Genomic DNA, 72,089 nt, shown 5'->3' on the forward strand with positions numbered 1-72,089 from the left:
AAAAATTCTTGGCAAGTAAAATCAAGGAAAACGCAAAGATGTTCTATAAATATATTGAGAGCAAGAGGATAACTAAAGAAAGGGTAGGGCCTATTAAAGACCATGAGTGTAATCTGTGTGTGGTACTTTGCGTCTGTTTTCACAAAGGAAAGGGGCAATCCAGATACTGCTATCAAGGACGAGTGTGATATTCTGGATGAAATAAACATAGTGAGAGAGGAGGTATTGAAGGGTTTAGTGGCTTTGAAACTGGATAAGTCCCCAGGCCCGGATGAAATGCATCCCAAGCTGTTGAGCGAAGCAAAAGAGGAAATAGCAGAGGCATTGACCATCATTTTCCAGTCCTCTTTGGATTCAGGCATGGTGCTGGAGGGCTGCTAATGTGGTACCCTTGTTTAAGAAGGGCGAAAGAGATAGGCTGAATAATTACAGGCCTGTCAGCCTAACCTCAGTGGTAGGAAAATTATTGGAAAAAATCCCGAAGGAGTGCTTGATCAGAGATCCCTGAAAATAGCAGGCCAGGTGGATAAGATGGTTGAGAAGGCATACAAAATGCTTGCCTTTATTGGCCATGGCATAGAAGTCAAGAGCAGGGAGGTTATACTTAAATTGTATAATTCACTGGTTAGGCCACAGCTGGAATACTGAGTGCAGTTCTGGTCACCCTATTATAGGAAGGACGTGATTGCACTGGAGAGGGTACAGAGGAGATTTACGAGAATGCTACCGGGAATGCAGAATCTTAGCTATGAGGACAGATTGGATAAGCTGGGTTGTTCTCCTTGGAGCGGAGGAGGCTGAGAGGAGACCTCATTAAGGTGTATAAAATTTTGAGGGGCCTGGATATAGTGGATAGCAGGGGCCTATTTCCCTTGGTGAAAGGGTCAATTACGAGGGGGGCACAGGTTTAAGGTGGTTGGTGGAAGGTTTGGAGGGGATTTGAGGGGAAGCTTCTTCATGCAGCGGGTTGTGGGGGTCTTAAACTCACTGCCTGGAAGGGTGGTAGAGGCAGAAACCCTCACCACATTTAAAAGGTGCTTGGATGGGCACTTGAAGTGCGGACCTAGAGCTGGTAAGTAGGATTGACTGGATAACCTCTTGGCTGGCGCAGTTACGATGATAAGTACTTCAGGGAATCTAATATGGCCAGAGTGATCTCCTGGACTAGTTTCGATCACCTGAATGGGTCGAAGAGGAATTTTCCCAGATTTCTTTCCCCAATTGGCCAGGGTTTTAACTATTTTGCCTCTCCCAGGAGTGTAAATGTTGTGATACCTGGGGTATCATAGTTGTGTGGGGTGGACTGGTTGGGCCGGATGCTTTTTTCCTGTCTGCCATTGTTCATAGGTTTATATGTAACCTTCAGGGCTGCTGACCGAGGGCTGCTTGGCACATTGTTGGCTGGCGCTGACAAGATGGGCCGAAATGGCCTCCTTCTACGCTGTATATTTCTATGTTTTTATGTTTATCTCTACTACAGGAAATTAAATATTGTCTCAAGTGAAGTAAATCCAACCTGAAAGAAAGACTTGCATTTAAAAAGCGCCTTTCACGACAACCGGACTTCCCAAAGTACTTTACAGCCAATTGAGTACTTTAAAAAAAAAAGGTGCAGTCACTGTTGTAATGTAGGAAACGTGGCAGTCAATTTGCTCCCAGCAAGCTCCCACAAGCAGCAATGTGAAAATGACCACATAATCTGCTATAGTGATGTTGGTTGAGGGATAAATATTGGCCAGGACACTGGGGATAACTGCCCTGGTATTCTTCAAAATAGTGTCATGGGATTTTTTATGTCCACCTGAGAGCAGATGGGATCTTGGCTTAACGTCTCGTTCAAAAAATGGCACTTCCAGACAGTGCAGTACTCCCTCGGTACTGCACTGGAGTGTCGGCCTAAATTTTGCGTTCAAGTCCTGGAGTGGGACTTGAACCCACAACCTTCTGACTTCGATGAGGGTGCGACCAACTAAGCCACTGCTGACAACCTGAGGCTTAGGCTCTAGACTAGTAAATCTAGTTTTGGCTGTGCAGTGTGGTATAATGAACAAATCGCCCACTGATTACTGTGGCAAGTTACCACGTCATTTGTTCATAATAAATAATTTTAGTTACTGCAACTGTGCTCTGCATTCTGTTGGAATCTGTGATCGGGGTTGTTATATATGTAAACCTGTAAATAGCATGTTTAACCACCAGAGGGCTCATACCCTGGAGTCCCAAGGGATCCCACAATCACTTGGGAGCACCTGTACATAAGGAGGCCACACAGGCTGGTAAGACCTGTAAAAAAGGACTATGGTCACACCTTACATTGAGCTTGCAGTATCTGGTTTGACTCTTTATTCAAGACATAACAGTGACTAGATACAGATGACGAACCCCACCGCAGCAATGCAGAGAACTGTGGGCATCCTGGAGAAATTTTCGGAGGGAGATGATTGGGAAACCTTCGTGGAGTGACTCGACCAATGCTTCGTGGCCAATGAGCTGGAAGGAGAAGCAAATGCTGCCAAACGAAGGGCGATCCTCCTCACCGTTTGCGGGGCACCACATATGGCCTCATGAAAAATCTGCTCGCTCCAGCGGAACCCACAGAGAAGTCGTATGATGATTTGTGCACACTGGTCTGGGAGTATCTAAATCCGAAGGAAAGCGTTCTGATGGCGAGGTATTGGTTCGACACGTACAAAAGGTTTGAGGCCAGGAAGTGGCGAGCTACATCGCTGAGCTAAGGCGCCTTACAGGACATTGCGAATTTGAAGGACACTTGGAGCATATGCTCAGAGACTTCTTTGTACTTCACATTGTCCATGAACTAATACTTCGCAAACTTTTTACTGTAGAGACCCCAATCTTGAATAAAGCCATCGCGATAGCCCAGGCTTTTATCGCTACCAGTGACGATACCAAACAAATCTCTCAGCACATGAGTGCTGCTGCAAGTACTGTGAACAAAGTAATGTTGTTTTCGAATCGTAATGTACAGGGCAAGACTTGCATGCCTGCAGCTGCACATCCACAGGTGACTCAGAGCCCACTATTAAGGGTGGTGAATGCAAGGCCATTAACACCTTGTTGGTGCTGCGGGAGTGATCATCGTTTCCATTCATGCCGCTTCAAAGGGTATGTTTGCAAGGGCTGTGGAACAATGGGACACCTCCAACGTATGTACAGGCTAGCTGCAAACCCTGCTAATCCTGCAAACCATCATGTTCCAGAGGAGGACAGATCCACGGTGGATCATAACAAACCAGAGCCTCAGACTGAGGAGGCAGAGGTATATGGGATGCACACATTTACCACAAAGTGTCCCCTGATAATGCTGAAGGTTGAATTAAATGGACTCTTGGTGTCAATGGAGCCGGACATGGGCGCGAGCCAGTCCATAATGAGCAAAAAGACTTTTGATAAATTGTGGTGCAGCAAGGCCTCAAGGCCAGTCCTGACCCCCATTAGTACTAAACTGAGAACGTACACAAAGGAACTGATTCCCGTAATTGGCAGTGCTACCGTAAAGGTCTCCTACGATGGAGCGGTGCACAATTTACCACTCTGGGTGGTACCGGGCGATGGCCCCACGCTGTTCGGCAGGAGCTGGCTGGGAAAGATACGCTGGAACTGGGACGATGTCCGAGCGTTCTCGTCCGTCGACGACACTTTATGTGCCCAGGTCCTAAACAAGTTCCCCTAGCTGTTCGAACCGGGCATCGGGAAGTTCCAAGGAGCAAAAGTACAGATCCACTTGATTCCGGGGCCGTGACCCATCCATCACAAGGCGAGAGCGGTACTGTACATGATGAGAGAGAGGGTGGAGATCAAGCTGGCCAGGCTGCAATGAGAGGGCATCGTTTCACCGATCGAATTCAACGAGTGGGCCAGTCTGATTGTCCCAGTCCTCAAGGAAGATGGCACCGTCTGAATCTGTGGTGATTACAAAATAACTATCAAACATTTCTCCCTGCAGGATCACTACCCGCTACAAAAGGCAGATGACCTATTTGCGACGCTGGCAGGAGGAAAAACGTTCACAAAGCTGGACTCGACCTCGGTCTACATACGCAGGAGCTGGAGGAATCATCGAAGGGCCTTACCTGCATCAACACGCACAAAGGTCTCTTCATTTACAACAGATACCCGTTTGGGATTCGATCGGCTGCGGTGATATTCCAGAGGAACATGGAAAGCTTGCTGAAGTCGTTCCCGCGCACCGTGGTCTTCCAGGACGACATCTTGGTTACAGGTCGGGACACCGTCGAGCACCTGCAGAACCTGGAGGAGGTTCTTAGTTGGCTTAATCGTGTGGGGCTCAGGTTAAAACGCTCGAAGTGCGTTTTCCTGGTGCATGAAGTGGAGTTCCTGGGGAGAAGAATCGCAGCGGACGGCATCAGGCCCACCGACTCGAAGACGGAGGCAATCAAGAACGCACCGAGACCACAGAACGTGACGGAGCTGCGGTCATTTCTAGGACTCCTGAACCACTTTGGTAACTTCTAACCGGGTCTTAGCACATTGCTAGACTCACTGCGTAAAGGACATGAATGGGTATGGCTAAAAGCCAAGAAAATGCCTTTGAGAAAGCTAGGAAACTGTTATGCTCAAACAAATTGCATGTGTTGTACGATCCATGTAAGCGTTTGGTACTAGCATGTGATGCGTCGTCATATGGTGTCGGGTGTGTATTTCAACAAGCTAATGAATCTGGGAAATTGCAACCGGTTGCTTATGCATCCAGAAGTCTGTCTAAGGCTCAGAGGGCTACAGCATGATCGAAAAAGAAGCGTTTAAGGGGTAAAGAAAATGCATTAATATCTATTTTGGGCTCAAATTTGAATTGGAAACTGACCATAAACCACTTGTATCCCACTTTTCTGAAAGTAAGGGGATAAATACGAATGCATCGGCCTGCATCCAGAGATGGGTGCTCATGTCCGCATACAAGTACGCCATTCGCCACAGGCCAGGCACAGAAAACTATGCCGATGCTATTAGTAGGCTGCCATTGCCCACCACCGGGCTGGAGATGGCACAGCCTGCAGATTTAGTTATGGTAATGGAAGCATCCGAGAGTGAGCAATCACCTGTTACTGCCCGGCAGATTAGAACCTGGACGAGTCAGGACCACTTACTGTCTTTAGTAAAAAAACTGTGTGCTCCACAGGAGTTGGTCTAGTGTCCCGTTAGAGATGCAGGAAGAAATAAAGCCGTACCAGCGGCACAGACATGAATTATCTATACAGGCTGACTGCCTCCTATGGGGTAATCGGGTAGTGGTGCCAAAAAAGAGCAGGGTCATTTTCATTAGTGATCTCCACAGCACCCACCCAGACATCGTAATGATGAAAACGATAGCCAGATCCCACTTGTGGTGGCCCGGTATCGATGCAGACTTGGAATCCTGCGTGCACAAATGTAATACATGTTCACAGTTAAGCAATGCACCCAGGGAGGCACCACTAAGTTTATGGTCCTGGCCCTCCAAACCATGGTCCAGGATCCATATCGACTATGCAGGCCCATTCTTGGGAAAAATATTCCTAGTGGTTGTAGATACATACTCGAAATGGATTGAATGTGTGATAATGTCAGCAAGCACACCATTGAAAGGCTGTAGGCCATGTTTTCCACGCACGGCCTGCCTGACGTCCTTGTGAGTGACAATTGGCTGTGCTTCACCCATGCTGAGTTCATGACCCGCAATGGGATCAAACATGTCACATCTGCCCCGTTTAAACCAGCGTCCAACGGTCAGGCAGAGCGAGCAGTGCAAACAATCAAGCAGAGCTTGAAGGGGGTAACTGAAGGCTCACTGCAGACTCGCCTATCCTGAGTCCTGCTTACTTACCGCACAAGACCCCACTCGCTCACTGGGGTTCCCCCTACTGAACTGCTCATGAAAAGGGCACTTAAGACAAGGCGTTCGTTAGTCCATCCTGATCAACACGAACAGGTAGAGAGCAGACGGCTTCAACAGAATACATATGATCGTGCAAAGGTGTCAGGCGATTTCAAGATTAATGATCCTGTATTTGTGTTGAATTATGGACAAGGTCCCAAGTGGCTTCCTGGCACTGTCGTGGCCAAAGAGGGGAGTAGGGTGTTTCAGGTCAAACTTTCAAATGAACTTACCTACAGGAAACACTTGGACCAAACCAAACTCATATTCACGGACTATCCAGAACAACCCACAATAGACTCTTTTATCTTTTTCGACCCTCCAACACATACACAAGTGGCAACCGACCTGGCGGTTGACCACGAAACAGAACCCATCACCCGCAGCAGCCCAGCAGGACTCACCACCCCCATCAGACCAGCTGCGCAGCAGCCCAGCGAGGGCCCAACAAATGACTCACCAAAACCAGCATTTGCACCGAGACGATCAACCAGGGAAAGGAAGGCCCCAGATCGACTCACATTGTAAGTAGTTACACTACTGACTTTGGCGGGGGTAGTGTTGTTATGTATGTAAACCTGTAAAATACCATGTTTAACCACCAGGGAGCTCAACCCCTGGAGTCCCAAGGGATCCCACAATCCTTTGGGAGCACCTGTACATAAGGAGGCCTCACAGGCTGGAGAAGCACTCTGAGATCTGTAATAAAGGACTATGGTCACCCCTGGAGTCCCAAGGGATCCCACAATCCCTTGGGAGCACCTGTACATAAGGAGGCCTCACAGGCTGGAGAGGCACTCTGAGATCTGTAATAAAGGACTATGGTCACACCTTACGTTGAGCTTGCAGTATCTGGTCTGACTCTTTATTCAAGACATAACAGGGTTATGTTGATTATAAAAGTTAAACAACAAGAACTTGTATTTCTATAGTGCCTTTAACGTAGTAATACTTTTCAGGTCACTTCACAGGAGTGTTATCAAACAAAATTTGACACTGAGACACACAAGGATGTATTTGGATAGGTGACCAAGAGCTTGATTTTAAGGAGCATCTTAAAGGAGAAGAGAGGTGTAGAGATGCGGAGAAGTTTAGGGAAGTAAATCCAGAACTTAGGGCCTACGCAGCTGAAGGCACAGTTGCTAATGGTGGAGTGAAGAAAAACGTTATTGCGCAAAAGCCCAGAATTGGAGGAGCACAGAGATCTCGGAGGGTTGTAGGGCTGGAGGAAGTTACAGAGATCGGGAGGGGCAAGGCTATTGGGACTTGAAAACATGATGCCCATTCTCTGGCACCTGTGAAGTCATTTAAGAAGGATAGCTGATGATGTGGGTTGGTTGTCATTAGGGGTATCAGCCATTGCCAATCCATGCCTACTCCTGTTGTTGAGGTCTGTGCATCATGCTCGCTGATCTCTGGGCAGACAGGCCCCCATGGCACCAATGACATTGAGGGTCCTCTCAATAACACACCTGATTGAGGAGGAGCTGATATTGCAGCCAAATGCTCGTGTTGCTCTAGCTGAAGTATTCAGCAGAGATGCAAAAACAGCAGTGCAGTCCTTCAGCTCTGAGAGGTTGCACTGCAGGTATCTCTAGTCCTGTCACTCATTCCAAGGCTGACTGCATACTTTTATTGCTGTGCATGAGAAATCAACACACAGTGTATGGAATCCTCCACACCAGCCACCATGGGTATTAAAAGCTCCTAGCAACATCCCTCAATGACTTGGAACAGTTTTGTTTGCACCAAAATCATTCTTTTAAAAGCTGTGCCCTGGAGATCAGTATCCTTGCAGTTTTCAGCTGTGGACGGAGGTGACCTCAGTCTCCAGCCAGGTACTTCTTGCTGCTCAGGAACCATCTCCATCTACTCCTAGCTTTCATAAACTGACTGTCAAAATTCCCCAGGGTAGATTACTCTGTGCTGGTAGGCCGCCCTAAGTGGAGGAAGTGCATTCGGGAGGGCGCTGAGCTTCTCTAGTATCGTCGCCGAGAGCATGCAGAAATCAAGCACAAGCAGCGGAAGGAGAGTGCCGCAAATCAGGCTCCCTGCCCACCCTTCCCCACCTGTGACAGAAAGGAAAAGGAGGTGGAGTGGCGTTGCTGATAAAGAGGAAATTAACACAATAGTAAAGAAGGACATTAGCTTGGATGATGTGGAATCGGTATGGGTGCAGCTACGGAATACCAAAGGGCAGAAAACGCTCGTGGGAGTTGTGTACAGACCACCAAACAGTAGTAGTGAGGTTGGGGACAGCATCAAACAAGAAATTAGGCATGCGTGCAATAAAGGTACAGCAGTTATTAAGGGCGACTTTAATCTGCATATTGATTGGGCTAACCAAACTGGTAGCAATGCGGTGGAGGAGGATTTCCTGGAGTGTATTAAGGATGGTTTTCTAGACCAATATGTCGAGGAACCAACTAGAGGGCTGGCCATCCTAGCTGGGTGATGTGTAACGAGAAGGGACTCATTAGCAATCTTGTTGTGCGAGCCCCCCTGGGGAAGAGTGACCATAATATGGTAGAATTCTTTATTAAGATGGAGAGTGACACAGTTAATTCAGAGACTAGGGTCCTGAACTTAAGGAAAGGTAAGTTAGATGGTATGAGACGTGAATTGGCAAGAATAGACTGGCAAATGATACTTAAAGGGTTGACGGTGGATAGGCAATGGCAAACATTTAAAGATCACATGGATGAAGTTCACCAATTGTACATCCCTATCTGGAATAAAAATAAAACGGGGAAGGTGGCTCAGCTGTGGCTAACGAGGGAAATTAAGGATAGTGTTAAATCCAAGGAAGAGGCATATAATTGGCCAGAAAAAGCAACAAACCTGAGGACTGGGAGAATATTATAATACAGCAGAGGAGGACATAGGGTTTAATTAGGAGGGGGAAAATAGAGTATGAGAGGAAGCTTGCTGGGAACATAAAAACTGACTGCAAAAGCTTCTATAGCTATGTGAAGAGAAAAAGATTAGTGAAGACAAACATAGGTCCCTTGTAGTCAGATTCAGGTGAATTTATAATGGTGAACAAAGAAATGGCAGACCAGTTAAACAAATACTTTGGTTTTGTCTTCACGAAGGAAGACACAAATAACCTTCCAGAAATACTAAGGGACCGAGAGTCTAGTGAGAAGGAGGAACTGAAGGAAATCCTTATTAGGCAGGAAATTGTGTTAGGGAAATTGATGGGATTGAAGGCTGATAAATCCCTGGGGCCTGATAATCTGCATCCCAGTGTACTTAAGGAAGTAGCCCTAGAAATAGTGGATGCATTGGTGATCATTTTCTAACAGTCTATCAACTCTGGATCAGTTCCATGGACTGGAGGGTAGTTAATGCAACACCACTTTTTAAGAAAGGAGGGAGAGAGAAAACAGGTAATTATAGACCGGTTAGCCTGACATCAGTATTGGGGAAAATGTTGGCATCAATTATGAAAGATGAAATAGCAGCGCATTTGGACAGCAGTGACAGGATTGGTCAAAGTCAGCATGGATTTATGAAAAGGAAATCATGCTTGACATGTCTTCTAGAATTTTTTGAGGATGTAACTGGTAGAGTCGACAAGGGAGAACCAGTGGATGTGGTGTATTTGGACTTTCAAAAGGCTTTTGACAAGGTTCCACACACGAGATTGGTGTGCAAAATTAAAGCACATGGTATTGGGGGTAATGTACTGACGTGGATAGAGAACTGGTTGGCAGACAGGAAGCAGAGAGTCAAGATAAACGGGTCCTTTTCAGAATGGCAGGCAGTGACTCAGGGTTCAGTGCTGGGACCCCAGCTATTTACAATATACATTAATGATTTAGATGAAGGAATTGAGTGTAATATCTCCAAGTTTGCAGCTGGGTGGCGGTGTGAGTTGTGAGGAGGATGCTAAGCAGCTGCAGGGTGACTTGGACAGGTTAGGTGAGTGGGTAAATGTATGGCAGATGCAGTATAATGTGGATAAATGTGAGGTTATCCATTTTGGTGGCAAAAACACAAAGGCAGAATATTATCTGAATGGCAGCAGATTAGAAAAAAAGGGGAGGCGCAACGAGACCTGGGTGTCATGGTTCATCAGGCTTTGAAAGTTGGTGTCCAGGTACAGCAGGTGGTGAAGATGGCAGATGGCATGTTGGTCTTCATAGCTAGGGGATTTGAGTATAGGAGCAGGGAGGTCTTACTGCTGTTGTACAGGGCCTTAGTGAGGCCTCACCTGGAATATTGTGTACAGTTTTGTTCTCCTAATCTGAGGAAGGTCGTTCTTGCTATTGAGGGAGTGCAGCGAAGGTTCACCAGACTGATTCCTGGGATGGCAGGACTGACATATGAGGAGAGAATGGATCGACTGGGCATGTATTCACTGGGGTTTAGAAGGATGAGAGGGGATCTCATAGAAACATATAAAATTCTGACGGGACTGGACAGGTTAGATGCAGGAAGGAATGTTCCTGATGTTGGGGAAGTCCAGAACCAGGGGACATAATCTAAGGCTAAGGGGTAAGCCATTTAGGATAGAGATGAGGAGAAACTTTTCACTCAGAGAATGGTTAACCTGTGGAATTCCCTACCGCAGAGAGTTGTTGATGCCAGTTCATTGGATATATTCAAGAGGGAGTTAGATATGGCCCTTACGGCTAAATGGATCAAGGGGTATGGAGAGAAAGCAGGAAACGGGTACTGAGGTGAATGATCAGTCATGATCTTATTGAATGGTGGTGCAGTCTCGAAGGGCCGAATAGTCTACTCCTGCACCTATTTTCTATGTTTCTATGTTTCTTCAATATTTTGGAATCTATTCCATTTGGGCCTGGTGACTCTTCTATTTTTAGTACCACTAACTTTTTTTTAATGCAGTAGCCTTTTGAATGTGTATCTGTTATTATAGTAGCATTCTTGCTTCTGAATATGAAGGTTGTGGGTTCAAGCCCTACTCTAGAGACTTGAGTACATAATCCAGGCTGACATTTCGATGCAGTGGTGAGGGACTGCTCCACTGTTGGAGGTGCCATTTTTTTGGATGTGATAAACTGAGGCCCCACCTGCTCCCTCAAGGGGATATAAAAGATTCTGTGATATTTTTTGAAGAAGAGTAGGCGAGTGCTGCCAGTGTCCTGACCAACATTTATCTCTCAACCAACACAAACAAAATCATATTAACTTGCCATTATCTCGTAGTTGTATGTGGGATTATGCTGTGCAAAAAATGACGGCTGCTTTTCTCTACTGAACAACAGTGACTACACATCAAAAATAATTGATTGACTGTAAGGTGCTTTCGGACATCCTGAGGAAGTGAAAGGCGATTTATATAAATGCAAGCTCTTTTTTACTGTCACCTTGCTCAGTAAGCGCTGTGGCAAAATACTTATTCAGCATCTCCACCTTTCCCTCACTCTTGTAAGCATTGACTCCCCAAGGATCATTGGATAACTGGACATTGCTTTTTAATATTTCTCACTGCAGAAAAAAGCTAGCAGCCTGTTGTGGGACGAGCCCAGGAACTTTTCCATGTTGTACTCAAAATCCACATCTGATGGGCGGGAGTGGTCTGGGAAGTTACAATGGCCAGGAGAAGGCAACTCATCACAGGTAATGGGCAAAGATGGAGGGTCCATTGTTAAGCAATGTGAACTGGCCAGTGATCAAGCCATTACCTGGAATGAGATAATCCCAAGAGGCAGGAAACCAGAACAATAGAAAGCCATTAAGCCCAGACTGGTTGGAAGTGAAACCCCATCACAAGCCATCACTGGAATACACATGGGCCACTCAGCCTTGAAACAAGGAAAACTTTATTGGGCCAGAAAAGGCAAACAGACTTTGGATGTAAAAGGTGGCCGTGTAGCCATCTCTCTCTTGCTCTCGCTTGCGTCACCTCTACAAGGATCGAGCACTCCATCTGGGACAAAGAGAAGAAACCATAGACAGTACGGAACCAGAAGAGACACGTTTTCACCAGGAGAAGCAGCGAGTAAGCTAACGAATCGGTGAGCTTCACCCCTGCCCGCACATTTTTAAGATTACAGCCACTGTGTAAAGAGGTGTCATTTGTTCTCCCAACCAAGCCTTAGAAGGGTTTTAGTGGGGAGGTTTTGCTGCGAGGACCATATGGGTACACCCAGCCAGTCGGTATAGATTTGGGGGTACACTGTGGATCCAAGCAGAACCACAGGGTTTAGACGTTGAGTACTTTGCGATGGGGCGGTTTAGACATGCCAGGGTATTGGATTGTACTACATCGTCACTATGTTTACTTGTAGTTTTGCTGTATTGAGGTAGCTTTAATAAGGCATTGACGGTTGAGACCGAGGTATTTGTCCGTGACTCATTCACCTGTTCAGTACAGTAATCACTCCCAGGTCTAGAACTATTGTAATGTGGGGGTGCGTCAAAAACACCTAAGGTAAACCACTTACAGAATCTGATGACCGCAGGCAGGACCTGGGTGTACTGAACAGAGAGTTATGGAAGATATTAAGGTCAAGAGATCGGCAATTGGGAAAGTTAACGTAACACAACAGTGAGTACTAGATGTTTTTCAGGCTGAGTCTGGAGGATAAAGCCGCTGAGTGGATGGGGAGTAAGGAGCATAGGAAGGCAAAAGAAAAGGCCACCTGGCTCCTGTGTTTGCAGAAGCAAGTCAAACTGCTTAGGGAGCAGGTTGGTAGGCTTAAGGCAGAGCTCAAGGAGTCCGAGGAGCAGTCAGCCGCAAGGGCCGTGGTAGGAACGAGGCTTTTAGATGAGTTGAGAGAGGAAAAGTAGGAGAGGCACACTTAGGAGGAAACCTCCGTAACACCAGGGAGTACCTGCAGTGTCAGGTAACAGAGGCCAAGCTCAATGCGCAGGTCGCACGGGAGGAGACCGCTCGTCTAGCTGGTAAAGTACACGGGCTGGAAGGGCAACTGAAGAATATTAAGACAGCGTATAGGTAGCCACCAGTAAGGGTTTTGAGAGTGGGAATCACGGGCCCTGCCAAGAGAAAATCCAAAGCTTGACCCACGCTCTATCCAAGGCCAAAGGAATGGTCTGCCTAGTGGCCCCGGGGTGAGCTCGGGTGGACTGGGAAGAGGAAAGGGAACACAGTGATGATTGCGAGCCGGACAAGGACGCACGACCTCCATCAGAGGCGCTGGACAGGGACACACGACCTCCGCCAGAGGCGCCGGGGCCCATGTATCCCATACTGCAGCGGAAATACGGTGCACCCGTAGGCGGCCAAGGTCAAGGGGCACTGCAAAGGGATTTTATGGTCCCATTCACAACCCCACAGCTGCAAAATATGAATTCAAGGGTGCCCAAGCTTACCAACGAAGGAGACCCATCAGTCCACTTCAGAGGTGGAGCAGGTGGGAGGGATTAACGAATGTAATGAAGCTGCTATTATTTTCCCTGGATGGGAAGATGTATCAGGCCCTATCTGCCGAAAGCAAGAAGGTGCAGGGAACCATAGAGGGCTTAAAGGAGGAAATCCTAAGAGCCATGGGTCATGCCCAAGGTAGTCCATTCTCCAGGATGGAAAGGACCTCAGGCTTTTGCAGACCGGCTCTGGCCGGTCTATAATAAAGCCTGTAATGGAGTGCTGGACTGGGCGCAGTTACAGGGGGAGCCAAGGAACCATTGGCTCAGGATCCTAGTGGCAAAGAGTTTGCCCCAGATTAGGGTAAAGTCTGAGAACTGGTTTGACCCTGAGGATCTCCAGGTCGGTGTGCTCCGTCACATGAGTCTGGCATTCAAGGTCAGTTTGGAGGAGAAGGTCAAACCAGTTAAAGGGAAGGTTCATGAGAATGAATCCCAGGGGAGTAGTAAAAGGGAATGGCGCCAGGAACGGGGTAGTTCAGAAAGGGTTAGGACGTGTTTCGGCAAATAATCTGACTACCTCAGTTTTGATGAAGCTGAAGGGTAGTTACGACCTAAAGCAATTGGTCAATACTACTCCGGCCGAGTACCAGGCTAATGTGCAGGACAATCTCTGTGTTCGCCACACACAAACACGACTGCGGTAGGGTGATGGTGGTAGAAGTCAGGGTATAAGGAGACCCTATGTCCCAGCCGCAGAAACAGTATAATTTCCCCAGGGAGGCAAAGGCCGACTTAGAGACAGCACTGAGATCCCTGGTAGCCCAAGAGGTGTTGAAGCCCATAGCCACACACATGAACTCTCCACTTTGGCCAGTTCGGACACTGGACAGTCATGGAGGGCCACCGTGGACTATTGGGTGCTCAATAAGAACATCCTAGCTTGCGTGTGCCCACTGTCGTGGTCGTGGCCGACCTGATAGGGAGCATTCCAGCATCCGCGACCACATTCACGGTGCTGGATATATCGAACGGGTTCTGGTCAATTCCCCTCAAAAGGGAGGACCAGTACCAGTTCGCCTTCACATTTAATGGGCAACAGTTTACCTGGACGTGCCTTCCCCAGGGTTTCCACAATAGCCCCTCCATCTTTCACCAATGTATGGCCAGCAGTTTAAAGGGTTTCAGCAGGCCTCAGCAGTTGGTGCAGTATGGAGATAACCTGCTTTTGTTCTCCGACGAGGGGGAGAAGCATGGTCCACTGCTGGCCGAACTGCTGGAGCTGTTGAAGGACACTGGGTTCAAGGTCAATCCCAAGAAAGCTCGGATTGGTCAGAGGGAAGTGAAATTCCTCGGGCTGACCGTGAGGGCTGGGGAAAGGGCTATAGATGAGGCCAAACGGAAGGTGGTACAGGAGTTATCAGCCCCCATGACCGTGGCGGGGGTGAAATCCTTCCTGAAGCTCACTGGGTACTGCAGGGATTTTATAGAGGATTACGCCACCACGGCAGCCCCTCTATTTTGGCTCTTCAGTAAGGGAGTCGGATGGGATTGGGATGAGGACTACACGACAGCGTTCAATCGTCTCAAGGGAGACCTGCAGATGGCACCCGCACTAATGGCGATTAATGGTGGGGAGGACTTTTTAGAAGTAGCAGCCAGCGGGGACAGCTTGAGCGCGGTGCTGCTCCAGGAGCGGCACGGCAAGCTGCGACCCGTGGCTTACTCCTCAAGAGTCCTCACAGATGTAGAACGGGGGTACTCCAATTGCAAGAGGCATCTCCTTGCCAGGCATTGGGCCCTGAAGCACTCCCAGCTCTTCACGGTGTCATCCCAGATCATTCTACTGACCCACCATACCCCCACTGAGATGTTGCTAGATGGGGGAATAAAGGACGGCACGGTGAGCAGTGCTCGCATTGCTCGCTGGACTTTGTTGCTCTCACACATATGAATCTGAGAGTGCAAGGCCTGTGTGAGCCCAAGCTGGCCGCTAACATGATCTATGCAGGGGTGGCCTATAAGTGTTCGGTAGAGGGATTAAGGGATGTAGACATAGGATTTCGGGCCGGTTTACACCCCACGGGCCACGAAATATATGTCGATGGATCCAGTTCGGTGGTAGCAGGGGAGCGTTTCACCAGGTGTGGGATTTCTGACCCAACGGCAGGCATTGCAAGGACCATTAAACTCCTGAGCGCTTAGCATGCCAAACTATCGGCAGTGGTGTACGTCGTTCCCCACGCATATGAGTTCCCGACCCCATACACCATCTGCTCGGATTCCATGTTCACATGCAATTCGTGCACCGAATACTTGGCCATCTGGTCTCGTTGCGGTTTCACATCCGCAGACGGGAAGCCCTTAGCAACCAAACCACTGTTGTAAAGGATCTTAGAAGCCACGGGAACCCAGGGAAGCCATTACATTTGTTATATATGTAAACATTACAATTGTAAGACTTGCCACCAGAGGGCGCAACTGTTGGAGGCTCAAGGGTCACCTGCACACCTCGTGCAAGGTAGTATAAAAGGTCGTCTGCCATGCTGCTTAGACACTCTGGAGTTGTATTAAAGAGACTAAGGTCACATAATTTTTAGCTCACAGTACTCAGTCTTGTGGAGTTCTTCCATACTTAACAACATTCATAAAGTAAAGGCCCATTCCAAGACAGAGCCCAGAGGGGAAAGCAACCAAAAGGCTTATGAGTTAGCCAAGGAGGAAGCCAAAACAGGAGAGTTTTGTACCATACGGGTCCAGCCCAGTATCAACGATCCGGGACAAAGGGAGTGTAGGCGTAACATTGGCCCCGGACTTGAGGAATGTCCAGGCACAAGATCCCGTCCTCAAGGTTGTCCTGGAGTAGCTGGCTAGGGGAGAAAAGGTAGAAGGCCCGTTCGGGGTAGCAAACATTACTCTAAAGGAGGGAATGCTTTTCAGGGCAGATCAGTGGGTGGTTCCAGAACAGCACCAGAGGGAATTCCTCCAGATTAGCCCACGGGGGTCCAGGAGCGGGACACCCAGGGCTGGAGACTATCTGGCAAAGGGTAGAACCGGCAGGGTGGTGGCCGCAACTGAGGGAGGATGCCTGCGATTTTTGCGCCGACTGTCTGATGTGAGCAGCGAACAACCCCGATCCCCGGAAAAGAAAGGTGGCCATGGGACACACGAGAAGGGTAGAGGGACCATGGCAATCTGTACAGGTCGATTACATTGGGCCATTGCCCACTGCAAAGGTGGGGGTTACAAGTACTGTTTGGTCCTAGTGGACGTTTTCTCGAAGTGGGTTGAAGCTTTTCCGTGCTGATCAGCCCCAGCACTGGCGACAGTACGGACTTTGGTGAGGCAAGTGTTGTCTAGGTGGGGACTGCTGCAGATCGTGGAGTCCGACCAGGGGAGCCACTTCACAGGGCAGGTCATGCAGGCTACCTTGAAAGTGCTAGGGATAGAAGGGAAATGGCATGTGACTCACAACCCACAGTCATCGGGGGTTGTGGAGAGACTTAATCGGACTATCAAAGAAAGGCTGTGGACGGAAACAGGACAGTCCCCAAAAAGTGGATTAAGGTCCTGCCGTTTGTCCTGTTGGGTGTCCGAGCCAGCCTCTCCAGAAGCACAAGGGTATTCCCCGCATGAGCTCATGATTGGTAGGGTCATGTGCACGTCCATCCATGTTCTGGCGTCGGTTCTCACAGCGGGGCAGGTGAGAGGGGTAAACCGAGACAAGTTTGTCAAGAATCTGTTCGGGCACTTGAAACACGTTCATTGGAAAGCTGCCAGTAACATGGGGAAGCAGCACCGGAGCAATCGATTGCTGCTCGAGCCCCGGAGGACCCACGAGTGGAAGGTACGGGATCGGGTCATGGTCCGCAATTACGTTTGGGTGGGCACATTTGAGCCTTTGTATGTGGGACCCTACAGCATCGTAGATAAGGCCAGTCCCATGGTGTACGCGGTTAAGCTTCCGAAGCGCATGAAGTGGTTCCATGTGAACCAATGCAAGTTGTTTAACCCGGGGAAAAGAGCGAGAAACAGAAAGAAGCATCAAGGCACTGTAAACAGCATGGTGGAGGCGGGTCTTCCTCCCATAGTTTGGGACAGTGAGGAGCCCGTGGTGGTAGTGGTTAGGAGGAATAGCAGGATCCATGGCCGAGAACGTCATGGTTGCCTCCTTACACACTGCCGAGGAGCCGTAAAAGGCCCAGGGTTGTAGCGTGGCCACCCAGAGACAGGTGGCAGTGTATATAGTTTCCTTCTCAGTTTCGTGTTTTTACAGAGTGTGTTTTAATGAAGCCAGATCCGTGGAGGTATACCCTCTCACAGAAAGGTTGTTGCTTCTTTGTATCTTCACAGGAAGCTGAGAGAAAGATGGAGACAACCCTGGTAATTGTTCTTTGGAGCTTGGCTGGAATAGGGTACAGCAGGAGGGGGGACACAGAGTTGTCCTTCCTCTATGGATGTACTGGAGGGAACGAACCCACCATGACACGGGGGGGTAGGACAGGGGACGCGGACGGGATGGCAGCCTACTTCCACGAGGGATGGTGATCAGGGTGGCTGGAGGCTTCCATATCGTGTCCCAGACTGAAGGTCACTGCCACATGGGTTGGGGTGACGAGGGCATGCGCGTATGCTTGAAGTGCAAGGGACACATTCCTCTGGGACGGTGGTGGTGGCTCAGGAAATTGAGTCAGGACACGGGGAACCAGACAGTGGACTGGGTATGACTGGGGAACAATATGCACTGACAGATCACGGGGTTAAAGGGGGGAGTGGAAGTGTGCTGGGACAAGTGGTGGAAGGAGGAACAGGGAATTTGTATGTGTATGTGGGGGTCAGAGCGGATCTGCCCAGCAGGTGTGTCGATTGCCTTTTTGAGGAAATGGCAGGACGCCGAGCTGGGATCAGATGGGACCGGAGTATGGACTCCTGCATGATCCCAGACCCTCCCAACACAATAAATACCACTGAACTTGTAGCACACAAGAGGAAGCCCCTGCCCACAGCTGCACCGGTACAGATGACAGAAGTTAGGTGTCCAGCCCCAGGGAATGGTTTAATTTTAGTCCCGACTAGAAAGTTTTTATTCCAGAGGATGCATTACTCGGTCGCGTCAGTCATTTTAAACTTAACCCGGGTATATCTGCCCGAGTGCTGTCCAAAAGAAACTGAGCAGCAGTATGAGGCGCTCATTAAAGAAATGTTCCGCCAGTTCTTTGAACTCAGTTACAGGGATGAGAGTTGGGAAAGATTGTACGATATGGGAGTGAGGGATAACTTTAGTCCGGAGAGGCAGAAGCGAGGGGTGCTCAATGTCGCTACGCTGTTTAGCATGCGTACATCTCTCGTCAATGGAATGGATGATGTGCAGATGCAGATGCAGATCAGTGGTTTAAAGGACCAGCTGTGGAAAATCCTGGGGAAAGGGAACGCGGTGTAGAGGGGCAAAATTCATGGGACCCCCCCCCCAAAGTGTTTGGATTCATTGGAAAGGAAATTTAATTTGGAACTATCTACTGGAAAGTTTGAAATCCTAAAGTGCACATGGAAGAAACTATGAACTTTAATTGAATTTGGGATTTTACAAAGCAGATTGAACCTGTGTGGGTAGGACTAAGGAACTATCCCTCAAAGAAACCAGTTTTGAGTATTGGAACTGTCTGGGTATTGAAGCTAAAACAAATTTTCTGGGAGAATTGTGTATACTCTCAAACCCTTCTCCACAGGAGACATTAACTTGGCAACAAATAACCCAGAGATTGCTAGCCATCAATCTGAATCTGGAAAGCCGTTTCAGCATATGCATAACAAAAAGGCCCTATCCAGCCTGAATGCAAAACCTAAAGCACAGACAGACATTGCAAATGCCAAGCTAATATTTCCATTGAGGAACAGATTTAGAAGGTCAGCACACCCAAAACAAGTTAACATTTTAAATGAGCCCGCCAAAATATGACACAGAATTTCCGAGCCTGCCAAAATTAAACAAAGAATTCTGGACTGATTTGGCGCGAAGATTAGGAAAACTCAAACAGTATAACTGGGCCCTGTTTCAACAAAGGGTATGCTTGTGCTATGGTATGCTATCCACACAACAGCCTTGCATCAAGAAGGGAGAGAGACCACCACAGCAGTTGTAATTAACTTCTCCAGTCTCGACATCCTGAAATCGGAAAGGAAGAAAGAACATCACCATCACGGGAGTAACCAACCACAGTCAACATGGTATCACCGAAAATCACCACGATCAACCAATTTCGAAACAAAACTCCACAAGGAAGAAACCGAAGAATCAAAAGTTTCCACTCTACAATCTAAGTCCCGACTACCAACAGGTGAAAACATTACCTAAAGAGACTTTGAACCTATTTCTAACGAAGTAAAGTGGGTACTTATCCCATAGATCCAAAACGCGCCCTACCACATCAGCGGACACCACCCAACTGAAGACTACGCAGTAAGAAGTCCTCTACGACGTTCGGGGTACGGCAAGCAGAACCGACAGAATACAGCGAATCCTGAAATCGCAAACCACCGCTAACTAATAGTAAAGGATTGGTAAGCATGGTCCCTGTTTGCCCTGGAGTTTAATCTAGCTAGTATTCGGTAGTAGGAGGTGTATTATTTGCTGTAATCCCTTTGAATGTGTGATGTATTGTTATTTTAAGTGATTCTAAGTGTGACATTGTTGTATTTTCTTGTCTTTAATAAAATCAAAGTTCTTTTGCACCAAACCAGTTGTCTCTTGCACTTTATCACATCCCCCAAATAAATCCAGAGTTTCGAACCCAAGGGAGTGGGAGCGATTCGAACCGGTCAAGAAGGTCAGAGGTGAACTTGACCCCCGAGACCACCCCTTACAGCGGTGGCAGGGTCGGAGTTAGAGGAGGACCAGGTAATGACTGTCCATTTAAAGGAGGTTATCATGGAGACACACGCAAAGACTGTAAATGCATTAATACGGGAGGATAGGAATGCCTCGGCACAGGCAGCACGAAACAAAGTGTACGTGTTGTACGGTGCCTGGTTGCTGAGCGAGGGGTGCAGTAATTTAGAGGACCTCCAGCAAGGTCGCATCACTTCATGGATCAGCACTCGGCCCGTACAGTAATTCGATGAGCCCGTGTCAGCTCCATCTAGTCTCTGAAGCCTACCCAGTCCCAGTGAATTGGTGGATTGCAGTCAGTCCAACCACACAATCATGGGGATAATTTTGGGTATGCTGGTAATGGGCGGGACATCATAACCAGCGCCGGTATACAGGGTGGAGAACATTGGAGTCATACGGGAAGGGGTGCACATGCGGTATCATTCGGTCCCACCATATGTTACAAAGTGGGAGCACAAGGGGTGCCAGAGCAGGGGTGCACACGTCATATTGTGTCCCCAGCATTTGAACGCGTTCGATCTGCCAGAGTGCGGGTTTGAATCAGAGAGTCGAGAGCCCATCAATTGCACCATGGAGATGATGGCCCAGAGCCATGTTCCACCTCGGGTAGCATATGCGAGCAACGGACATACTGCGCAACCAGTGTGTGGATCGGTATCGAGTGTACCGGGACACTTAGTGTCCAGTCACCGACAGCACTTTCTGCTTCAAACCCCTTGCCAAAGTTCAAATGGCACAGGAACGTATTATTCCGATCCCAGAGCCATCCATGATACACATTACGGTAAATGACACGATCCCGAAGCTGCAACAGTACATTACCCAATTCGGGTATCGGATTCCTTTTCTGCCGGAACACCTAACAACATTAGTAAAGGCCGTCGAGCTATTCCAAAAACATTATTTCATGCTGGAACAGACAAACCGGGACATAGGGAAAAGAATTAAAGGGATAAATTCCACACTCTCGTGGAACCTTGGTATAAGTGTGGAGGTTCCTCCGTGGATCCGGATATGCTCACATGCTCTCGACATTTTACAGTTTTTGATTGCGATATACCTGTTGTGTACTTCTTGTAAAAAGAGAAGTCAGGCGCTCCGGAGTCAATGGGAGGCCGTAGTTAATGAACCTTGGATGTAACTTTCTGTATCTATATGATAACTGTGGTGCACGGATGTATATTCAGGGTGTTTTTAAAAGTAAAAGGGATAGGATTGGTTGGGAACCACGATACTTGCTCACCAGCGGACGTTGATATGTTCTAGAAGGACTCTTGAAATATCATAGTGGGGACTGTAAGCATCGGCTTCCCAATGATTGTTGGACATTATCTGGACATTGCGTTTTAATATTTCTCACTGCAGAAAAAAGCTAGCAGCCTGTTGTGGGAGGGGCCCAGGTACTTTTCCATGTTGTACTCGAAATCCACATCTGATGGGTAGGGGTGGTCTAGGAAGTTACAATGGCCAGGAGAAGGCAACTCATCACAGGTAATGGAGGATCCATTGTTAAGCAATGTGAACTGGTCAGTGATCAAGCCATTACCTGGAATGAGATAACCCCGAGAGGCAGGAAACCAGAACAATAGAAAGCCATTAAGTCCCAGAGTTGGAAGTGAAACCCCATCACCAGCCATCACATGGGCCACTCAGACAGAAGCCTCGAAACGAGGGAAACTTTACTGGGCCAGAAGAAGCAAACAAACAGGATCCTCGAAACAAGGAAAAAACTTTATTTGGCCAGAAAAGGGAAACAGACTTTGGATATAAAAGGTGGCCGTGTGGCCATCTCTCTCGCTCTTGCTCTCACTTGCTTCACCTCTACAAAGACCGAGCACTCCATCTGGGATGGAGAGAAGAAACGCTAGACAGAATGGAACTAGAAGAGACACGTTTTCACCAAGAGAAGCAGCGAGTAAGCTAACGAATCGGTGAGCATCATCCCTGCCCGCGCATCTTTAAGATCACAGCCCCTGTGTGAAGAGGTGTCATGTGTTCTCCCAACCAAGCATTAGAAGGGTTTTTATGGGGAGGTTTTGCTGTGAGGACCATAGGGGTACGCCCAGCCAGTCGTACAGATTCAGGGGTACACTGTGGATCCAAGCAGAGGGTTTAGACATTGGGTACTTCGCGATAGGGGTGGTTTAGACACGTCAAGGTATTGGATTGTACTACATCATCACTGTGTTTACTTGTAGTTTTGCTGTATTGAGATAGCATTGACGGTATTTGTCCGTGACTCATTCATCTGTTCAGTACAGTAATCACTCCCAGCTCTAGAACTATTGTAATATGGGGGTGCGTCGAAAACACCTAAGGTAAACCACTTACACTCTCAAGTACAAGATGGCTCACGTCATCTCCAAGGTCCCATCCAGTCTTTGACTATCTTTTTATTTCTCATAAGCTTACAAAAGTCTTTCCAATGCATTTTCTCCTTATTTGCTGCAAGCTTTTCTAATCTTTGCATTCCTTATGCGCTTTATATAACTGTCATAGTTTTAACGTATTATCTTCCTATATTTATCATATGCCTTTTTTTTTTAAAACCTTATTTTTGTTATAACCTCTCCATTCTTCTAGGGAGCGCTGTCTTTAATGTACTCCTTTATTTCTGAAACAAATGTAATTATCCTGCACTTTATAATGTTTTAAATGACTCCAGAGGTACAGAGATTAGGACTACCTGTTAGTTACTATCATGCATGGCAGATTGATGTCTCTCCAAAGGTTGTTCAGCTATGGAAGATAGACCCCAAGTGATTCGGCATGAAGAGAGAGGAATCCTTTCTGCCACTTGTACATGCATCCATAGGCTTCAGCAATCTAGGAAGGACTAATTGAGCGCTGAGAGAGATCTTTGCATGGATTGCTGTAAAGATTTCAACTGAAAATTCAGTACCGCACCATTTGGGGGCGGTAGCAGCAGCTGCGGGGCGAGACTTCCTGTGCCAGGTGCAGAAGTCCCGCCCCGTGAGCTATATTGGGCTTACCGCCCCTAACAGGAAATGCAGCGCAAAATCTCATGATGCAGTTCCTGTCGCGGGCGGGACCGGGGCGCAACAGGACGTGAATTTTCCAGCGCTCTGCAGAGGGGCGGGTAGTGCTGGTGGAAAGACAAGGCCCTCCCTTTCCAGCTGTCAACTCTGCAGGAGTGGGAAGGGGCCATAGCTACACCACCAGGGAGCGATGTGACGTGGCAGCAGCCCGGCACACAGGCGGAGTGCCTGGCTGCAACGTCGCGACACGGACCCCGCAATCTGCATTGAAGAAAGCCGCGACTGATAAGTCGGACATTTTTTTATTTTTTACCACTGCATCTCCCCTTTCATTTTCACCCTGCGAGCGGCCTACACCCTGGTACATGCCCCGCGAAGGTGTCGCGAGCATTGGACACGGCAGCTTCATGGGGCGCTACCGAATTTTAACACCGGGGCGAAGACGGGACACTGCGCATGGTAATGATATTGTCATCGCCAGTGCAGCAGCTCTGGATGCTACTGGTACGAATGCTACTGGTTAGCGCTGCCGCTAAACTCCCGCATAATTTCCCAAGAGTCTGTAGCGGCGCCGCGCCCAAGGCAGTATGTCGTTTGTGCCCCCAGGTTGCGCTAACAGGAGGCACAAACGATACAAACATTTTTTTGAGAGATACTTTTCAATGTAGCAAAACAAGCCTAATTTCCAAAATGTGTTTAGCATTATGCGTTACATCAATAACTTCAACTGGCATTTATATAAGAGGCTTTAATGTAGTAAAACATCCCAAGGCAGTTCACAAGAGTGTTATCAGACAAAATTTGACACCGAGCCATAAAAAGAGATATGAGGACAGGCTAGTCAAAGAGGCTATTTTTAAGGAACGACTTAAAGGAGGATAACGAAGTAAAGAGGTCGAGGAAGGGAATTCCAGAGTTTTGGGCTAGGCAGCTGATGGCAAATCTCTGGAGGGATTCGAAAACAAGAATAAAAAATTTAAAAATAAGGCGTAATATTGCATCTGAAACAATGTTTTAATAAGCCTTAATTTAATCTGACACTGACATATCACTTGTCGGGTGTTGCAGCTCCCCCTTTGTCTTTGCTTCACACTCGTTACCATAGGACAACTTCACTCTCCATCTGACTTCACTAAGCTGTCTCAGCAGTTCGCTGCATTCTTCTTCGCCTGGGAAATGTTTTCTCAGCAGTTTGATCTTCAAGATTGGATGCCAATCTAATATGGATACCTCGTCAGTACAACCCAGGCACTTCGCTTTTACAACTCAGATAACATATGGCTACAAACAAGACATTTATATCTCAGATTTTTGAAAACCGATCAATAGCTAGTCTGAATTTTTTGAAAAAGTTGCTCTAATTTAGGTTGTAGATCTTTGTTTCTTTGCTGAGAATGTTAATGTGCTGACACACTGCATTATGCAATAGGAGGTCACAAATTTGCATCGGAATTTACTCGTTGGTTCATAATTTCAGTTTGGAGTTAGTTGTGGAGAAATGGGAGGTTTCTAAGAGAGTGGAGGTGATTGTACATTGTAATAAGCTGAAACCAAGTGGCCACACAGGCCGGGATTTTGGCAACAGAGGCGAGTTTGATGTGGGCGGAATTGGTGCAGCGTGGGAAACCCGCTCTGAAGTGCAGCCCGCCCTCTCCCTTCAATCTTCCGTGGCTGGGGCTTGTTAAGCTCGCCCTGCGGGTTTCCCGGCCAGTTAACTGGAAGCGGGTCTGATGACGTCATCTGATGACGCGTCATCAGCCAATTTCCTTAAAGGGAGCATACACAATTTTTTGTTGACAGTTTATCTGTCAATCTTTTGCAGCATTGAGCTACTGACAAACACCCAGGCTCTTCCGGAACTCCCTCCAGATGCTTATCGATGGAGTCATTGGATGGAAGAGACGTTCCCAGGAGACCAACGCAGCCTGGTTGCTCAATGCACATGAGGGTACTAGCAGGGATGTCATCAGGAGGGCCTGACTACAGTGGCGCAAACCTTTCAATGATCTCAGTAGATCACGAAACGTTACTGCAGTGCCACACTCAGTCTCATCCTGTTGTGCCACTCGTCTCATCCTGTTGTGCCACTCATCTCATCACCATCACTCTGCCTTCCCTACTCTATTCCTGCACATCCTTACACCAACTTATCTTGCACCTTCACCCATCCCTCTCTGTCTGTCTTCATTAGCAGTTCCCCATTTCACGAGCCACCCCTCACACTCACCCTCATCCTTGTCCAATCATACCAGCTAACAACACACAAGGATCAGCACTTGGGTCCTTTAGCCAATGTTCATGTATAGCTAATGTTGATGTGTTGTCAAATATTGAAATCTTTATTTTCAGGACTTTGCGTTCTTGGACAGATTTGTGGGCCACTTTGGAAGTAGCTTAGTGAGTTGTAGTGAATGGTGAGACGTAAGGGTAGTCCCCACAATGGTGATGAGTGTGAAAGGAATGGGTTGGGCATTGCAGGGATGCTTTATGGAGCTGGTGTGGGGTGGTGCCAACCTGGTGCCTCATGTGGCAGCCAGGGTGTACAACGTGAAGTGAAGTAAATGTGGCCATGGCGAGGCCATCACTGGTCTCCCGGGCAGCAATGTAGTCAGGTGCTGATGCCCTGTGTACTGTGCAACATCAGGTTATTGCAGAGAAGGTTGGTGTTGTTGGTGATGCTGGTGTGTTTTGTGATGTTGGTGCTTGGGCTGGTCGTGGTGTGATTCTAAGGACCAAGGTCATTGTAATTTTTTAAGGGCACCGATCCTGCTGGAACAGGTGAGGTTGCGATGACGGAAGCGATCTGTCAATGGTAAGAGAGGTTGCTCCAAAGGTGACAGTGAATGGCGAGTTCACTGCAAACACTTCCAAAATGCATACAGCTCAATAGTCTCTTCCAAATGCTGAAGGCTTCAGCTTATGACATTGAAAAGTGAACAGCTGTGAAATGGTAGCTTTTATACCACTTCTGCAGCTGTCAACTAACCAAAGCAATGGTGAGTCACTGAGAACCTGACTCCACTTGCCTGGTATGAAACCCAAGGGATGGCAAACTTGTCCAAAGGTTGGTAAAATTGTAGTACCTGCTTTTAAGCCTCTTAACTAGTATATAAGTACCTTTTAGTGATATTAATTATCTGTTCAGCCACTTGCTGTGTCTGGTCTGCTATCCGAATGCAGATCTGACAGCTGAGAAACTCACAAGGAGGCAGATGCAGAGCGGGATCCTGACCCACTGTCAATCAGGGCCATTTTGACAGCGGGCCTGCCTCCAAACCCACACTCGCAGGGCTGGGAAGATTCCGGTCACAGTGTGTTGAATAATACATGAATAGTTCTTGTAAATATTAACATGTGTCCTGTTTTTCTTTCAATCCACGCTGGATTTAGTAGTTTTTATAGTTGCAGAAAATAATCCTTGCAAGTATTGGATTGATTCTACAATAGACAGAGTAAAACTGGTTTAATTTGCTGCTTTGGTCACCTGTTAGCAACAGAGAAAGCAACACAATATGGTTGTAAATTTTAATGTATGCAAACCTCACCAATGGTAAGATTTGCCACCAGGGGGCACACCTGTGGGAGACCTAAGGGTCACCTGTGCAAGCAGGTATAAAAGGCAATCCATCATGTTGCTTCCTCACTTTGGAGTTACATTAAAGAGACCGAGGTCACAATGGTTTGAGCTTACAACATGGTCTTGTGGAGTTATTCTGAATAATTGGCGACGAGTTACAGATCACGAACTTTCACGCGATAATGGCTGCCGTTAGTATTCTTGAGAGATTTGTTGAGGGTCATGATTGGGAAGCCTTCATTCAGTGTCTCGACCAGTGCTTCGTGGCCAACGAACTGGAGACAGCGGTCAAGCGCAGGGCAATTCTCCTCACCATATGTGGGTCTTTGATATATAGCCTCGTCAAAAATCTGTTGGCACCAGTCAAACCAACGGACACGACTTACACAGAGCTGTGCACGCTGGTTCGGGAACACCTCAAGCCGAAGGAGTGCAATTCTAATGGCCAGGTATCGCTTTTACATGCACCATCCCTCCGAGGGCCAGAACGTAGCGAGCTTTTTCGCCGACCTAAGATGCCTTGTGGGACAGTGCGAATTTGCCAGATCTTTGGGGGAAATGTTGCGGGACATTTTCATGCTTGGAATCGGCCACGAGATCATTCTTTGCAAACTGCTGTCTGCCGAATCCCTAGATCTGAACAAGGCCATCACGATAGCCCAGGCTTTCATATCCACGAGCGACAACATGAAACACATCTTCACAGCATCGAAGCTCACCATCAAGTACTGTGCATAAAATAATGCCTTCAGCAGGCAGAACCATATATGGCAGGGCCTAGACGATCGCAGAGGCCAGGCCTAGGGTGACTCAGAGGCTGCTGTGGGGTGTGAATGCGTATCCATTAACACCATGTTGGCACTGCGGGGGCAGTCATAGAACCCATCAATGTCGATTCAAGCACTATGTGTGCAAGGGTTATGGAACAATGGGGCACCTCCAGCGAATGTGCAAATGACCTCTGACTCACCACGTGGCAGAGTCAGCAGAGGACGACCAATGCAGCACGGACCGTGTTGAACAAGCAGGAGAGGCAACTCAACCTGATGATGAAGAGGAAGTGTATGGGGTACACACCTTTTCCACCAAAAGCCCTCTGATAATGTTAAAAGTTAAACTTAACAACATTCCAGTCTCCATGGAATTTAGCTCGCCCCATGTCCATCAATCATGAGCTAGAAGGCTTTTGAGAAACTGTGGGGCAACAAGGCACAGAGGCCAAAACTGACCCCGATTCACACAACGCTGCGCACTTGCAGCAAAGAACTCATACCTGTTATCGGCAGTGTGGCAGTGAAAGTATCGTACGACGGAATGGTGCATGATTTATCACTATGGGTTGTACCAGGTGATGGCCCAATGCTGTTCGGCAGAAGCTGGCTAGGAAAGATCCGATGGAACTGGGACGACATCAAAGCTCTGTCTTCGGGTGGATGACGCCTCATGCACCCAGGTGCTAAAAGAATTCCTGGTGTTATTTGAGCCAGGCACCGGCAACTTCACAGGCACCAAGGTGCAGATCCATCTTGTTCCTGGGGCACGGCCCATTCATTACAAGGCCCGAGCAGTCCCATATATGATGCGAGAGAAAGTCGAGATTGAGCTAAACAGACTTCAACAAGAGGGAATCATATCGCCAGTCGACTTCAACGAGTGGGCCAGTCCAATTGTGCAGGTGCTAAAGAGCGATGGGACGGTCAGAATCTGCGGGGCCTACAAGGTAACGATCAACCGAGTTTCGTTACAGGACCAGTACCCACTACCCAAAGCGGAGGACCTATTTGCAACGCTAGCAGGGGGAAAGTGATTCACCAAGCTAGATCTAACCTCTGCTTAAATGACACAGGAGCTGGCTGAACCGTCAAAGAAATTGACATGCATCAACACTCACAAAGGAGTGTTCGTGCAGCCACAGATGCCCCTTTGGGATTCGCTCAGCTGCGGCCATCTTCCAGAGGAATATGGAGTGTCTGCTGAAATCGGTTCCATGCACCGTGGTGTTCCAAGACGACATCTTGATCACTGGTCGCAACGCCACCGAACACTTGCACAACCTGGAAGAGGTTCTAAAGCGACTGGACAGAGTGGGACTCAGGCTGAAACGCTCCAAGTGTGTTTTCTTGGTGCCAGAGGTCGAATTTCTGGGGAGAAAGATTGCGGCAGACGGCATCAGACCCACGGACTCCAAGACGGAGGCCATCAAGAATGCACCCAGACCACAGAATGTGACGGAGCTGCGTTCGTTCCTGGGACTCCTCAACTATTTTGGTAACTTTCTACTGGGGTTGAGCACTTTGCTGGAACCCTTGCATTTATTGCTACGCAAGGGTGATGACTGGGTTTGGGGTAAGTCTCAAGAGACAGCCTTTAATAAGGCCAGAAACCTGCTATGCTCTAACAAGTTACTTGTATTGTATGATCCATGTAAACGTTTAGTATTAGCTTGTGATGCGTCGTCATACAGGGTCGGTTGTGTGTTACAGCAAGCAAATGTGTCAGGCAAATTGCAACCGGTTGCATATGCGTCCAGAAGTTTATCCAAGGCTGAAAGAGCCGACAGTATGGTTGAGAAAGAAGCATTAGCATGTGTTTACGTGGTTCAGAAAATGCACCAATACCTATTTGGTCTCTGGTTCGAGCTTGAAAGCGACCACAAACCGTTTACTTCATTGCTCTCAGAAAGCAAAGGTATCAACACCAATGCTTCGTCCCGCATCCAAAGATAGGCACTAACATTGTCTGCATATAACTATGTAATCCACCACAGACCAGGCACTGAGAACTGCGTTGACGCCCTCAGTCGGCTACCATTGCCCACCATCGGGGTGGAAATGGCATAACCCGCAGACTTGCTTCTGCTAATGGATGCTTTTGAGAGCGAAGGGTCACCCGTCATGGTTTGCCAGATCAGGACATGGACCAGGCAAGACCCTGTGCTATCATTAGTAAAAAGCTGTATCCTTAATGGGAGCTGGTCGGCGGTTCCCAGGGAAATGCAAGATGAAATTAAGCCGTTCCACCGACGTGAGGATGAATTGTCCATCCAATCGGATTGTCTCCTATGGGGGAATCGCGTGGTTTTACCAAAAAAAGACAGGGAAACGTTTATACGCAACCTACACAGTATCCACTCAGGCCAGGTCGCACGTTTGGTGGCCCGGCATTGACGCCGAATTGTAGTCATGCGTACACCAATGCAACACTTGCTCACAGTTGAGCAACGCACCCAGGGAGGCCCCACTGAGACTGCGGTCATGGCCCTCCAAACCGTGGTCCAGGGTCCACGTAGATTTTGCCGGTCCTTTTCTAGGAAAGATGTTTTTAGTAGCAGTGGACGCTTACTCTAAATGGATTGAATGTATAATAATGTCATCATATATGTCCACTGCCACCATTGAAAGCCTCAGGGCCATGTTCACCATCTATGGTTTGCCCGACGTCCTTGTTGGCAACAATGGACCGTGTTTCACCAGCTCGGAATTCAACGAGTTCATGACCCGCAATGGCATTAAGCATGTCAGGTCTGCCCCATTTAAGCCCGCATCCAATGGTCAAGCGGAACGGGCAGTCCAAACCTTCAAGCAGAGCTTGAAACGCGTAACGGACGGCTCCTTGCAGACCCGGTTATCTCGGGTCCTGCTCAGCTAACGGACATGCCCCCACTCGCTCACCAGGGCAGAATTGTTATTGAAGAGAGCACTCAAAACCAGGCTCTCCTTAGTCCACCTGCATCTCAATGATCACGTAGAAACCCGGCGTCACCGGCATAACGTGTACCACGATCGCACGGCTGTATCGCGTGACATTGAGGTTAATGATCCTGTGTTTGTTCTCAACTACGGTAATGGTCCCAAATGGATTGCTGGCACTGTTTTAGCCAAGGAGGGGAATAGAGTGTGTGTTGTTAAACTGTTGAATGGGCAAACATGCAGAAAGCACTTGGATCAGACCAAACTGTGATTCACTGACAACCAAGAACAGTTTGAAGAAGATTTTACCATCTATGATCCAGCAGCATACACCCAACCAGCAATCGACCTCACTGACAACCACGAGGATGAACCCACCATGCCCGACAGTCCGATCAGACCAGCCGCGCTGCCGTGCAGCAATGATCCGACCAACTCACCCACGCCAGGACTTCAACTCAGGCGGTCGACCCGGGAGCACCAGGTCGCCTCAACCTGTAAATAACTTGTACATAAGACTTTGGAGGGGAGTGATGTTATGTATGCAAACCTCATCAATGGTAAGACTGGCCACCAGGGGGCACACCTGTGGGAGACCTAAGGGTCACCTGTGCATCCTGGGCAAGCAGGTATAAAAGGCAATCCACCATGCTGCTTCCTCACTTTAGAGTTACATTAAAGAGACCAAGGTCACAATGGTTTGAGATTACAACACATTTTTGTGGAATTATTCTGAATACAATATAAATGATAAAGGTGTAGTTGAGGTTGTCACCTTTTCCCAAGTACAAAACCAGCTAGGTAGCAACGCAGGGGTGGGCGTTGTGATATTTTGATTGTAATTGAATACCTAATGACCATGATAACTAATGTCAGAATAATGAGATACATCAGTAGGGGGCAAAAAAGTGAGATTATTGTTTTTAAAAAAAAAAACGCACTTTTGAAGGTTTAGTTTCAGCTCGGTCCTATTTGTAGTGGACTAGTTAATGTGTTCATGTCAAGTTACTCTTTGCACCAATGAATGGGTTTGTGATAAATTTCTCTCATACTATTTTTAGTACACTGGTTACTATGTTTGTGCTAAATTGCTCTGTACTATTTTTAGCACCCCTCTTAATGAGTTCATGTTAAGTTCCTGTTTGCACTGTTTTTAGTGTACTGGTCAATATGTTTCTGTTAAATTCCTGTCTATGCTATTTTTATGCAATCAATAACCCATTTATCAGATGAGTGCCTTGGTGTATCAATGCTGTTTACACTGGCAGGCTGGTTTCAGATAAGGTTGGCATTATGCCTTGCTGTTTCGATATCAGCACATTAAAAAGGTTAACATTCCTCCCACAACCAAAACACATACTCCAACTGTTTTATGTTGTCATTTAACTTTGTTTCTCTCAACTTCAGATGGCCCACATAGATTTTGAACCTTTGCTACAAGCACATCCATGAATTAAATAATCTTTTAAGAGAGTTAAGATTTGGATCAGTGATGGTTACGCAAATTTGAGAGATTGCACCCCTTCCTTATTCCTGTTACATGACAGTAACACACAGATAGATCTATATCCAGATTGAGCAGTTGGTTTTGTAATCAGTGGTGAATGAACAGCGCTTGCCATTCATTCCACTTGCACCTGCCCATAGACTTTCTGAGGGTTTTGCACTGCCACTTGTGGTAATTAGAGAGCTGAAACAGTGTGGCGCCCACTACAGGGGATCTTGGACCTGTATGAACAGAGCAAGCAATCAGATTGAAGAATCTTACTAAGACACGCAAACCCCGCTATTGACGGCAAGGGAACGGGACGGGAGCTGGGTTTCGCGTTCGGGAAACCTGGAAGAACGGTATTTCCTTGGGTCCCGCAGAATGTAACGGCAGGATCTGATTAACATATTTTGTCTCTGTTTCATGGCCACAACCAGCCAGATTGAGAGGCTGGCTTGCTGTCGGGAGAGTAGGCCGATTATCGGGGGTCTATGATCTATGATTGCGGGGGTTAGGGGAGCAGGAGAACAGCTGATCATGGAGGTTGGGGAAAAGCAGGTTCGATTGGTAGGCCCGGGGGGTGGATGGGAGAGCACTCCTGCTCCTCCTGGCCTACGAGCAGCATTGGAAAGGCATTTACCTCTTCCACGCAGCAGTACTTGCCTCCCTTTATTTGCCGGGCTTCACAAGGCATGAGCGACATGCTTCCTAGGAGTGGGTTAGTCGCCTGTCCCATCCCGCCTCCATTAAAACAGGATGTGGGTGGGTTGGGTTCGGGTTTGAGATGTTTAATATTTTTACCCGAGTCAAACCCACTCCTTTTGGGGAGTTTAAAATTACCGCGCAGAATCTGAACCAGGACGTATAAGTTAGAATAGTTAATTCAATGCCAAATCATGTACAGAAAGCAAAATAAAGGGCTCAATTTTCCCCAAAGCTTTTTTTGCCGTACTTGAAGAGTTATGCTCATTTTTTGGGGGCCCAAGTATGCCCCCAAAAAATGTTTTAAGTTTCCCTGCTGGATTTCTTCATTTTGGCGCAGCCTAACCTGTCCTTTAGTTTTGGGGGTCTGTAAGCATTGGCACAGGCCCCAGGAAGATATTAAAGGATATTGGACAAAGTGCTTACGTCAGAAGGTTTTTATTAAAGAACATGCTGGACACTATTTCCCAAAGATTGGGAGTTTTGGACATATTATGTTTCATTGTTTGCTGAAAATGTCTGGAGCAGACTGACATCGCTGGGCAATAATGGCCAGAAGAGAAAACTCATCCCAGGCGATTGGCAGGATTGTTCAGTAATGGGAAACCGCTTAGCCCAACATTGGGTGCGAAGCAAAAACCCATCAATGGCCATTTACAGATGAGATAGCCCCGAAAGGTGGGAAACTAACAAAGAACTGCCATTAAGTTCCAGACCCAGGGAAGTAGAAGCCCGCAACAGAATACACAAACGTAAGATCTGGGATGATGGGCCATTCAGACAATCACCCCAGACAAAGGAAAAACTCTATTTTGGCAGGAAGAAGCATGGACTGTAACGTATGAGAGAAGGCAATTTGCTGCCATTTCTCTCTCTTCTCTCTTCGCTTCAAGAACTGTGCACTCCATCCGGGACGGAGAGGAAACCCACCAACAAGGGACCAAGAGCCTCGCTACTCTATCTTTGGAAGGACCCTCAAGACCAGGACCTGAATGCTGCAAAGGCAGCACGGAATCGGAAGAGAAAACTTTCCCCAAGGAAGAAGCAGCGAGAAAGCCAACGGATAATCTGGGTGAGCATTATCCAAGCTCCCGCACCGTTAAGACCACCGAATTGAGTGTGAGGAGGCGTCGTGTGTCCCAAACCAAGCCTTCGGGGTTTAGTGGGGAGGTGCTGCGTGTGATTATAGTGTGTGTAAGGTGGGATTTGTTGGACGAATCCAGCTATACCTTGTACATTGCTGAGTGTGTTTTCTTAATCGTCTTAATTAGAAACCGGGGCCTGTTAGGACGGGCCAGTTTTCATTTACACTACCAGGTGTTACTTTTACTGGTGTGTGTGTGTGTGGAACCGAACAAAGTATTGTACGGTTGAGGCCGAAAGACCTGTCTCTGGCTCAGTTTTTTGTTCCCCCAAATAATTCCTGTGTCTAGAACCGTAGGCTGTGGTGATTCGAAACCACCAAGGCAAACCACCTACAGAATCTGGCGATCGTGGCAGGACACGGGTTAAGGGAACAGAAGAGCATGGAGGGTCTAGAAGCCAAGAGATCGACAATTGGGGATAGGATTTCCTCATACCTTTTCGGGAAAGTCAACGTAACCCAGCAATGGGTGTTAGATCTATTTCGGGCTGATAGGCCTCAGGATCGGTCTACTGAGTGGACATGGAGCAAGGAGCATAAAAAGTCTAAGGAAAAGGCAATTTGGCTCCTGTGTCTGGAGAAACAGGTCCAGCTGCTCCGGGAGCAGGTTGGAAAACCGCAGGCCGAGCTCAGAGTCTGAAGAGCAGTCAGCCGCGAGGGGGGTAGTCGGTTACAGACTAGTAGAGGAGTTGCACGAGGAAAGGCAGGAGAAGCGCGCTCAGGAAGAAACCTTCCGCAATACCGGGGAGTACCTGCAGTGGCAGGTCACCGAGGCCAAGCTCAGTGAGCAGGCTGCACGGGAGGAGAATGCCCACTTAACGGGGAAAGTTGATGGGTTGGAAGGGCAGTTAAAAGACATCAAAATAATGCACAGAGTAGCTAGGAGCAGGGGGTATGAGGATTCGCACCACAAAACTTGTGAGGAAAGAATCCAGAGCCTAACACAGGCCCTGTCCAAAGCCAGAGGGATGGTTTGTTTAATTGCCACTGGGTAAGCTTGTGTGGACTGGGAAAAGGAAAGGCAGGAGACTGAGGATTGGATCCGGGATAGGGAAGCCCGACTGGTGCCGGAAGCGCCACCGGGACCCTTGTGTCCTCTGCGGCACAGAAATGTGGTCCACCCGCACTCAATGATGCGCCGGGCCGACTGCAGAGTGATTACGTGGTCCCATTTACCACCCCACAACTACAGGCAATGTTAGTAAACTTGCCCAAGCTCAGAAAGGAAGGAGACCCCTCCGTCCACTTCGCGGACGTGGATCAGATAGGGGGTCTCAATGGGTGTGGTGAGGGTAAAGCTCACAAGCTGCTACTGTTTTCCTTGGAGGGAAAACTTTAACAGACCTTGTCCGCACCGCCAAGTTGTGACGGGACAACTGCGGGATTGAAGGAAGAGATCCTGAGGGCCATGGGGCATTCTCAGGGCAGTCCGTTCTCCCGCGTGGAGAGAACAGTGCAGCTGGTTGGCGAAATACCCCAGGTATTTGCAGACAGTCTATGGCCTGTCTACAAAAAGGCCACGGGTGGGGTGATCAACAGATTGCAGTTGCTAGGGGAGCCAAGGAACCACTGGCTCAGGACCCTCCAGGGTAAAGATGGAGACCTGGTTTGACTCTGAGGATCTCACAAATACGGAGGCCGGCATGCTCCGTAGGATCAACCTGGCTTTTAAAACCGGTTCAGAGGAGGAGGTCAAACCAAGTAAAGGCCAAGTGCATGAGATGAAGGCTAGTGAGGGTAGCAAGAAGGAATGGCGCCAGGAAGGGGATATTGCAGAGAAGGCAAGAACATGCTTTGGGTGTGGGAAGATGGGACACTGGAGGCGGGAGTGCCTGAACTAGAAAAAGGGGCAAGGCAAAGGGAGTCCTCCAGTGCCCAAGGAAAGACCTGTCGAGGCAAAGGGGCCGACCGGGGAACTGCTTGACGTTCTGGGTGTCCATCCTTCGGACAGTTTTTGGGCAGAAGGGAAGGGTAGATGTTGCAGTGATCAGTGTGATCCCGACCGATCCCGTAAGCCCACCACCTTGACTAGCACACGTCCAGCCTGAGCATCAACTTAAAAACACATTTAAACACATTGCATCAACTTAAAAACGCATTAAAATATATTGCAGCAACTTACCTTCAATTAATAAAGCCGGTCCCGCTCCCCTTCCCCTATCCCAGGCCGAATGGCCTACTCCCTCCTGGTCCCTGCACCTAACTACACCCGAAAGGCTTCTCTCCCTCTCTCTTACCTTTCTTGTTACTGCTGTCCCCGCATCTGCTGCACTTGCCTGTGCCAATTTCCTTACATGCGCCGATTTCTTTAACACTCCAGAAGGTTTTTCTGCAGAGGCCACATACGCTGGCCTAAGCAGAACTGGAGTAACTCTCAGCTGGCCAAACTTGCCTAAATAGCCAGAATTGGCGCGGGTGGCAGGTTATGCCCCCTTTGGCTGACAAAAAAATTGTAACAAACTGAGTTAAGCTGGTGCAAATTGATCAGGGAAACTGTGGTTTTTAACTTAGGCCAAAAAAGCAACCTGCTCCAAAAAAAAGGGTGCAAATCACTGGGGAAAATTGAGCCCAAGGAGAAGAAAAGAAAGAAGTGATTAAGAGAGAGAGATAAGAGTCAAAGAAAAAGTACAAAATAAATTAGTTTGATTTTTAAATTAAAAAAAAATCAAACAAAAATTAAAATCTGAAGGAATATCTCCACACTTTTAAAAGTAAAATTTCAGTGCCAGAAAGGTTGTTTGGGAGTTAACACGCTGTTAAAAATTCACTTACACTTGAATGGAGAAACCCTAACTTTCTGGTGTATTTAGTGTACCACAACTTTATGCCCTTCATGTATTTGAATGCAGGGCCTCTCATCGAGGTCCCAGTACAGCGCAGCTTCTGGAGGAGAGAGCAACTTGGACAGCATCATCCTCATTTCCGGGTTTAACTGCGCATGTGCAGACAGTTGCTGTCCAATTTACTCTTTAATAACAGCGAGTACTGATACCACAAAATCCGAGCCTGCATATATTATATAAACAAAGCTGGCTCACATCCCCTTGGTGCCTTTGGGAAGGTTGGTGGCCAATGGGTCAGAACTTATGCCCACTGTTGATGGGTGCCACTGACCCAGCCGGAATTCATCAAGTCATAATTATAAGTCATTATAATTATGATAATTAGTAAAATGAACCAGAGGGGCGATGAGCAGAAATGTTTTGTTTTTAAACACAGTGGCCTGGCTTTTGCCGGCGCTTAGAGCGCGTGTTCAGAGGCGAGTCTGCTGTCAAAATCTAAACGCTAGACAGTGGGTCTGGATCCCGCTGTGAACCCACCCCGTGTCAGTTTCCCAAGTGCAGACTCTGCCTGTGCTTTACAACGACCCGACACTAAGCGGCAGGTGAGCCAATGGAAATAGTTAAGAGGTTATTAAAAGGTAGTTAAACAGCATTTTAGAATATTCTTTCCATTTTTCCAGCTTTTTGACGAGTTTCACGGCGCTCAAACATCACATCAGATAAGTAGGTCAGGTTTTCCATTACTCTCCATGGCTCTAAATACGTGACAGCTCCAAAAGTGGTATAACAATTACCATTTCACAGCTGTATGCAAGCAAAATACTGCTGATGCTGGAATCTGAAATAAAAACAGAATGCTGGAAATCTCAGTGAGTCAGGCAGCATCTGTGGAGGGAAAAACAAAGTTAACGTTTCGGGTCAATGACCCTTTCACAGCTGTTCACTTTCCAATGTCAGAAGCTGAAGCCTTCATGATTTGGAATACATGCTTCAGCTTTAGGCAGTTTGGAAATCTTTGGAAGAATAAACTTTATATCCAGTGTCACCTCCTTGGAGCAACCTCTTTCATCATTGACACATTGGTGCTGTCATCTCATTCCAGCAGCATCAGTGCCCTTGAAAAAATCTCACCTTGATCCTCAGTATCCCACCAAGATCAGCCCGAACACCAACATTACTAGCAATGCCAACAACAACACTAACCTTCTCCGCAATCACCTGATGCTCCACAGGGCAACAGCACATGACCATAGTGCTGCCCGGGAAGCCAGGGATGGCCTATCCATGGCCACATTGACTTCACATGATGCACCAGGTTGGCACCACAACACCATAATGCATCCCTTAAATGCCCTAACCATTCCTTTCATACTCATCACCATTGCAAGAGGTACCATTATGTCTCGCCATTCAATACAACTCACTAAGCCACTTCCAAAGGAGCAAACAAATCTGTTCAAGAAGGCATAGTGTTGAAAATAAAGATGTACATGTTTGACAACACATTAACAGAAACTTTACTTGAACATTGACTAAAAGACACAAGTTCCTACCCTTGTGTGTTGTTAGGATGAGTGTGAGGAGTGGCTATTGAGATGGGGATGTGATAATGTAAATAGCGAGGGATGGGTGGAAGTGCAAGGTAAGTTGGTATGAGTAAGGATGTGTAGGGCAGGGAAGGCAGAGTGATGAGGATGTGATAAGTGGCACAGCAGGATGAGGTTGAGTGTGACTTTGCAGTAACGTTTCATGATCTACTGAGATCATTGAAAGGTTTGTACCAGTGCAGCCAGCTCCTCTTGATGACATCCCTGCTTGTGTCCTCCTGTGCAATGTGCAACCAGGCTGCGTTGGTGTCCTGGGGAGGTCTCTTCTGCCCACTGGAAGGGAAGAGTACCTCCCTGCGTGTTGTGTCATGGGAGAGCCTAGGTGCAGCCGTGCACCTTTGCAGCACCTCAATGCTGCAGAGAACTGACAGCACAACTGTCAAAATGAATGTGGCCATGGTCCCTTTAAGGAAACCGGCTGATTATGTATCATCAAGTGATGTCATCAAACCCGCTTCCTTTTAATTTGCCGGGAACCTCGCAGGCCAGGCTTAACAAGCCCCATCATGGGAAAATTGTGGGGGAAGAGGCATGGAGCCAGGAGCAGGATTGTAGCCCACCCCGAATGTTGCCCGCCTTGGAGGCGAAATTGTGGCAAGTGAGTTTACAATCTGGAACGCACTGATTGAAATGATGGTGGAAGCAGAGATGATAGTAACTTTCAAAAGGAGCAATTTGATGTATCGTTGAAAAGGAAAAGAATTGCAGGGCTAAGGGGAAAAGCAGAAGGAGTGGGACTAATTAGATAGCTCTTTCAACGAGACTGCACAGGCACAAAGGGCCGAATGGCCTCTTTATGTGCGATAAGATTCTATGGGGTCAAAATTGACCCTTACCTTAAGGCTTGTTAACACCGCAAATCGGCGGCCATACTGCCGGAGTGCAATGGCCACCGACTTTTCGTGTAATGGCTGCCATTATCAAAATTCCGCTCCTGTGGTATCCCGCGGGTGACCCACTCTCTTTCCCCCCCACCCACCACTCTGCTGTTGCCAATCCATCCTGGCCAAAACCTGCTTTTTTCCGACGATACACTGAGGCTTTGGCCTTCTGAAATGGCGGTGCAGCTCCCATTAAAGGGAGGATGCACTGCTGTTGCCGCCATGCTTTCTTTGTCGGCCAACTGCTATGTCAGGCCAACAATTATGTCCCCGGGTTCGGCTGGGCCACCAACAGGCAGCCTGACACTCCTCTTGGGTGCAGAATTTCGCTCGAGGCTACTTCATCCACCGTGGCGGTGAAAACAGTCGAAACGGGGTGCGTGCATCCCGTTTCCGGCGGTGGGAAATTTAGTCCCCTATGATTCTAATCGTGGGTTGCCAAGACCACAATTCCTGAATAAAATTGATGAAATCTTTTGGGGGTGGAAGAACCTGGAGCAAACAAAGGTAACATTTTCAGCTTCCACTGTGTGGTAACCTAACCTTTTTCTGTGCTTCTGCAAGAAGAGATTCACAAGACCCAAAAACATCATTTCCAGTTGCCCGGTGACTTAAGGACAGGCTCCTCATCACAAATAAGAGCAGCCTCAACCAGTTCCCTGGCAGAAAAAAGATCAAAGCATGGAGCTCACCATTTCTCAGATACTGAGCAGAAGAGGACACACGCGTAATGATTGTTGGGTACTCGTGGGGAGGAGGAAGGTTAAAGGAGGACTATTTGGAAGTAGGTGGCAGAGGATCTGAGTGCCACATTTCTCATGCCCAGGGTAGCAGACCTTACCGGACTAGTAATCCAGAGGCCTGGACTAATAATTCAGTGAATGCAAGTTCAAATCTCACCATGGCAGTTCCACAATTTGAATTCAGTTTTATAAAAATATCTTTACAAATAAAAAACTGGTATCAGTAAATGTGACCATCTGATTGTTGTAAAAACCCAACTGGTTCATTAACGGCCTTTTGGGTAGGAAACCTGCTGTCCTTAACCAGTTTGACCTATATGTGACTCCAGTCCCATAACAACATTTACTTTTAACTGCCCTCTGCCGTGGCCCAGAAAGCCACTCAGTTATACTAAACATGCAGTGTTTCAAGAAGACGGCCCACCACCACCTTCTCATGGCAACTAGAGATGAATGAGCACAATCAAACACTATGAGATGTTATCAAAGACTATATTGGGAGCACTTTATCTAAGATGATCACTCAACATTCATTTCCAAACTCACCACAATAATTTACCCTTCATCCTACACTGACTGCAGCTTTGAAAGTTTCACCGTTACACAAGAGACTGGTAAGGGCCAAAAGTCTGAATTAGATGTCAGAAAAACGTTTGGAAAACCGTTGGATAACCTTCTGGTGTGAAACAGTTTAATTTCAATTAAAAAATCATTTTGGTCAGTTCTACTTTTCTACAGGACTTGCATTTTTATCATAATTGACAAAAGTTCTGTAATGATTGGTGTAATGATGCTTCCATGGTGGGATTCCACCATCTGGTGGCTCACTGAACTCACAGCATTTACTTGGCAAGGTTGCATTATGTGGAATAAAAATTCAGTCAGATCTACTTTAATGGGCATTCTGTGCACTGGATGCTGATTAACTTGAAGGGCAGATTTCCCAGCATTTCAACTTAAACTGTATTCTTGTATTTTACTTGTTTTTTATACTGTCTTCAGAAAGTTAGTCATCTAAAAGAGTGAAAGATGGGATTGGATATTAAGGGTTTTTTGGACTGTAAATTTGGGCTAATTACCTATCAGTACTGCTAATATGGTAACCTGTAATTTTTAATGTTTTAAATTTACTGTTAATAAGTTAAAGCATTCAATGAATTTACTATCTAATTATTTAAGCAGCTAAATGAGGCAGATATAAAGTACCATGTTAATTAGTGTGTTGATGCTATTGGTGTAATTCTGCACAAACTAAACCAAAAGAATCAACCTCACATGTCACTGACACGCAGACATTCCAACCCCACGCCACTGACTTGCAGACATTCTGACCTCACTCCACTGACACACAGACAATTGGCAACCAGATAACCAGCCTGTCCCTGAGCCTCCCAGTGAGAGTGAGGCGGGAGAAGAGGAGGAGGAGGAGCAAAGCACTGCGTCACTGCATCTCTCACCCGCAGGCACCACCTCAGATACTCGCACTATGCAATCTTTATAGGCAAGTTTAGTAGAGGAGTCTGCACAGGGGGACGCACTGGGGATAAGCGGGCTGCAGCAAGGCCAGGGGGAAAGGGTAGCTCGGGAGCCAGCTCCCCGGAGGGCGAGTTCACGTTCAAAGATCTGCTGCACAGGACTCCGATGAGGACTTCGATGGGGAGGCATACACAAGAAGGGTGATGGCCATGCATTAGGAAATGATAGGTGCAATGACAAGGGTGCCCAAGAGCCTCTCGGCAATGGTAAGGAGCGTGGTGGAGTCCATCTCCAAAACTGCATAGAGGTGACTTTGACTGACACTGAGAGAGCCGTGCTCACCCTGGTCTAAGGCTGGAGGTCTGGTTGCAGAAGGTGGCAGTGCTCTATGACCATGCCCTTGGTGAAGCACAGCCTTCGAATACACTGTTCCTCAGTGAAATTGATGTAGCAGAAGTGCTCGCGGAATACCCTGGGAGGGTAAGGCCTTCTATTGAGAGCCCTATTGGCCCACCTCCCTCTAGCCACATTTTACAATCTTTGTCTCTGCCTCCACTGCCTCCGACATTGATGCTGAAGGTCCAGTGCCAGTACAGCCCCATTAATGTATGGAAATGTTGCACTTTTAAATCTTACCTTAATGATACTGAATAATTTTTATGAGGCAGAAAACTCCTGAAACTTTTGCAATCCGTCTTAATGTTCCCTGCAAGCTTCTTCTTGTACTCCATTTTCCCTGCCCTAATCAAACCCTTTGTCCTCCTCTGCTGAGTTCTAAATTTCTCCCAGTCCCCAGGTTCGCTGCTATTTCTGGCCAATTTGTATGCCACTTCCTTGGCTTTAATACTATTCCTAATTTCCCTTGATAGCCACTGTTGAGCCACCTTCCCTTTTTTATTTTTACGCCAGACAGGAATGTACAATTGTTGTAGTTCATCCATGCGGTCTCTAAATGTCTGCCATTGCCCATCCACTGTCAACCCCTGAAGTATTATTCGCCAATCTATCCTAGCCAATTCACACCTCATACCTTCAAAGTTACCCTTCTTTACATTCTGGACCATGGTCTCTGAATTAACTGTTTCCTTCTCCATCCTAAGGTAGAATTCCACCATATTATGGTCACTCTTCCCCAAGGGGCTTCGCACAACAAGATTTCTGATTAATCCTCTCTCATTACACAACACCCAGTCTAAGATGGCCTCCCCGCTAGTTGGTTCCTCGACATATTAGTCTAGAAAACCATCCCTTATGCACTCCAGGAAATCCTCCTCCACCGTATTGTTTCCAGTTTGGTTAGCCCAATCTATATGCATATTAAAGTCACCCATGATAACTGCTGCACCTTTATTGCATGCACCCATAATTTCCTGTTTGATGCCCTCACCAACATCACTATTACTGTTTGGAGGTCTGTACACAACACCCACTAGCGTTTTCTGCCCTTTGGTATTCCGTAGCTCCACCCATAACGATTCCACATCATCCAAGCTAATGTCTTTCCTTACAATTGCATTAATTTCCTCTTTAACCAGCAACGCCACCCCGCCTCCTTTTCCTTTCTGTCTATCTTTCCTAAATATTGAATACCCTTGGATGTTGAGTTCCCAGCCTTGGTCACCCTGGAGCCATGTCTCCGTGATGCCAACAACATCGTATCCATTAACTGCTATCTGCACAGTTAATTCGTCCACCTTATTCCGAATGCTCCTCGCATTGAGGCACAGAGCCTTCAGGCTTGCCTTTTTAATATACTTTGACCCTTTAGAATTTTGCCATAAAGTGGCCCTTTTTGCTTTTTGCCTTGGGTTTCTCTGCCCTCCCCTTTCTGTCTTTTGCTTCTGTCTCCATTTTGCTTCCCTCTGTCTCCCTGCATTGGTTCCCATCCCCCTGCCATATTTGTTTAACTCCACCCCAACAGCATTAGCAAACACTCCCCCTAGGACATTGGTTCCGGTCCCGCCTAGGTGCAGACCGTCCAGTTTGTACTGGTCCCACCTCCCCCAGAACCGGTTCCAATGCCCCAGGAATTTGAATCCCTCCCTGCTGCACCACTGCTCAAGCCACGTATTCATCTGAGCTATCCTGTGATTCCTACTCTGACTAGCATGTGGCACTTGTAGCAATCCCGAGATTACTACTTTTGTGATCCTACTTTTCAATTTAGCTCCTTAAATGGACCTCATCCCATTTTTTACCTATATCGTTGGTACCAATGTGCACCACGACAACTGGCTGTTCACCCTCCCTTTCAGAATGTCCTGCACTCGCTCCGAGACATGCTTGACCATTGCACCAGGGAGGCAACATACCATCCTGGAGTCTCGGTTGCGGCCGCAGAAATGCCTATCTATTCCCCTTACAATTGAATCCCCTATCACTATCGCTCTCCCACTCTTTTTCCTGCCCTTCTGTGCAACAGAGCCAGCCATGGTGCCTTGAACTTGGCTGCTGCTGCCCTCCCCTGATGAGTCATCCCCCCCAAAAGTACTCAAAGCGATGTATCTGTTTTGCAGGGGGATGACCGCAGGGGACCCCTGCACTACCTTCCTTGCACTGCTCTTCCTGTTGGTCTTCCATTCCCTATCTGGCTGTGAACCCTTTACCTGCGGTAAGACCAACTCGCTCCACGTGCTAATCACATCATTCTCAGCATCGTGGATGCTCCAGAGTGAATCCACCCTCAGCTCCAATTCCGCAACATGGTCCGTCAGGAGCTGGAGGCGGATACACTTCCCGCACAAGTAGTCGTCAGGGACACCGGAAGTGTCCCTGAGTTCCCACATGATACAGGAGGAGCATATCACGTGTCCGAGCTCTCCTGCCATGACTTAACCCTTAGTTACACTTAATTTGGCGACAACAATGTTAACAGGTTACTTACTGATATAAAAAGAAAAAGAAAAGCTACTTACCAATCACCAGCCAATCACTTACCCTTTTGGCTGTGACGCCACCTTTTGATTTCTTTCTACTTCTTTTTTGCTTTTTCTCCCGGCTGGAGCTGCACCAGCTGGGCCTATTGTAGGCCTCTCCAACGCCACGAACTCCCGCCTCTGACTGCTGCCACCTCTCGCTGCCGCTGGGCCTTTTGTAGGCCTCACCAATGCCACAAACTCCCGTCTCTGACTGCCGCCGCCTCTCGCTGCCACTGGGCCTTTTGTAGGCCTCACCAATGCCACGAACACCCGCCTCTGACTGCCAAGAACGCTTCTTCCAGCTTGAAATCTCCTGACAATAACAACCAGCATGATAAAATGGCGAACTAGTATTGCCCCCATTGAAATCTTTCACTGACCTTGTAAGCAAAGTGTCATGGTGCATAAAAGTGCCGTTTGCAACTCTCAGCCACACGTAGCATTCTGCGTGCAACCGTAGCACTCACTGACAACTGCGATATAACATCCTCCAGCCTCCATTTAAATATGATTTTTTCCAGGCGTTTCCTAGGGCGGTCGTTAAATGAGGCGTTCAGGCCAAATGTTCCATCCGGGACGCGAGTGCAGCCTTGCACGATGATTGACGTCACCATCACGCTAAAAATGGAGGGCGGGGCGGTAAGTTTTTGCGCCAGCACAAATCAATAGCCGAATCTTCCGGCTGTGCGCTAACTCCTGGACGCCCGGCATAACACCCAAAAACAGCATTTAATGCCCCGCCGGGGCGCTAACCGAGGCGCAAATGAGCCGAAAATCCAGCCCATGATGTTCTGATTACACACCTGTTGTAACTTTTATTTTGTATGGTTCCGCTCCAACTTGTTGTTCCCAAAGTGCATCACTTCACACATTTGCATTAAATTGCATCTGCCATATGCCTGCCCATGTCACCATTCTGTCTATGCTCTCTTGAAGTCTGCTACTATCCTCCTCACTATTTACTATGTTGGCAAGTTTTGTATAATCCGCAAAATTCAAACTTGTACTCCCTATATCCTATACCCTAGTCCAGCTCATTTACATATAACAAGACAAACAATGGTCCTGATACCGATCCTTGGGGGACCCCACTGTATACGTCTCTCCAGTCAGAAAATCATCAGCTTACCATTTTTCTCTGCTTCCTATCCCTTAGCCAATTACATAACCAAGTTACCACTGTCCCTTTAACCCCATGTGCTTCTATTTCCCGAATAATGCTGCTTTGTGGTGCTTTATCAAATGCCTTTTGTAAGTTTATATATACAACATTGACTGCACAACCTTCATTAACCCTCTCTGTTACTTCATCAAAAAGCTCAATCAAGTTACTCAGACACAATTTGCCATTAGCAAATCCTTGTTTACTGTCTGTTATTAACCCATTCTTCTCTAAGTGAAAATTAATTTTGTCCTTGGCAATGGTCTCTATTAGTTTTCCCATCACTGACATTAGACTTACTGGCCTGTAGTTATCAGATTTATTTTTCAACATTTTCAATCCTCTAGTCCTCTGGCACCACTCCCATATCCAAGAAGGATTGAACGATTGTGGTCAGAGCTTTTGCTATCTCCACCCTAGCTTCCCTCAGCAATCCAGGATGCATCCCACCTGGACCGGGTGACTTGTTAACTTTGAGCATTGCCAACATACTTAGCAGCTCCTTTCTATCTATTTTTGTCCTATTCAATATCTCTACTCCTTCCTCCTGATGTTAGCTTCATCGTCTTCTTTTGTGAAGTACTCATTCAGTACTTCAGTCATGGCATCAGCATCCACAGGAAGATGTCCTTTTTTCTCTCTAACTGGGCCCACCATTCCTTTAACTATCACTTTACTTTTTATATTTTTATAAAACTTTTTGGCTTCCCTTTTATGTTACCTGCTAATCTTTTCTCATTTTATCTCTTTGCCCTTACACCTTTTTTCAATTTCCCCCTGCACTCTCTGTATTCTGCATTGTTTTTGACTGTATTCTAAGAACAAAAGAAATAGGAACAGGAATAGGCCATGTTCCGCCACTAAATAAGATCATGGCCGATCTTTGACCTCAACTCCACTTTCCTGTCCGATCTCCATATCCCTTGATTCCCCTAGAGTTCTCTACCCGACTTTTGTCAGAAACCTCCTTTTTTTGTTTTATTTTTCAATAACAACAACTTGTATTTATATAGTGCCTTTAACATAGTAAAATATCCCAGGGCTCTTCACAGGAGTGTTATAAGACAAAAAATTGTCACCGAGCCACATAAGGAGAAATTAGGGCAACAGACCAAAAGCTTTGTCAAAGAGGTAAGTTTTAAGGAGCATCTTAAAGGAGGAAAGAGAGGTAGAGAAGTTTAGGGAGGGGGTTCTAGGCAGCTGAAGGCACAGCCACCGATGATTGAGCAACTTTGGTCAGGATGCTCAAGTGGGCAGAATTTGAGGAGCACAGATATCTTTGGGGGGAGGGGGAGAGGGGTTGTAGGGCTGAAGGAGATTACAGAGGTAGGGAGGGGCGAGGCTATGGATGGATTTGAAAACCAAGATGCGCTTTTTGAAATTGAGGCATTGCTTAACTGGAGCTATTGTAGGCCGGCAAGCACAGGAGTGATGGATGAGCGGGACTTGGTGCAATTTAAGACATGGGCAGCTGTGTTTTGGATGACCTCAAGTTTACGTAGGGTAGAATGTGGGAGGCCAACCAGGAGTGCATTGGAGTAGTCAAGTCTAGAGGTAACAAAGGCATGAATGAGGGTTTTCCTTTGTCACCCAGAGAGCTCTAGCTTTGGATGCCCCATTTCCTCCTTATGAGAATATGCTTGGTTTGTACCCAAAATATCTCTGCCTTGAAGGCGAGCCATTGCTCATTTACTGTATTCTTAGCCAATCTATGTTTTCAGTCCACCTGTGCTAGATCCCTTCTCAAATCACTGAAATTGAGTCTCTTACAGCTGAGTATTTTCAACTTTGATATTTTTTGTCCCTCTCCATAACTGCATTAAACCTAATTATATTGTGATCGCTATTACCCAGATGTTCTCCCACTGAAACACACTCCATTTGCCCTACTTCCTTCATTCAGGACAGCTTCCTTCCTCATTGGCCTAGAAACATACTGACTAAGCAAGTTCTCCTGTACACATTTTAAGTATTCCTAACCCTCTGTGCCATTTACATTGTTTTTTTTCCCAATCTATATTCGGGGAGTTGACTATTCTATTATTTTTATATTTCTCTGAAATTTGCCTACAGATTTGCTCCTCCATATCCTTCTCACCATCTGCCCTTTTCTCCTCCCCTGAAGGCATTGATTCCTTGTTACTTTCATGGGTCGGTGTTGCTCTGTGGCATCTCACCAAAGAACCATAGGAGCTTGACAGTGAACATTAGCATGCTATGTGATTGTGAGGTTTGAGCCAGTCCTCATCTAGCACTCACACACGTGACTTCCACTCGGGGTCAGTATAAGTTACCAGGAATTACTACTTTTCCGTTCCCTTGGTTGCTGAGGCCAATTGTAAAAATGCTATACAAGTATGAAATTTATCTGCTCTGTACACTGTTCTATCAAGAGGTCAAATGGAAAACGTGTTCCATTTCACATAAGGAAACTTATAGCAGAAGCGCAACGTCTGTGATCTGGAGCATTCCATGCTGGAGGCGAGGCTATTCTCTCCACAGTATTTAATGAGTTTTGAAGTATGAATTGTATTTGTTCATTTTGAGGGGGAAAAAAAAGAAGAATTGATAAAATACATTTATTTTTGCAATTGGAGCTAAGGTATAGTTTCTGCTTTGTCCACAATCGGGAAATTGCACCCAAAATGTGCTTGAAATTGTGCTGGTTAGGTTCCAGTTCAAATTTCCACAAAAAATCATTTGCATAATCACAAACATAAAATCTTCCATGACCATGCAATCAGGCAGAGTAATAGAACGTGATTGTTTCCATTAAAAAAAAAGTATTATCTGATGTATTTAAGAGTGGTAATCTGGTGCAGTTTCATTAATACAGCTGAAAATGGGTTAATCATTTTGACAGCCAAATAAAGCAAAAATAAGCATTTTTAACAAGTGCCCAGTCCTCCACCTGCGAGTAACCTGATTTAAAGTCATTGAAAATTACTTTAAAAAAAAAGATACTGAACTATTTAATAGTTTCATCAGTGTACACTAGTCAGTTTCTTAGTAAATTGAATATTTTTTGTAGGGGCATGGCCAGTTTTATGGGTGGAGCCAAATCTGGGTAAATTGATTCTAGAACCATCATAAAAGATTGTGGGAAACACAAACGCAAATAGTTTTGGGCATAACCCACTTATGTTTTAAATTCCTCAATCTTTTGCCCTGGTTTGGATGATTCCTCCAGGATTGCGCTGATATTGCTAGAGTAAGTAAGCGTAAACTCGACCCCCTGATGCATTGGAAATGGGAGAACTCTTCACTGACTGACCTCTGTAGTGTACACTACTGGCCAGAACAGCAAAGTCAAATATCACAGCTGTGAGTCAGCAATGATTTTAGAATACAGTCTAGATTTAAAATATATTAATTCCAATATACCTGTAAACTGATTTAAGAGATTAAAACATACATTTTGAATAATGATCGCAGTGAGTGCATAGAGAAGATAATTCTTTTAAAATGACCAACAATTTCAATAATTCTCCCTTTGACCACCAGGTGGAGCCCAAGCCACATACTAATGCAGGTGTATTTCTTATCTCCAGCATTGAGTCCGAAACAATCGTTACAATTTTGAACAGCAGCAAATTTTGACAGCCAAATAAAACAAAAAAGAGATAGCTTGACATGTAGAGCTATACCCATTATAGATAATGAAATCTCACTATAATTATTTTTTTCTGTTTATATTAGGTATCATAAAACATACACTTTTAAAGATCTTTTGTATATGACAGATGCACTTAACCTTTCAATGCTGACTTTTTAATTTTTAAAACCTTTGAAAATACAAATGTTTTCTCTCATTTGTCATCTTCAGGAATAGTTCTGTAAATTGTGCTCCTGAATGTCACAATGTTGAATTGTAGAGAGCCAAAGTACATCAAATGTGCTGTAACTACCTCTCCTCCATGATCTGCCTCAAGGTCACTCCTGTCTCCTGGCTCCACTCCTACCTATCATAATGCAGCCATTACATCTCCTCAACTGCTGTCTGCTCCTGTGCCCGTAAGGATGTCTCCAGTATGGCTCAAGCTACTATTCATGGTTCCCATGCTATCCATCATCTGCATGCAGCAAGGTTGGCATAGTCACCTGTATACATGGGGCCTGCTTCCACATTGACGCAGGTTATGGCCAAATGCTATCTAGCGCTGCTGTTGATTCCAGGGGTGTCATTGTACTGTCTGTCTGACATCAAGTTATGGATGAGTTCAAACCTTCCTACAGCTCAGTCTTGAAAAACTGAACCATCTTGCGTGCTTTTCATCAGCACCTATCTGCCTTGGCTACTTATTCCATTGAATCTGGTGCTGTGTCACCTCAGCCAATCATTGGTTTGACCAAGAGTTGACCTTTCCACGGTGTTTGTCACCAAGACCATCTCTGAGACATTGCTCCTTATGCCCCCGCCTTACACTTTCTGTTGCTTAACTCCTCCTCCATGCCTTCATCATCTGAGAATTGATTTCTTAGATGCTATCTTTGCCAGTTTCCCTGTCTTTTCCCCATCGCAAACTTCAGTTAATCCAGAATTCTGTTGCCCGAGTCTTATCCTATACAAAACCTGATACTACATCACCCGTCCTCGCTCTTCCCTGTCGTTGTCCAACTCCACTGCATCCTTGTGACCAAATACATTGATTTCACTAACCTAGCTCTCATTTTCAGATTCCTGTATACCCTCGCTCCACCCTCTATGAAATCCTATCCTGCCGTAAGTCTGTTGTGTATGCAATAACTCAATAGACTGAATACTGTAAACTCTGAACAGGTACAAACCTGGCTCTACTTTATTAGGGCCCAAAGTGATTACATTACAAGATGCCTGGCCTTTTATACCTGGGCCGCACACACGTGCAAACCCAAGCATACATACATGACAATATCCCCCTTTAAGATATTAGTAACAGTTTTTTTACAAATTGAGACGGTCCGGGACTTTCCGCTCCCAAGTTGAACATCTCAGTTCAACTCCAGCCTTGGGCAAGCGTTCTGAGTCTGTTATGACTGGGTATCCGATCTGATGGGAGTGGCAATGACCACGTCAGGGATTGAAAGTCCAGATTCATTGACCATGTCAGTGATTGAAAGTCCAGATTCATTGATGACAGCGGAGTCCTCTGATGACTGAGGGTAGGTTGGTTGGTCACTGATTGTGTCTTCCTCAGACTGTTCCAGTTCATCCGTGTGCCGCAGCTTTATCTGATCAACATGTTTCCTGCATGTCTGCCCATTCTTGAGCTTAACGATAAACACTCTGTTACCCTCCTTGGCTGTAACAATACCGGTGATCCATTTGGGACCTTGACCATAATTCAGTACATACACAGGATTATTGCTAGAAATGTCGCGTGACACAATAGCGAGATCATGATACCCTTGCTGACTTTAACTTCTGTATTCGACACGATTATTCAAGTCAGGGTGGACAAAAGAGAGCCTGGTCTTGAGACCTCTCTTCATCAATAGTTCAGCAGGGGAGACCCCGGTAAGTGTATGGGGTCTTGTCCTGTAACTAAGCAATATGCGTGACAAGCGAGTTTGCAGTGAACCTTGAACACGTTTCATAATCTGCTTGATGGTTTGGACCGCACGCTCTGCTTGTCCATTGGATGCGGGTTTGAATGGTGCTGACCTCACATGTTTGGTACCATTGAATTTCATGAACTCTTGAAACTCCATACTGGTGAAGCAAGATCCGTTGTCGCTTAAAACAATGTCAGGCAGATCATGCGTAGCAAACGTGACATTAAGGCTCTCAACGGTAGTGTGGATGTGCTGGATGACATGATTGTACACTCTATCCACTTGGAATAAGCATCCATCATAACTAAGAACATCTTTGCCAGGAGGGATCTGCAAAGTCAATGTGGATCCTGGACCATGGTTTAGATGGCCACGACCACAGACTCAGCAGCGATTCCGCTGGTGCTTTACTAAGCTGCATGCAAGTGTTGCACTGATGCACACATCAGAGTCAATTCCAGGCCACCATACATGAGACCTGGCAATGGCTTTCATCATGACAATACCGGGATGCATGCTGTGTAGATCATGCACAAATTTCTCTCTGCCTTTCTTGGGCATAACAACACGATTACCCCACAGTATAAAAATCTGACGGATGTAAGGTTTGGTCTCCTCACACATTTGCTTGGGTATGGCAGACCAATCACCACTAAGAATACAACGTTTCACAACCGATAATATCGGGTCCTGGCTGATCCAGGTCTTAACTTGTTAGGCCGTGACAGGGGTTCCTTCACTTTCAAAAGCATCCATGACTAACAGTAGGTCTGCCGATTGTAGCGTTTCCACCTCCGGTGTGGGCAAGGGCAGACAGCTCAATGCATCGGCACAATTCTCAGTGCCAAGTCTATGGTGAATGACATAATCATAGGCAGATAATGTCAGCGCCCACTTCTAGATGTGGGACAATGCATTGGTATTGATACCTTTGTTTTCCGAAAACAGTGAAATGAGTTCAAATCGAAGATCAAACAGGTACTGATGCATCTTTTTAACCCTGTACACACAGGCTAGTGCTTCTTTCTCTATCATACTGTAGGCTCTTTCCGCCTTTGACAAACTTTTTGAAGCATATGCAACAGGTTGTAATTTACCCGACTCATTAGCTTGTTGGAGCACGCAACCAACTCCATATGACAAAGCATCACAGGCCAATACTAGATGCTTACACGGATCATAATCTACCAGCAACTTGCTAGAGCAAAGCAGATTAGTAGCTTTCTGAAAAGCTCTATCTTGAGACGCACCCCAAACCTAGTTGTTGCCTTTTCTTAGCAGCATGTGCAGTGACTCTAATGAAGTGCTCAATCTAGGTAAGAAATTACCGAAGTAGTTAAGTAGACCAAGGAACAAACACAGCTCCGTCACATTCTGAGGCTTGAGTGCATAGTTGATGGCCTTGGTTTTCGAGTCCGTAGGCCTGATACTGTCAGCAGCAATTTTCCTCTCCAGGAATTTGACTTTCGGTGCCATGAAGACGCACTTTGAGCATTTCAGTCTGAGTCCCACTTTGTGCAGACGATGTAGAACCTCTTCCAGATTGTTCAGATGTTCGGCGGAGTTACGACCTGTGACCAGTATATCATCTTGGAACACGACGGTTCTGGGGACGGTCTTCAGTAGACACTCCATGTTCCTCTCAAATATGGCTGCAGCCGAGCGAATTCCAAAAGGGCATCTGTTGTAGATAAACAATCCTTTATGAGTGTTGATGCATGTAAGTTTCTTCGACGCATCAACCAGCTCCTGTGTCATGTTGGCTGACGTCAGATCCAGTTTTGTGAATGACATCCCCCCGGCTAGCGTTGCAAACAGGTCATCAGCTTTTGGTAATGGGTATTGATCCTGTTTCAAAACTTGGTTGATCGTAACCTTGTAGTCTTCACAAATCCTGGCAGTGCCATCACTTTTCATCACGGGAACATTAGAGCTGGCCCATTCATTAAATTCAACCGGTGATATGATCCCTTCATGCTGGAGTCTGTCCAGTTCGATTTTGACCTACTCACTCATCGTGTATGGAACTGCCCGAGCTTTATGATGGACGGGTCTTGCATCCGAGTCCACGTAGATCTGCACCTTGGCTCCCGCGAAATTGCCGATGCCTGGTTCAAACAGCGAGGGGAACTTGCTCAGCATTTGAGCACATGGAGTATCCTCCTCTGACGACAATACTTTGATCTTGTTCCAGTTCGATTTGATTTTTTCTAACCAGTTCCTGTCGAACAGCGTTGGACCATTGCCTGGAACAATCCATAACGTGAACAACACTTCATACGACACCTTGATTACCGCACTGCCAATCACCGTTATGAATTCTTTAGTGTAGGTACGCAACTTGGCATTGACTGGACTCAGCTTAGGCCTCACAGCCTTAGTATCCCACAGCCTGTCGAATGTCCTTTGGCTCATTATTGATTGACTCGCATCCGTGTCCAATTCCATCAGTACCGGCACACCATTAAGTTTTACATTAATCATTATCGGTTGGTTCTTTGTTAGGAACGAATACAGTCCATACACTTCCTCCTCTGGAATCTTGGATTGCATATCCGGATCCGCGCTAGACTGGTCATCATCCTACACGTGGTGCGTCGCAGCACGCTTGCTCAGTTGCGGACACATGCGCTGAAGATGCCCCACTCTCGAACAGCCTTTACAAATATACTGTTTAAACCGACACTGATGATGCCGATGATTTCCCCTACAATGCCAACATGGTGATATCGGATTCATTCCCGTTGGCGGACTTTGAGCAGCCACTGGTCTCGCGTACGCAGTCAGGTAGGCACTGCCATATGCAGCTTTGCCAAATGATGATACTATCTTGTTTACAGTACTTGCCGAGTTTCGATTTTTCAATGATATCTGCTTTAAGCTTGTCCATCATCATGCATGATTGGGCAATCGTGATGGCCTTGCTCAAATCCAGCGTCTCCGCCACCAGTAGCTTATGTAGGATCACCTCGTGGTTGATGCCGATTACAAAGGAGCCCCACAGCATGTCTGCCAACGCAGTTTCGAACTTACACGGTCCAGCTAAACATCTTAGGCCGGCAACGAATTTCAATACATCCTAACCCTCAGAACGAACGTGTGTATAGAATCGATATCTTGAGATGATGATGCCTTCATCTGGTTTGAGATGGTCACGTACCACAGCACACAATGTTTCATAGTCCTTGTCTGTTGGACTTAAGGGCGAGAGGAGATTCTTTATGAGTCCATAGATTTTCGGACCGCAAACCGTGAGGAGGATTGCCCGGCGCCGAACTGCGTCTGCCTCTTTCTTCATTTTGTTGGCCACAAAGTACTGGTTCAAGCGGGCTACAAAGTCTGCCCAATCTTCTCCCTCCATGAATCACTCCAGAACTCCAATTGTGCTCATTTTTGCATGCAAAGGTTCTTGTTACCTTGTCGTCAAATGTTGTGTATGCAACAACGCAATAGACTGAATACTGTAAACTCCGAACAGGTACAAACCTGGCTCTACTTTATTAGGGCCCAAAGTGATTACATTATAAGATGGCTGGCCTTTTATACCTGGGCCGCACACATGTCGCATAGCCCAATGACCTCCGACTGTGGCGCCACCTGGTGGCTAGTAAACCCAAGCATACATACATGACAAAGTCCCTCCCCACATTCTCCATTCTCTAACACTGGAGTATTGATTACCACCACTACTTCACCAGCCAAGGATGATCTTTCAGTCATTACTCTTCTGTACCCACCTTGCCTCACTACCTCTGTCTCTACCTTTAAAGGCCACCTTAACGCCCATCTGATTGACTGTGTTTCAGAACCTTCTTCAAACTCCTTCACTTCCTGTATTGTGTCCACCTTTCCCCTCGTAAAATGAAAAGATATTTTTTTGTTCACGTGAAAAGCTGTATACAAAAAGTTGATTCAACTATTAATTATTTAAAGTTACAAATTGTTACCATACTTAATTTGGATTAAATGTTTTTATTCCTCAACGGATATCATGAAAACAGATTATCTGTTCATTTATCTCATTGCTGTTTGTGGGACCTTGCTACTGTATTTCCCTACAGTGACTGCACTTCAAAAGTACTTTAGTGGCTGTGAATCTCTCTAAGGTTGTAAAACGTGCTATATCAAAACAAATCCTCCTTTTTCTAAAACCTACTGTGATCCTCAGAATTAATCTGGCTATAAATAGCAAGCAAACCAACCTGAGAATCCAGTTACCCAACGAACATATCCATTTACATAAACTTGAGTCCATTCGTGCCATTTTTTTCTTGTCAGCAACTGACTTCCTTGCTAGAAAATGATGACATTTAATGTTCTTTTCTCTATTGTATGCTTATATTCTTCCTTGGAGAATAATGTGAAGTAATCAAAGGATTCACTTGGTGAGTAACAGTTTGGCGGGTTGTGATGGGAACGCTTCTTCCATGGCCATAAACCATTTTCTTTACTAGTCAATAGAGAGGCTAGTCGGCGGGACAGAGTTATGTGCTCCCACCACCCATGTGACAAGGGGGGCCACTCACACCTACGGACGTGAATTTCCTGCTGGATGTCCGCCCTAAATTCCGAGCCAGAGCTTGCCGGGATTGTCAGCAGTGAGATGTGAACCCCACACCTTCTGGCTCAAAAGGTCAGAGTGCTACCGCTAAGGTAAAGCTGCCACGGTAATTAGTGGCAAGACTACTGCCGACTGTTGGAGCCACAGCGACAACTTATTAACTTGCTGAATATCTAATTAGAATCGAAGACAAACAGCCCGTGTCTTTCTTGAGTGGCTTCAGCCACAGATGGCAGCTCCTTAATAATTCCATAAGAACATAAGAAATAGGAGCAGGAGTAGGCCATTTGGCCCCTTGAGCCTGCTCTGCCATTCAGTAAGATCATGGCTGATCTTCTACCTCAACTCCACTTTTCTGCACTATCCCCATATCCCTTGATTTCCTTCATATCTCCCCCCCCACCCCCACCAAATTGCCTTGATATCCACAATTGCTCAGTTCGATGGCAAAGAAAGTCACAGTGATGGGAATGATTGCGATATAGGGGTAGGGGAAATCGACACACTGCAGCACTGGGATTTTGTGACATGTTCCACCTTAAATTACACTCGACCTTAAACCAAAGCAAGATCCTTCGATTCACCTGGATTTTTTTCACAGGTTGCAAGGTAATAAGATTTGTCCCACAGGGACCTATGCTAAGGCTTGTTAGACGTTGTTAAAAATGACTTCAGATTTATTTTTCATTTGGAGGAAACCAGTTTATTCTGACAGTGTAATGTTTTCAGCAGGAAGAATTACTACTCTGTGATCTATGAGATAACTCTGTAAAATTAATTACATTTTATTTATGTTTCTATATTTTGTTTGAAGAAATGGACGATTCCATAAATTTTTGCAGATATCGAAGATGGCTTTTCAAATCTTGAATCCAGATCCTCTTTCAATGTTGAAATGTATTTTCCTCAAACTTTAAGTGGCCCTCCGTCTCCCCTCTCCCCTCCCTACTAACCCAGGGCAATCGGCCAGGACTCCTGTTGCTGAATGTTAGCCAGTGCAGCCTGCTGTAAAATGCACCTGTATGTGCAGATGAAAGGCGAGAATTTAGTTCAGCGCCTGTGGTTGAAAAACCTGTCGGCACTCTGTCCGTAATCCCCCAAGACGAATGGTCACATGGGAAAGGTATGGGAGGGCTGGTGGTGGCTGCAAAGCCCTACTGTACCAAGAGTCAGCACTCTTGGGAGGGGTGAGGGGAAAAGAAGCGAGTAAAATGGGGATGGGCTTTTTTGTAATAGATGGGTATGGACATAGCATCGCTCAGCCTGAAACCAACCTTTTCACGTGGATAGAGAAAGGTTTCAACTATTTGGGCAGAACAGTGATGCCTAAATTCCCTGCCCCCCCTCCCCCCCTCCCCTATTAATAAAACATGCCCTTTCTTTCCAGCAGAACTGGACAGATAGAACGTATTGCCCATTTCACTGCTTAAAAAAAAATCATTCATGGGATATGGACATTGCCAGAATGGCCAACTTATTTGGAAGTAAAAGATGGTATCAAATTGAAAACAAAGGCATACAATGTTGCGAAGGACAGAGGATTGGGACATTTTTAGAAACCAGTAAACTAGCAAGAAATATAAAAACATTCAGTAAGAGCTTCTACAGGTATATAAAAAGGAAACAAGTAGCTAAAGTAAACACTGGTCCCTTAGAGGATGGGACTGGAGAATTAATAATGGGAAACAGGGAAAGGGCTGAGATCTGGAACACATATTTTGTATTGGTCTTCACGATAGAGGAAACTAAAAATATCTTAATAATTGATAATCAATGAGCTATTGAGGGAGGGGAACTTAAAACAATCAGCATCATTAGAGATAAAGTACTAGGCAAACTAATAGGACTAAAGGCGGACAAATCTCCTGGATCTGATGACATGCATCCTCGGGTCTTAAAAGAAGTGGCTGCAGAGATAGTGGACGCACAGGTTGTAATCTACCAAAATTCCCTGAATTATGGAGAGATCCCAGCGGACTGGATAATCGCAAATGTAACGCCTCTATTTAAGAAAGGAAGGAGACAGAAAGCAGGAAACTATAATCCAGTTAGCCTAACATCTATCGCTGGGAAAATGTTGGAGTCCATCATTAAGGAAGTAGTAGCAGGACATTTAGAAAATCATAATGCAGTCAAGCATGGTTTTATGAAAGGGAAATCATGTTTGACAAATCTGCTGGAGTTCTTTGAGAATGTAACGAGCAGAGTGGATAAAGGAGAACCAGTTGATATTGTATATTTGGATTTCCAGAAAGCATTCGATAAGGTGCCACACAAAAGGTTACTGTACAAGATAAAAGCTCACTGGGTTGGGGGTAATATATTAGCGTGGATAGAGGATTGGCTAACTAACAGAAAACAGAGTCGGGGTAAATGGGTCATTTTCAGGTTGGCAAACTGTAACTAGTGGGGTGCTGCAGAGATCCGTGCTGGGGCCTCAACTATTTAAAATTTATATTAATGACTTGGATGAAGGGACCGAGTGTTATGTAGCCAAATTTGCTGATGATACAAGGATAGGTGGGAAAGCAAGTTGTGAAGAGGACACAAAGAATATGCAAGTTGATACAAATAGACTCAGTGAGTGGGCAAAAATTTGGCAGATGGACTATAATGTGGGAAAATGTGAGGTTATCCACTTTGGTAGGAAAAATAAAAAAGCAAATTATTATTTAAATCAGGAGCGATTACAAAATGCTGTAGTACAGAGAGATCTGGGGGTTCTTGTACATGAAATGCAAAAAGTTAGTATGCAGGTACAGCAAGTAATCAGGAAGGCAAATGGATGAAGTATAAAAGTAGGGAAGTCCTGCTCCAACTGTACAGGGCGTTGGTAAAACCACACCTAGAGTACTGCATACAGTTTTGGTCTCCTTATTTAAGGAAGGATATACTTGCTTTGGAGACAGTTCAGAGAAAGTTCATGAGGTTGATTCCTGAGATGAAGGGGTTGTCATATGAAGAAAGATTGAGCAGGTTGGGCTTATACTCCTTGGAGTTTAGAAGAATGAGAGGTGATCTTATTGAAAAATATAAGATTTTGAGGGGGCTTGACAGGGTAGATGCAGAGAGGATCTTTCTCTTCATGGGGGAATCTAGAACTAAGGGGGCATAGTTTCAGAATAAGGGGTCGCCCATTTAAAACATAAATGAGGAGGAATTTCTTCTCTCAGAAAGGTGTGAATCTTTGGAACTCTCTAACCCAAAGAGCTGAAGAAGGTTGGGTCATTGAATATATTTAAGATGGAGGTAGTCAGATTTAAGAATGATAAGGGAGTCAAGGGTTATTGGGAACGGGCAGGGAAATGGAGTTGAGGCCAGGATCAGATCAGCCATGATCTTATTGAATGGCGGAGCAGGCTTGAGGGGCCAAATGGCCTACTCCTGCTCCCATTTCTTATGTTCTTATTTATGAACCATTTATGGACCACCACTACCAACTCAAGGCCAACTAGGGATGGAGAATTTGTGGTCTGCCTTCTTGAACCGCTGCAGTCCGTGTGGTGAAACTACTCCACAATGCTGTTAGGTAGGGAGTTCCAGGATTTTGACCCAGTGACAATGAAAGAATTCCTCTGCTTGACCTTGAACAATCCAGGACAATATGAATTCCAATCAAGTAGATCTGCAGCATTGGGCAGCACACCTCCGCAAGGAAGCAGCCAAGATATATCTGTGTCGGCCACAGCTCCGCCCCTACTGTTAAGCAACACTGGTAGAGGGTTTCCTTGACCTCCCTGGCTGGAAATAGGGCAAACATTGCCTGACAAACATTACTGTATGTTCTTCCTAACTCTTAAAAAGGCCAACAGAAGTCAAGGAACACTAAATATTGTCCCTGATGCTTTGAAGGGATCCATGCACTGCATTGAAAGCACCCCATGGGCTACCAGCGTCTTTTCTCTGCTATGTTCATCATTTTGACCTCACTGGTTTTTATTGCAAGCTGTTTTAAGTGTGCGGCGTGAAACGTGCATCACTAGAATAGGCCACTTGCTCCCCGAGGACCAAATCATGCCCTTCTAGTAGCGGACTGACAATTTCCACATTCTTCCAAAGGGACCTCTTTCACTACGTTCAAATCTGACACTACCTCTGGGACAAATGCAATCGGTCCAATTACCGCCCCATCAGTCTACTCTCAATTATCAGCAAAGTGATGGAAGGTGTCATCGAAGGTGGTATCAAGCGACACTTACTCACCAATAACTTGCTCACTGATGCTTCTTTTGGGTCCCGCTAGAACCACTCAGTTCCAGATGACATTACAGCTTTTGTCCAAACATGGCCAAAATGCTGAATTCCAGAGGTGAGGTCAAAGTGACTTCTTTTGACATCAAGGCAGGAGTTGACCGAGTGTGGCAACAAGAATCCTGAGTAAAATTGAAGTAAATGGGAATCAGGGGGAAAACTCCACTGGCTGAAGTCATACCTCATACAAAGGAAGATGGTTGTGGTTGTTAGAGACCAATCTGCTTAGCCCCAGGATATCGCTGCAGGAGTTCCTCAGGCAGTGTCTTAGGTCCAACCATCTTCAGCTGCTTCATCAATGACCTTCCCTTCATCATAAGGTCAGAAGTGCAGATGTTCGCTGATGATTGCACAGTATTCAGTTCAATCCACAATACCCCAGATAATGAAGCAGTACATGTTTGCATGCAGCAAGACCTGAACAACCTGCAGGCTTGGGCCGATAAGTGGCAAGTAACATTAGCGCCACACAAGTGCCAGGCAATGACCATCTCCAACAAGCGAGAGTCAAACTACTTCCTCTTGACATTCAATGGTATTACCATCGTCACACCCCCTTCCATCAACATCCTGGGGGGCAACAGTGACCAGAAACTTAACTGGACCAGCCACTTAAATACTGTGGCTACAAGAGCAGGTCAGAGACTGAGTATTCTGCGGCGAGTGACTTACCTGATTGCCCAAAGCCTTTCCATCACATACAAGGCACAAGTCAGGAATGTGATGGAATACTCTCCACTTGCCTGGATGAGTGCAGCTCCAACAGCACTCGGGAAGCTCAGCACCATCCAGGAAAAAGCAACCCATCTAATTAGCACCCCATCCACTCCGATATAAGCATTCACTCCCTCCACCACTGCCACAATGTGGCTGCAATGCATACCATCTACAAGATGCACTGCAGCAAATCACCAAGGCTTCTTTGACACCTTCTTCAGCACCTCCTAAACCCGTGACCTCTAACACCTAGGTCAGCAGGCACATGGGAATACCATCACCTCCCAATTCCCCTCCAAGTTACACACCATTCTCACTTGGAAATATATCGCTGTCCCTTCATTGTCGCTGGGCCAAAATCCTGAAACTCTCTCCCTAATAGCACTGTGGGAGTACCTTCACCACACGGACTGCAGCGTTTCAAAAAGGCAGCTCACCACTACCTTCTCAAAGGCAACTAGAGATGGCCAATAAATGCTGGCCTTGCCGTGATTGAATTTGAAAAAAAAACAACTCGACTTAATAAAATTCACTTCAAGCCAATGGGAAACAAACCCCTGCTCCGGCTAATGAGCTCGCTCTGCTTTCAATCCAAGCAGTGAGGAAAATGTGTCCTATACCTCTGGTGCAACCCACACCCACCACAACAACGGGTAGACAAGGCCACTGTGGAACATCCATGAAGCTGAAGTAATGCAACAATTGCTTCGGAAGTAGGGCTCCCTTCCAGCAGGTACATCTACTCAAACATAACCACTGAAACCAAAGGAAACCTGTGACTGATAGCTGAAAGAGGGAATCCCCACCCCCACAGAATCCAAGTCCTAAACAACACTCCCTTCCCCATGTGACCTGAGCCCCCTGACCTGCAATGAAACTGTCCCATGACACTTAGAATTCCAGCACTAGTATGAAGAACTATAATCACGATACAGAGCCCTTGGTGTAAGTACAAAACTACTAAAACCAAAGAGAGAAGTACAATAAATAGAAACAATCTAAATAGTTGGTACAGCAATGTACATAGAATTAAAAACAAAATAGATGAAATAGAGGCAATAATTTGTAGAGAGGATCCAGATATAGTGGGGATGATTGCAACATGGCTGTATAGAGAACAGAATTGGCAATTAAATATAGTAGGTTTTAACACATTTCAGCAGAAAGGAGGCATAGCTGTACTAGTTAAAGAAAACGTAATGGCAGTAGGGAAAAAGGATGAAACTAGCAGCAAGATGGATACAGAATCCATGTGGATTGAGTTAAAAGATAAGATGGTATCCATCACTCTAATAGGGGTATACTATTTGGAGGAAGAAGTATATAGGCAAATCTAGCAGGTATAGAATAATATTCATGGGAGATTTGGGAAATCGTGAAAAGGGTAAATCAATAGAGTTCAAGAGAAATGTATTCCACTAAAAGCCAAAAACAAGCAAGCTAATATGGGGCACTGTGGATAAATAACAAACGAAAGGGAAAATTGAAACTAAAAAAAAAGACATAAGATGCCAGAAATCAAATAGGGAATTTAGAAGAAACTTCTTTACCCTTCATGCTTCTTACCACTGCCGAGAAGCTCTCAGGTACCATTGCCATTGCACCTATCACGTCAGAGTGCATGGCCATCACTCTTCGTGTGAATGCTTCCCCACCGAGGTCCTCATCTGAGTCCTGTGGAGCAAAACTCGCATGCTCCCAAGGTTCCCTTTCCCCTTGGCCTTGCTGCAGCCAGCGAGGCCCCAATGCATCACCCAGTGCAGACCTCTTTATTAATCTAACCTCAAACAAACACGTAGTGCTAGTCTCTAAGCTGGTGCCTGTGGATAAGAGATGCAATGACGCAGTGCTTTGCTGCTCCTCCTCTTCCTCTTCCTTTCCCTCCTGACTCTGCTCGGGGGTGGGGGAGGGGCTCAGGTACAGGCTGCACATCTGCCGGCTGATCATCTGAAAGCATAAATAGTACAAGACTCCCGTTAAGGAAGGCAGGAATGGAGCAAGGAAGGCAGGAGCTGGAAAGTGATAAGGTCTTCTGATTTGACAGGAAAGTGGATGAAAAAAGGAGAGGGAATAAAGATTCTGCTGTTTCCCCCAGCAGGATCAACATCTCTGCCGGCCATGGCACCCACTGCCTGCGGGCCAATGAGCCGCAGCACTCGCTCCTCAAGGTCAGTGAGCTCCTCCAGTCTGCTGCTGCTCTCTCCTGTTATGTGCCATCTTGGCCTGCAAAAGAAAGGAACTTGTCTGAGTAAGAGTCCAGCTATGTATGTGGAAGACATGCTTGCCATGATTGAATAGCTGGGATTGTAGGCAAGGCTTGAGATGAAGATGTGGGTGTGAGTAACTGTCAATGGGAGTTAACTTACAAGGGAGCAAGCTATCTTAGATCTGGTCCTGTGTAATGAGACAGGAATAATAAACGATCTCCTAGTAAAAGATCCTCTCGGAATGAGTGATCACAGTATGGTTGAATTTATAATACAGATTGAGGGTGAGGAAGTAGTGTCTCAAACGAGCGTACTATGCTTAAACAAAGGGGGCTACAGTGGGATGAGGGCAGAGTTGGCTAAAGTAGACTGGGAACACGGATTAAATGGTGGCACAATTGAGGAACAGTGGAGGACTTTTAAGGAGCTCTTTCATAGTGCTCAACAAAAATATATTCCACTGAAAAAGAAGGGCGGTAAGAGAAGGGATAACCAGCCGTGGATAACCAAGGAAATAAAGGAGAGTATCAAATTAAAAACCAATGCGTATAAGGTGGCCAAGGTTAGTGGGAAACTAGAAGATTGGGAACATTTTAAACGACAGCAAAGAATGACTAAGAAAGCAATAAAGAAAGGAAAGATAGATGTTGAAAGTAAACTTGCGCAAAACATAAAAACAGATAGTAAAAGCTTTTACCAATATATAAAACGGAAAAGAGTGACTAAAGTAAATGTTGGTCCCTTAGAAGATGAGAAAGGGGATTTAATAATGGGAAATGTGGAAATGGCTGAGACCTTAAACAATTATTTTGCTTCGGTCTTCACAGTGGAAGACACAAAAACCATGCCAAAAATTGCTGGTCACAGGAATGTGGGAAGGGAGGACCGTGAGACAATCACTATCACTAGGGGGGTAGTGCTGGATAGGCTAATGGGACTCAAGGTAGACAAGTCCCCTGATACTGATGAAATGCATCCCAGGGTATTAAAAGAGATGGCGGAAGTTATAGCAGATGCATTCGTTATAATCTACCAAAATTCTCTGGACTCTGGGGAGGTGCCATCGGATTGGAAAGCAGCTAATGTAAAGGGGGCAGACAAAAGGCAGGTAACTATAGACCGGTTAGTTTAACATCTGTAGTGGGGAAAATGCTTGAAGCTATCATTAAGGAAGAAATAGCGGGACATCTAGATAGGAATAGTGCAATCAAGTAGACGCAACATGGATTCATGAAGGGGAAATCATGTGTAACTAATTTACTGGAATTATTTGAGGATATAACGAGCATGGTGGATAGAGGTGTACCGATGGATGTGGTGTATTTAGATTTCCAAAAGGCATTCGATAAGGTGCCACACAAAAGATTACTGCAGAAGATAGAGATACGCGGAGTCAGAGGAAATGTATTAGCATGGATCGAGAATTAGCTGGCTAACAGAAAGCAGAGAGTCGGGATAAATGGGTCCTTTTCAAGTTGGAAATTGGTTAGTGGTTTGTCACAGGGATCGGTGCTGGGACCACAACTGTTTACACTATACATAGATGACCTGGAAGAGGGGACAGAGTGTAGTGTAACAAAATTTGCAGATGACACAAAGATTAGTGGGAAAGCGGGTTGTGTAGAGGACACAGAGAGGCTGCAAAGAGATTTGGATAGGTTAAGCGAATGGGCTAAGGTTTGGCAGATGGAATACAATGTCGGAAAATGTGAGGTCATCCACCTTGGGAAAAAAAACAGTAAAAGGGAATGTTATTTGAATGGGGAGAAATTACGACATGCTGCAGTGCAGAGGGACCTGGGGGTCCTTGTGCATGAATCCCAAAAAGTTAGTTTGCAGGTGCAGCAGGTAATCAGGAAGGTGAATGTAATGTTGGCCTTCATTGCGAGAGGGATGGAGTACAAAAGCAGGGAGGTCCTGCTGCAACTGTACAGGGTTTTGGTGAAGCTGCACCTGGAGTACTGCGTGCAGTTTTGGTCACCTTACTTAAGGAAGGATATACTAGTTTTGGAAGGGGTACAGAGACGATTCACTAGGCTGATTCCGGAGATGAGGGGGTTACCTTATGATGATAGGTTGAGTAGACTGGGTCTTTACTTGTTGGTGTTCAGAAGGATGAGGGGTGATCTTACAGAAACATTTAAAATAATGAAGGGGATAGACAAGATAGAGGTAGAGAGGTTGTTTCCACTGGTCGGGGAGACTAGAACTAGGGGGCACAGCCTCAAAATACGGGGGAGCCAATTTAAAATCGAGTTGAGAAGGAATTTCTTCTCCCAGAGGGTTGTGAATCTGTGGAATTCTCTGCCCAACAAAGCAGTTGAGGCTAGCTCATTGAATATATTCAAATCACAGATAGATAGATTTTTAACCAATAAGGAAATTAAGGGTTATGGGGAGCAGGCGGGTAAGTGGAGCTGAGTCCACGGCCAGATCAGCCGTGATCTTGTTGGGTGGCGGAGCAGGCTCGAGGGGCTAGATGGCCTACTCCTGTTCCTAATTCTTATGTTCTTATGTTCTTATTAATGTTGGGGAAGTCCAGAACCAGGGGTCACAATCTAAGAATAAGGGGTAAGCCATTTAGGACCGAGATGAGGAGAAACTTCTTCACCCAGAGAGTGGTGAACCTGTGGAATTCTCTACCACAGCAATTGACTAAATATATTCAAAAAGGAGTTAGATGTAGTCCTTACTACTAGGGGGATCAATGGGTATGGCGAGAAAGCAGGAATGGGGTACTGAAGTTGCATGTTTAGCCATGAACTCATTGAATGGCGGTGCAGGCTCGAAGGGCCGAATGGCCTACTCCTGCACCTATTTTATATGTTTCTATGTTTCTATGTTTCTATGTTTAATGCTTGGTGGTTGAGTGGTGGGGAAGTGGTGGTTTGCACAGTGTGCACCGACAGAGGTTCAGAGGCTGGTATATAGGAGGTGTGGAAGCATGTACTCACCTTCACCACCCGACTGAGATCGTTGAATTTCTTACGGCGCTGCATGAGGGTTCTACCTACCACAGTACTGGTCGACACCTCCTCAGCCACTTCTCGCCACATGGCACTTAATATCTATGGTGATGGCCTCCTTCCAGATGAAGGGAACAGCGACTCCCTTCTTCTCTCCACTGCCCCCATCAATGTCTTGAATGCCACATTCTTTAAGTGCGTTGCCTCTCCCTTGAACCAGGATTCGCACCAGCCATTACACAAAGGTTGCTGTGCAGCAATGCTGAAAATGAGCAGCTACCGTTTGAAATTACCTCTCCTTTAAGAGCTGGAATGGGCTAGATGCAAGGATTGAAGGGTGATCGCTGAATGCAAGTCAGCTGAAATTGGATAACTCTCTGGCAATAGTGCCCCTGCAGCGTCCCACTGAGGCTATTCGCATCTCATTTACTGCCCCCTTCACTCCTGGGGTGAAAATGCTCAATTTCCTGCAATTTTGCAAGTCATTTCGCCTGGCGCTAACTTTTCAAAAAGTTAAAAGTTAGCACCCCAAATGGGCCTCTACCAAATTTTGCCCTCATAAGGCACTATATAAACACATAAATAATAAAAGGAAAATTAAAGTAGGGATAGGGCCACTAAAGGATTAGTAAGATAAACTCGCCGGTGTAATATATATAGCTTCACCTGTGGACTACTGTGGCACTGCAGCCAGTGCTGTATACAAATAAAGAGGGAACTAGTCACCTGACAGAGTTCCAGAGTGTTCTGCCATCTTAAGGCTTGTGTGTGTTTGTGAGTTGTACTGAAGATATAACAATGGCGATGAAGATGGGATAATCGGGGGAAAAAAAGCTGCAATTTTTGTTGGTGGAGGATTCAGCCAATCAACAGAGACTTTGAGAGCTTCTCTGTGTAGGGGAGGACGAAAACCAGAAGGAAAAGAGCTGTGGGATCTGTCTGTGCTGCAATGTGAATTGAAACCGAGATGGTTTGACCTTGGCAGTGCAGTGATTGGACGGGGGAGGACACCGGAGGACCAATGGTGGGACAGAGTCAGCCCAAAGCATGGGGCTTTCAAGCCAATGGGAGAGCACTTGCTCGAAAACTGTGCGACTGACTCATCGCCATTATCGGGCTATTGTCTTCCCCATGTTTACACTATGGAGGGAAATTATGCAGACCTTCAGAAAACTAGGGAACCCAAAACAAACCAAGGGCCTACACAATGGCTACAGGAGGCCAACCCAATTAACACCTACTCAAACCTTGAGTAAGTTGGAGAAAACTGAATTGGAGGGAAATTATGCAGACCTTCAGAAAACTAGGGAACCCAAAACAACCCAAGGGCCTACACAATAGCAACAGGAGGCCAACGCAATCAACACCTACTCAAACCTTGAGTAGGTTAACATCAGTGGAAAAAACCCGCAATAATCTAAAACTGCTGCATTTTTCAAAATCACAAAGCCCACCAATGGGAAGGATTGATTTCAGCATGAGAGGCGGACTGGATAATCTGGCTATAAAAAGGGGTTTCTGACCCAGTGTGTGTGGGCGCTCTGCTCTCGTGATCGAACAACCAGCAAGCCTCTCGACACTGAAGGAAAACCAGTGTCCGAAGACACCGAAGATAGAAGAAACAAACCACCAGACTGCAAAAGGCACAGTAGTGAGTACAACCTCTGGTCCCCAGAACTCCCAACTCAGTTAGGCCAGGAAAGGTGGGAGGTTGGGCATTGTATGGCGAAACTTGTGCAAAGATTTTCGTTGTGTCTGTTTAGTGGGATTTAGGGGGATTGTTTTGTTGGTGTATTGCTGTTTGTTGAGATACACCTTGTCAAATAAATTGGAAGCCTAAGTTCCTCTTGGAATCACCTTGTCTCAGTTCTATTGTATTACATCTCCTGATCGTGAGTCTGATGTCAGAACAGTGTAAGGGAAGCTAGGAGCGCCTCGAAACCGCTCAACTGTGTGTCACAGGCTAGGGAAGAAGGGGTTAGGAGTGTTTGACACTTACAGGTGCCTCACAGGCTAGGCATAAGCTGTGGGGATGCACGAGTCTCAAAACCCCCTTCATAAGCTGTGGACACAGTCTCTCCAGGGGTGCTCTTGCAGCACACAGGGTACGTCACAGGCCAGGCATAAGCTGTGAGGGCGGAAGCCCAGAGGGAGACACCCAAGGCACAACAACACTCCCCGAGAACCCCTTACAGAACATGGTGACCGCGGCAGGGCATAAGCAAACAAGAGATGTTAATATAACAGATGAGGTGATAAGAGAGGAAACTAAAATGGAGGAGAGAATTTCCTCATACATTTTTGGCAAGGTGAACCTCACCAAACCTTGGGTGCAAGCCCTCACTCGGGCAGAGCACCCAGTGGATGCTGCTGCCCAGTGGACAGCAGGGAAGGACCACAACCACAGGGTGGAAAAGGCCACCTGGCTTATCTGCTTCACCCGCCGAGTCCGAAAGCTTGACCAGCGGGTGAAGGACTTGGAACAGAGTCTTCAGAAATCAGAGGAGCTCTCTGCTATCCGGGCTGCAGTTGGGGACAATCTGGCTGAATTAGCTGAAGAGCAGCAAGGGAAGAGGCAGTTGGAGGAGACCTTCCCGGGACTATCTTCAGTGTCAGGTCACTGAGGCCAAGGGTAGTGAGGGGTCCCTCCGGGAACAGAACTCTCGGTACACCCAGAAAATTTGGGAACTGGAGAATAAATTAAAAGACGTACAGGCAGCCTATAAAGTGGCCAGTAGCAGTGAATTTGCAGATCACGGTCCCTGCCAGGAGAGGATTAAAACTCTCACCCACGCTCTATCCCAGGCAAAGGGGATGGTTGCCCTGATAGGACCTGGAGGGTCCACAGAGGACAAAGGAGTGTATTGGGGGGTAGAGGAGAATCCAAAGGCAAGAGACGCCCGACCACCTCCAGAGGCACCGGTGGTTTATCCGGTGGGGTACCAGGAGGAGCGGGGCATGCAGGTAGTAGCATACCCAGGGCTGGGGGCAGGACCAATGTGTCCCACTCGGCAGCAGGGATGTGAGGCTCCCGCCGAGGGTCAGTTAAGGGCTGGATCAGGCAACCAGGCACTGTCTGCTGCACCGGGTATGGTGGGACAGCCGGAGGTAGAGGGACCAGCGCAGAAAGATCTTAAACAAGGGTGGATGTGCCCGGTCAGGCAGCGCAAGTACGGTCCTCCACAGGGAGGTGGCCAAGGTCAGGGAGCGCTGGAGAGCGATTTTATTATTCCCCATGGAGTTTAATCACTCAGGGCCATGGTGGCCCATTTGGCCAAACTCACTCGCAGCGGGGACCCGTCTATCCACTTCATGGAGGTGATGCAGGCAGGGGAAATTAATGGGAGCAAAGAGGAAGAGAAAGCCAAGCTGCTGCTCTTCTCTCTGGACATCAAATTGAACCAGGCCCTACCGGCAGAATGCCGGAGGGGACAGCGCACATTTACTGAGGTCCAGAGGGCCGTCCTTGAGGCTATGGGCTTCGATGATGGCAGTCCTTTCGAACGGGTCGAAAGGACAAGGCAGCTCACAGGGGAAACCCCGCAGGCGTTTGCGGACAGGCTGTGGGTGGTATACCACGCAGCCTGTGGGGAGCTCCTCGACCGGGCGAATCTTTCCGCGGTACAGACTGGCCGCTGGCTGAGGATGCTGGTGGCAAACTGCTTGCCCCAGCTCAAGGCCAGGGCAGAACTGTGGTTCGATTCCCGGGACTCCAACCTCACTGAGGAAGCAGTGGTCAGGAAACTGGCTCTGGTCCAACGGAATGGAGGAGGGGAGGAGGAGAAAACCTCCAAAGGTCGGGTAAATGAAGTAAAACCCAACTCGATTCCCAAAAGGGAATGGCACCAGGAGGGTGGACGCTCGTCTGATAAGGAGGGAGTGTGCTATGGGTGCAGGAAAGCTGGGCATTTTAAAAGGGATTGCAGGAGCCCAGTAAAGAGATATGGGGGGAGAAGTTCTTTAGGAGCCGCCCAGAATGGGGGAAGTGGAGGGAGCTCCTCACCATCCCTTGATGAGATAGTAGCTGCAGTGAAGACAGCACTGGAGGGGACTGGGAAGGTAGCCACGGCAACAGGCAGGGAAGCACCAGCAACCCTGCCAGTACAGAGGCCGTGACTAGCCCAGACCCAGCCTGCATACCTGTGCCCACTAGAATATGACCCCTGGGGACGAACCTGGGTCAAGATGGAGGTTGAGGGTGTATTGGATACTTACCTTTTGGACACTGGTGCTTCCAGCACGATAGTCCATTCGGAGGACCCCGCAACCTCACCTCTATCAAATGGGGTGCTGTGTCAACTAGTTGGGTTCACAGGAAATGAGAAGGCTGGGTTTTTCTCAGTCCCGCTCGCAGTTCATTTAGGAGCACTCCAAACACAATGGAAGTGCGTCCTGATGAACTGAGAGCAGCTGGGAAAAGGGATCTTGGGGGCTGATTTCATCATCACTCACCAGATCCTAGTAGACTTGAGGAATCACTGTCTATGGGACACAGTGGGCATGGGAGCAGAGGGAGAAGTCATGGTTATTGATAAGAAACATGAAAAAGGTACTCTGTGTACAATGAAGCCAAAAGGGGGTTACGACCTGGAGGTTCTGGTCGAAAACACCTCGGCCGAGGACCAGGCCTATGTGCAAGCAAATCTTGCAGCATTTGCCACCCATAAACACGATTGTGGAGGTTAGAATAGATGGGGATCCCACGTCCCACCCGCAAAAGCAGTATGGCTTTCCCCGAGAGGCAGAAGCAGACTTGGAGACAGCTTTAAGCTCGCTTGTCGAGCAGGGTGTTTTGAGACCCACAGCCACCCATGTCAACTCCCCGCTTTGGCCGGTTAGGAAACTGGACAATTCTTGGAGGGCTTTGGTGGATTATAGGGTGCTCAATAAAAACATCCCAGCTTGTGCTCCCACAGTAGCGGCGGTTGCGGATCTGATAGGGGAAATCCCTGCATCCGCAACCACGTTCACAGTGTTGGACATATCCAATGGGTTCTGGTCTGTCCCTGTACGGAGGGAAGACCAGTACAAGTTTGCCTTCACTTTCCGGGAACAGCAGTATACATGGAGCTGCCTCCCACAGGGCTTTCATAATAGTCCCAGCATCTTTCACCAATGCATGGCGAACTGCTTAAAAGGCTTCAGCCAGCCACACCAGCTGGTCCAGTATGTGGACGACCTGTTGTTGTTCACAGACAGCAGTGAGGAACACGGTCCACTGCTGGCCGAACTGCTGGTCTTACTGAAGGAAGGGGGTTTTAAAGTTAACCCCAAGAAAGCCCAGATAGGTCTAGGCGAGGTAAAATTCCTGGGCCTGATGATAAGGGCAGGAGAAAGGTCCATTGATGAGACTATAAGAAAGGCAGTGCAGGAACTCCCTGTCCCTAGGGATGTGTCAGGGGTAAGGTCTTTTCTGGGAATCCCTGGCTACTGTAGGGACTTCATCGAGGACTATGCAGCCACTGCCGCCTCTCTGCTCAGACTCCTACATAAGGGGGTCGAGTGGGAATGGGACAAGGGCTGTGAGGCAGCATTTGTCCATCTTAAGAGAGACCTGCAGGTATCACCAGCCCTAGGGGCAATTGGGGGGGAGGAATTCTTCCTGGAGGTGGCAGCCAGTGGCGACAGCTTAAGTGCAGTGTTGCTCCAGGAACGAAACGGTCAGCTGAGACCAGTGATGTACTCCTCCAGGGTCCTCACGGAGGTAAAAAAGGGATACTCCAATTGTGAAAGGCACTTGCTTGCCACCCACTGGGCTGTAAAGAGAGCTCAGATCTTTACCGGAGTATCCCCCATTATACTCCTCACCCATCATACCCCGACGCAGATGCTGTTGGATGGGAGGAATAAGGACTGGACAGTGAGCAGTGCTAGAATCACTCGCTGGACCCTCCTCCTCTCCCAAATGACTTTAAAGATCAAGGGCCTCTGCGAGCCCAGGCTCGCAGCAAATTGAATCTATCCAGGGCAGTCACATAGGTGCTCTGTGGAGGGGGTATGGGACATCAACTTTGGATTTCGGGCAGGGATACACCCCACAGGCCGCGAGATCTACGTTGATGGCTCCAGTTCAGTGTCCGTGGGTACAAGACTCATGGGCTGCGGAGTTTGGGATCCCAAGGCAGGGATTGCCTTGGCTCTTAAACTCCCATGCACCCTGAGCGTCCAGCAGGCAGAACTCTCGGCGGTGATGTATGTGGTCACACACCCCGAGGAATTCCCTACCCCATACACGATTTGCTCGGACAGCATGTTCACTTGCAATTCTGTACAGAGTATCTGGCGATTTGGTCACGCCGGGGGTACACCTCTGTTGATGGGAAGCCCCTTGTGACCAAACCACTGCTAGAAAAGATCGTGGCTGCAGTGGGAGAAACCGGGGATGTATATATCCATAAGGTAAAGGCCCACTCCAAAACTGAGCCACGGGGGAAAGGTAACCAGCAGGCAGACCTGCTGGCAAGGGAAGGTGCTCGCACAGGTCGCCCATGGGACCCATACGAGGCAGGCAGGATAGCAGCAGCAAGAAGCAAGCCAGGGATACAAGGGAGCGTAGGGGCGGCTGCGGCCCCAGACCTTAAAGTAGTCCAAATGC

This window comes from Pristiophorus japonicus, chromosome 4, assembly GCF_044704955.1.
Source record: "Pristiophorus japonicus isolate sPriJap1 chromosome 4, sPriJap1.hap1, whole genome shotgun sequence".
NCBI lineage: Eukaryota > Metazoa > Chordata > Chondrichthyes > Pristiophoridae > Pristiophorus > Pristiophorus japonicus.